Source organism: Trachypithecus francoisi, unplaced genomic scaffold, assembly GCF_009764315.1.
Source record: "Trachypithecus francoisi isolate TF-2019V2 unplaced genomic scaffold, Tfra_2.0 Lachesis_group0, whole genome shotgun sequence".
Classification (NCBI taxonomy): Eukaryota; Metazoa; Chordata; class Mammalia; order Primates; family Cercopithecidae; genus Trachypithecus; species Trachypithecus francoisi.
Window position 1 is genome coordinate 115,312,277 of NW_022681453.1, and position 72,089 is coordinate 115,384,365.

The window sequence follows — 72,089 nt, forward strand, 5'->3', positions numbered from 1 at the left end:
CTAGGAGGAAAAAGTGGGTTCATGGGGTGGGCCCAGGGTCCCCATGCTGTGTGCAGCCTAGGGACTTTGTGCCCTGCATCCCAGCTGCTCTAGTGATGGCAGAAAGGGGCCAAGGTAGAGCCTGTTTAACCTGTTTTGATTTGGAGAAGCACAGAAAATGAGGCATACAGAGATTCATATAGAGAAGCCCTGTATTTGGGAAGCAATCTGCCTGTGTGGCAATAGAGAAGGAGAGAGCTTTCAGACTATGAAGGCTGGAAGTTTACAATGGGCCCTTACCCTGACCAGAACTTCCTGAAAAAAAAATTAGCAAAGGAAATAGTAAATGAAGTAAATATATACTAGTAAATAAAGGCTACTATTAAATAAAGGCTACTATTGAAGAATCTGAAAAGCATCAGTATAAATTTATTGTAAGAGAAGAGTATAGAAGTGGGAAACAATATTTACCATCAAATAAAAAGTAATTGCCAATAGGAAAATTTTGCACAGAACACATTAAAGAAAACCCTTTGAAAAATTCAAACTAAAGAGACTTTTTATAAAGATCATATATAAAAATAAACAAAAAATGATAATTTTGAAAAAGAAGAGCAATTAAGGGGAGTTAGCTCTTTCAGATATTAAAATATTTTATAAAGCCTAATATTAAATTTATGCAATATTAGGATATAGTGAGAAATAATAAAGGAATAAAATAGAAAGTATAAAAATTAATATGAATATATACATACATTAGCATATGATAAAGATAATATCTCAGTTTTCTTGGGAAATTGGATAGCCACTTGGAAAAACTTAAGTTGAATCTCTATATCCTAGCAAGATATACCTACAATGGATCATATTTAATGTTAAAAAATAAATGAATCTTAAATGTACTAGAAGAAAAATAGAATACCACCTATAAAACCTAAAAGAAAAGACAGAGCATTTCTCAATAGCAAAATGTACCAAAAGATAATGTCAAAAGAACCAGTTAGGAATGCATTTGCTATACAATTCATATCAAAAAGGGCTAATCCCTTTAACACAAAAAATCAGAGAAAAAGATAATGTAATCAATGGAACAAGATGCAAAAGACACCAAGAGGCATACAGTGGAAATAAAAACAACTATTAGATGTATGAGTTCTATGTCACTCCAAATATATGACTTATAAATTGGAACTACCATGAAATATCGTTTTATTTATTAGATGTTTAAAACCACAAAATTTTAATAACAGAATCTGTCAAAATGTGGGAAAACACTTACCTTGCTAATGGAAAGGTCAACATGTACAGTCACAAGCAAGAGAAATTCAAACTTTCAAACCTCTAATTGCAAACATGTATGTCCTCTGATGTTTGACCTAGCAATTTAATTTATATATATTTCCACCTATGTAAAATTACATCTAGACATATCCACTCTTTCAACCACTGTTTGTAATAGCAAAAGACTGGGAACAACCCAAATATCCATTAAAAGGTGAAGGTTTAAATAAATGATGATATATTCATACAACAGAAGGTAATAAAAATATAAAAACAGACTAAAACAAAGTATTCTTTATGCTCTAAAGTGAAAGGATCTCCACAATATATTATGTAAGGAAGCAAGGAGAAGGATTTCACAGTTTTTAAATCTACTTTTAATACGCCATATAAGGAACCTGGAAGTCTCTGCTCCATCCAGTTTTCTAACAAGTTAAAAAACTGAACAGACTGAAAAATAACAAAATTTCTAGGATTCATCAGAGAGGTGAGGATACAGAACAAACTGCTACCCACAAGATTGGAGAGACAGTAAGATGAATACAGGGACTCATGGCTTACCACAGCAGAGACTTACAAGCAGAACTGCTGCAGGAACCAGTGCCAGGTATAAAAACCTGAGCTATGATTGATAAATTGCTAGAGGCTCAGAGAGGACAAATCTGAGACTTATATATACCAATGGAATCCTGCCAAGAAGAGGTGGGGTAGATGAGTTTAACCTGCAAGAGTATGACCAGGTTCTCATAGTAAATACTGGAGGAAGACTTCCCTTGTGTTTCAAGTACAGGGAGAGGAAATACACCAGAGTACTCTGCTCTTTAACAAGGCCTGCCCTCAGGAGAAGCTATTCAAACAGAGCCTTGCCTGCTGAGGTTTCTTCAGAGCCTAACTGACATGTGGGAAGGGAAATACCCAAATCTAGCCATCTTATCTCATGGAAAGGGAAGGGAGACTGAGAAATTGAGACTACTGGGAGGTTCACAGTCCAGAGACATAGTCCAGAGGCTCACTAAAACATTGAGATCTAATCATAAGACCACAGAATGCTTTCCCACCCCCCGTCCCTTAACAAGCTATTACTGAAGGCCTATTTTCAGCAGTTCCATTTACATGGTAAATCATTTCTAACTATGAAGAAAAAATTACTAGGAAAAAAAAAGAATTTGAAGAAATAGAGTAAGCATCAGAACCAGATATGACAGGGATTTTGAAATGATTGAACCTAAAAATTTAAACAACAATGAAAAACACGCTAAGGGCTCTAGTAGATAAAGTAGACAGCATGTAAGAACAGATGGGCAAATGTAAGCATAGAGATGGAAATCCTAGGAAAGAAGCAAAAAGAAATGCTACAGATAAAAACACTGTGACAGAAGTGAAGAATGCCTTTGATGAGCTTATTAGTAGACTGGACACAGCTGAGGAAAGAATCTCTGAGCTTGAGGCTATAACAATAAAAACCTTCAAAACGACAAGTCGTGAGAATGATACAGTAGCTAAAAAGAAATTATTTAGGCAGTTAGTGAGGGTAAGTGTATTAGGGTTCTCTAGAGGGATCGACTAGTAGGATATACATACATATACATATATATGAGTTTATTAAGTAGTATTAACTCACATGATCATAAGATACCACAATAGGCCATCTGCAAGCTGAGGAGCAAGGAAGCCAGTCTGAGTCCCAAAGCTGCAGATCTTGGAGTCCGATGTTTGAGGGCAGAAGCATACAGCACAGGAGAAAGCACAGGAGAAAGATGTAGGCTGCGTACAGCACAGGAGAAAGATGTAGGCTGGGAGGCAAAGCCACTCTTGCCTTTTCACATTTTTCTACCTGCTTTACATTCTAGCTGCACTGGCAGCAGATTAGATGGTGCCCACCCAGATTAAGGGTGGGTCTGCCTTTCCTAGTCCACTGACTCAAATGTTAATCTCCTTGGCAACACCAACACCCTCACAGACATACCCAGGATCAGTACTTTGCATGCTTCAATCCAATCAAGTTGACACTCAGTATTAACCATCACAGTAAGAAAGTCCTCTGTAAGGCTTCCCTTTTAACAAAAAGCAACCTCAAATCATTTTTTTTTTCAACAAAATGCAGCCTGAAAAATCAAACTGCAGATATAGAAAAGCAAGCTAGAAACTTTCACAGGTAAATGCCAGCAGCTTTGACAATAGAAAAAGGCCACCTGGAGGCCAGACATGTTCAACATGGGACTCCATCTTCCCTTTCCTTTGTCAACCGTGTGAACAGTAAGGAACAGACCTAATGTCACAGGACAGATAGAGAACTCATTTACATGATAAAAGATTACGGTGGGGTAGCCAGCTTCTTCACGTGCTATGTAAATGGCACACCTGATCCAACGACCAACCTTTTGGGCCCTATGTAAATCAGACACCACCTCCTCAAGCTTGTCTATAAAATCCTGTGCATTTCATCACAAAACTGGAGGACCCGCTCGGGAGCCCCTCTCTCTCTGTAGGAGAGAGAGCTATTCTCTTTCTTTTGCCTATTAAACTTCCACTCTTAAACTCACTTCTTGTCCTAGATTTCCCTGGCATGAGACAACAAACCTTAGGTATTTACCCCAGACAATGATACTGCTTCAAGAACAAACCAATAAATAGAAAAATTAAAAAAAAAAAAAAAAAAACAGAACAGAATATTCAGAGAGTGTGTGACAACTGTAAAAGGTATAACATAAACATAAACAGAACACTAGAAGGAGAAAAAAAGTGAAATAAACAGGAGAAATATTTAAAACAATAATGCTTTAGATTTTTTTCCAAATTAATGTGGGACACCAAATCACAGATCCAGAAGGCTAAGGGAAAATGAAGCAGGATAAGTGCTAAAATCAAATATAAAAGAAAAATTCAGAAAGAAGTGAGAGGAAAAAAAGCACCTTATTTCTAGAGGAACAAAGATAAGAATTATATCCAACCTCTCCTCTGAAACCAGGCAAGCAAGAGGAGAGTAGGGTAAAATTTTTAATGTCTTGAGAGGAAAAAAAAAATACTTACCAACCTAGAATTCTGTAGTCTGTGAAATTATGCTACAAAAGTGAAGGAGAAAAAAAGACTTTCTCAGATAAGGAAAAATTACAGTGGTTTATTGCTACTAGACCTGCTTTGCAAGAAAAGGATAGGGAAGGAAAACAATATAGCTCAAACACTTGAATCATCATAAAGAAAGAAATAACATGGGAAAATAATAACTAACAGTAAAATAAAAACATTTATTTTTCTTATTCTTAATCTAAAAGATAATAGTTTGTTCAAAATGGTAGCAATAGTGTATTTACTTATGTATGCTAATGTATGTATAGATTTTTATATGCTTATATATAATTGGAATGAATCACAGTAATTATACAAGGAATAGAAAAGAAATATCAAGATTATTTTGTTATTATAGGGTGCTCATACTACCTGTGAAGCAGAATAGTGTTATTCGAAAGTGGACTTGGATTTGGTGTAAATGTATATTGCAAACTAGGGCAACCACTAAAAAGTGTAAAAAGAAGAAGTATAACTGATATGCTCAGAAAGAAGAGAAAATGGAACATAAAATATTCAATGAAAACCACAAAAGGCAAAGAGCAGAAAACAAGCATAGGAACAAAGAACAAAGGCAGCAAAAGGAAATAGCAACAAATATGACAAATATTAATTCAAGTATACAAATAATCACTTTAGTCTAACACATCCATAGTCTAACACAACTTAATACATTTATACAGTTGGATATTAAAATAACACATCTTATTAGAACGTGTGGGATATAGCAAAAGCAGTGCTTAGGGAGATATTTATAGCATTAAATGCATATATAAAAAAAAAGGAAAGATCTAAACTCAAACATCTAAGTTCCCACTTTAGAAAAGTTGAAAAAGAAGAGCAAATTAAATCCAAAGGAAGCAGAAAAATAGAATTAAAAAGTTAGAGGAGTCATTAATGAAATTCAAAACATAAAATCGATAGAAAAAAACAATGTAACCAAAAGCTGGTTCTTGAAAAGATCAATAAAATCGCTAAGCTGTAGTCAAGATAACTAAAAAAAAGAGAGAAGATATCAATTACTATTATCAAAAAGGAATAGGGAGTATCACTATATATTGCATGAACATTAAAAGGATAATTAAAGAATACTACAAACAGGCCAGGCGCAGTGGCTGACGCCTGTAATCCCAGCACTTTGAGAGGCCGATGCGAGCAGATCACAAGGTCAGGAGATCAAGATCATCCTGGCTAACACAGTGAAACCCCGTCTCTACTAAAAATACTATATATATATATATGTATATATATATATATATGTATATATATACACATACACACACACACACATATATCTATATATATATATATGTAAGCTGGGCATGGTGGCGGGCACCTGTAGTCCCAGCTACTCAGGAGGCTGAGGCAGGAGAATGGCATGAACCCTGGAAGTGGAGCTTGCAGTGAGCCGAGATCGCGCCACTGCACTCCAACCTGGGTGACAGAGTGAGACTCCGTGTCAAAAAAAAAAAAAAAAAAAGGGTACTATGAACAACTTTATATGCACAAATTTGCTAACTTACATTAAATGAATGAATTCCTTGAAAGACATAGTTTGCCAAAACTCACACAAGAAGAAACAGACAATCTGAATAGTCCCAGGTCTAGCAAAAAATTGAATCAATTAATAACCTTCCAAAACAGAAAGCAACAGGCCAGATGGGTTCACTGGTGAATTCTACCAAACATTTAAAGAAGAAATTATACAAATTATCTTTAATATTTTTAGAAGTCATTAGCAGAAGGAATACAGCCTAATTCTTCCAATAAGACCATCATTACTCTAACAACAATACCAGATAAAGTTATTACAAGAAAACTAAAGAGCAAACCAATATCTTTCATAAACACAAATGCAAAAATCCTCAACAAAATATTAGTAAATAGAATCCAACAATGTATAAAAAATTATATGCCACAATCAAGTGGGATTTATTCCATGTAGGCAAGACAGGTTCACATTTGAAAATAAATTATTGCAATACATCACATTGACAGACTAAAAAAGAAAAATCACATGATCATATCAATAGACTGGGGGAAAGCATTTGACAAAACCGGCATGATGAAAACTCTCGGTCAACTAGGAATAAAGGAAAACTTTGTCAACTTGATGAAAACAATCTACAAAAATTCTACAACTAACATCATACTTAATGGTAAGAAGCTGTAAACTTTCTCACTAATATCAAAAACAAACCAAGGATCCCATCTCACCACTTCTTTACAATACTGTGCTGGAATTCCTAGCTGATGCAATCAAACATGAAAATGAGATAAAAAGTATACAGATTGGAAAGTAAGAAATAAAATTGTCTTCTTTCACAGATGGCATGATCATCAATGTTGAAAATTCAAAGTAACAATAAAAACTCTCCTGGAACTAATAAGTGATTATACTAAGATTGCAGAATATATATGAAGAATAAGTTTAATAAATTGTTTTCCTATATATAGCAATGAATAAGTGAAATTTTAATTTAACAGTATAACACCAAATCTACATGCAGAAAACTACAAAACTAATGAACATCAAAGAACTAAGTAATTAAATATTTTATGTTCATGGATAGAAAGACTCAAAATTGTCAAGATGTTAGTTCTTCCCAATGTGATGAAGATCCAATGCAATTTCAATAAAAAATCCAGGAAATTATTTTGTGGATATTGAAAAACTAATTCTAAATTGTAAATAGAAAGGGAAAAGATCCCAAATACCCAATGTAATATTGAAGGAGAAAAACAAAATTGGAGGACCGACAAGACCCAACTTAAAGACTTACAATAAAGCTATAATATTCTAGATAATCTGGTACTGGTAGAAGAATAGCTCAGTGAAGCAGAGCAGGGAGTCCAGACATAGACTCACACAAAGACATCAACTGACCTTTGACAAATGAGCAAAGGCAATACAATGAAGAAAAGATAGTCTTTTCAACAAATAAGGCTCAAACAAGTAGACATTCACATGCAAATAATAATAATAAAAGACAGATAAAATAAGAGATGTAGACCTTGCACTCGTCACAAAAATTAACTCAAAATAGATCATGGATCTAAATGTAAAATGCAAAACTATAAAACTCCTTGAAGAAAACACAGGAGAAAATCTAAATTGCCTTGGCTTTGGCAATCACTTTTTAGATACAGCAAAACATCTTCCATGAGAGAAATAATTGATAAACTAAACCGTATTAAAATTGAAATTTTCTGCTCTACAAAAGGCATTATTAAGAGAATGAGAAGATAAGCTAATACTAAAGGAAAATATTTACAAAAGATATATCTGATTAAAAAGCTGTTATCTAAAATATACAAAGAACGTTTGAAAGTCAACAATAAGCAAATAACCCAATTAAAAATGGTTTAAAGATCTTAAGAAGCACCTCACCAAAGAAAATACACAGATGAAAAATGAGCATATAAAAAGATACTTCACATCATATCATTTGGGAAACACAAATTAAAACAATGAAATACCACCACACACTTGTTAGAATGGCCAAATTTCAAAAGAGTGATTATATCAATCGCTGATGAGGATGTGGAGCTACTGGAACTCTTATCCATTGCTGGTGGGAATGCAAAATAATATAGGCACTTGGAAAAACAATTTGAAAACAATTTGAAAAAAATTACAAAACTAAACATACTTTTACCATATGATCCATCAACAATCATCCAGTAATAATGCTCCTTAGTATCCAATCAAAGGAGCTGAAAACTTACACCCACAGAAAAATCTGCACATAGATGTTTAATGCTGCTTTACTCATAATTGCCAAAACTTGGAGGCAATCGAGATGTCCTTCAATAGGTGATTATATCAATGAACTGTGGTACATCCAAACAATGGAATATTATACAACCCTAAAAAGAAATGAGCTGCAAGCTATAAAAACCATGGAGGAATCTAAAATGCATATTACTAAGTGACAGAAGCCAATCTGAAAAGGCTATATATCACGTGATTCCAACTATACTGTATTCTGGAAAAGGCAAAACTGTAGAGATAGTAAAAAGATCAGTGATTGGCAAGGGTTGGAACAGAGAGGCAGAACAGAGAATTTTCAGATTAATGAAAATACTCTGTATAATATTATGATGGTGGATACATTGCATTATATATTTATCCCAACCCAAAGAATGTTCAACACCAAGAGTGAACCCTGATATAAACTACAGACTTTGGGTGACCATAATGCATCAATGTAGGTTCATCAATTATAACAAATGTACCATATTAGTGGGTAATGTTGATAATAAGGAAGATTATGTATGTGTGTATCTATGTGTGACAAGAGGGGTTGTATGGGAAATCTCTGTGCCTTCCTCACAATTTTGCTGCAAAACTAAAAGTGTACTAAAAAAAAAAAAAAAAAAAACCTAAGAAAAGTAACTTGCACATTTTAAAATAAGCAATGAGTCAAAGAAAAAATCATGAAAAAATTAGACAATACTTTCAGAAGAGTCTAAATGAGACCCAATTCACCAAAACTTATGAAATGTAGCTATACAGTGATAAAGGGAAATTATAGATGCCAATGCCTGTAGTAAAAAAGAAAAAAGATTCTATGTCAATCAATTCACTTCCCACTTTAAGCAAGATCAAACTAAACCTAAAACAAGTAGAAAGATAGCAATAATAAAGATTAGTATAAATATATAATGATAAAGTAAAAAACAGACAAACAACAAAGAAAATCAATGATAGCAAAATTACATTCTTTGAAAAGGTCAATAAAATGACAAAACCTCAAGTTAGATGTATGTTTAAAAACTGGGAAGATTCAAATTACTGAAATCAAAAATGAAAGAAAGGACCTCTTTACTGACCCTACAGAATAAAAAAGAGGAAAAGGGAATCCTTTGAGCAATTGTAGGATAACAAATTAGATAACAGATGAACAAATTACTAGAATGACATGAATTACTGAAACTACCTTCTCAAGAAATAGAAAATCTGAGAAGTTAGTTTCTCAAATTAGACATATTATAAGTAGAGATTGGGTTAGTTATTCTAAAACTTCCCACAAAGAAAATCCCAGACCCAAATTGTTTTAGTGAATTATATCAAATTTTTAAAGAAAAATTCATATAAAGTGTTCACAATTTCTCCAAAATATAGAAGAGAGACCACTTCCTACCTCATTCCATTAGGCCAAAGTTGCCATGATACAAAATAATATAAAGATACCACAAGAAAAAAAAACTACAGGATAATATTTCTTATAAGTATAGATGTAAAGATCTTCTACAAAATACTAGGAAACTAAATCTAACAACATATGCAAAGGATTAATTATACACTACGGTCAGGTGGATTTTATCTCAGGAAAAGAGGTTGATTCAACATCTGAAAACAATGTAATACACCATGTCAATAGAATAAAGGACAAAAACCACATGATCATCTCAATAGACACAGAAAAAAGCACTTGACAAAATCCAACAACCTTTCACGATAAGATCACTGAACAAACTAGAAATATAAAAGAACTTCCTCACCTGGTAAGGGGAATCTGCTAAAAACCCACAGCTCACATCACACTTAATTGTGAAATAGTCAAAGCTTTCCCCCTAAAATCAAGAATAAGACAGGATGTCTGTTCACATCACTTCTATTCAACCTTGTACTGGAGGTTCCAGACAGAGCAATGAGATAAGAAAATAAAAAGCATAGGCCGGGCGCGGTGGCTCAAGCCTGTAATCCCAGCACTTTGGGAGGCCGAGACGGGCGGATCACGAGGTCAGGAGATCGAGACCATCCCGGCTAACACGGTGAAACCCCGTCTCTACTAAAAAAAATACAAAAAACTAGCCGGGCGATTTGGCGGGCGCCTGTAGTCCCAGCTACTCGGGAGGCTGAGGCAGGAGAATGGCGGGAACCCGGGAGGCGGAGCTTGCAGTGAGCTGAGATCCGGCCACTGCACTCCAGCCTGGGCGACAGAGCCAGACTCCGTCTCAAAAAAAAAAAAAAAAAAAAAAAAAAAAGCATGTAGCTGGGCAGGGTGGCCATAGCTGTAATCCCAGCAATTTGGGAGGCCAAAGTAGGCAGATCACTTGAGACCAGGAGTTCGAGACCAGCCTGGGCAACATGAAGAAAACTCATCTCTACAAAAAATACAAAAATTATGTGGGCATGGTGACACATGTCTGTAGTCCTAGCTTGTCAGGAGGCTGAGGTGGAAGGATTGCTGGAGCCGTGAAGATCGAGGCTGCAGTGAGCCATGATCGCACCACTGAACTTCAGCCTGGGCAAGAGAGTGAGACCCTGTGTCAAAATAAATAAATAAATAAACAAACAAACAAATAGCAGGCATCACTATTGAAAGAAATGTAAAATATCTATTTGCAGATGACATGATTTTATGTGAAGAAAATTCTTAAAAATACACTTTTAAAAACTATTAAAACTAATAAAAATCAACAAATTTGCATGATACAAGATCAACACATAAAAATATATTTTAATATACTAGCATAAAACATGCAGAAGTGAAATTAAGGAACAATTCCATTTAAAACAGCATCAAAAAGAAAAAATGCATAAGAACAAATTTAATAAGAGCAAAAGTGATATACTGAAAACTGGGAAACATTGCTGAAATAAAAATCTAAACAAATGGAACGATATCTCATGTCCATAGATCAGATATCCTATTGTTTAAATGGCAATGCTCCCCATATTAATCTACAGATTCAACTCAATCCCTCTCTGTCAAAAAAACAAGGAGTAGAACAATGTATATTGCTCTGTATTACTTATATTTCCAAAAAGAATGTCTAGAAACATTCACAAGAAACTAATGAAAGCATTTATATATCATAATGGTTGGGTTGAAACTGGATAAATGTGGGGGCAGGGTAACTATATATATTGTTTTCCTTTTTATACCTTGTATTATTTTTTTAAAGTATGGGGAGAAGAGCAGGAGTGGAAATTATCTTGCCCCACTCTAGCAGTGTGTAAGATAGACAAGCCTGGATTTATAGAATCAGAATGACTGACAAATAAGCAGTGTATGGAGGTAGTCCTCATAAGATGTGTGGCCACCCATTACTTTGAACTTCCAGAGAATATTACTAACATCCATTGAAACAGGAACAAGTAAAGGGGAGAAAGGCCAGCTTACTTAATACCAATGGGATTTTAATTTCTTTATCACTATCCCCACAGCAGCTGTAGCGAGGGCCCTCCCACATCTCTCCAGTCTTCCTTCTCCTCACACTATCAACTCTTATCCAAAGTCAGAGGGAACCTAGAGAAGGTAGTAGATGTTACCTATGAATGATCCTGCTGTGCAAAGGAGAAAAGGTAGGGAAAGAAAGGGAAAAAGAGCAGAGGAGTCTGCAGGAGTTCCTGCTGATTCTTAACTTGGGTACCACAGGGCAGGAGATAAACTTTGGAGAAGAGTGCAATTAAGCTAACTCCAGTTTGGCTTTGATCTACATTTAATTTGTTCACATTTGAGGGTTCAGATCCAAAATGAAAAAGGATTTTATGGATGAATAATATTTCATTGTATATGTAAACCACATTTTCTTTGTCTATTTACCCACTGATAGACACTTAGTTTGATTCCATATCTTAGCTGTTGTGAATAGTGCTATAATAAAGGTGGGAGTACTGGTACCTCTTCAACGTACTGATTTCCTTTTTATGAATATATATACCCAGCAGTGGGACTGCTGGATCATATGGCAGTTCTATTTTCAGTTTATTGAGGAACTTCCACACTGTTTTCTACAGTTACTGTACTACTTTAGATTCCTCCCAACAGTGTAGTGGCATTCCCTCATCTCCACATCCTCACTAGCATTTGTTACTTTTTGTCTTTTTGATAATAGCCGTTCTAACTGGGGTAGGTGATACCTTCTAGTGATTTTCATTTGTATTTCCTCGATGATCAGTGAAATTGAATAGTTTTTCATATACTTCTTGGCCATTTGTATATCTTCTTTTGAGAAATGTCCATTCAGGCCTTTTGCCCATTTTTAATTGCATTGATGTTTTGTTTTTTTGCTATTGATTTATTAGTTCCTTACATATCCTGGTTATTCATCTCTTGTCAGATCGATAGATTGTAAGTATTTTCTCACATTCTGTAGGTTGTCTTTTCACTTTATTGATTTTTTTTTTGTGGTGCCAAAGTTTTTTCGCTTATTGTAATTCTGTTTGTCTATTTTTGTTTTGTTGTCTGTGCTTTCGAAGTCTTCGAGGTCTTACCCCCCAAAATCTTTGCTCAGACTAATGTCCTCTAGCATTCTCCTAGTGTTTTAGTAGTTTCATAGTTTCAAGTCTTATAATGAAGTCTTTAACCCATTGTTAGTTGATTTTTGTGTGTGGTGGAAGATAAAGATCTAGTTTCGTTTTTCTGCATATGAATATCCAGTTTATCCAGCACCATTTATTAAAGAGACTGTCCTTTCCCCCAATGCATATTCGTGGTATCTGTGTCAAAAACAACTGAGTGTAAGTGTGTGGATTTATTTCTGGATTTTCTATTCTGTTCCATTCATCTAGGTGTCTGTTTTATGCCAGTATCATGCTGTTTGGGTTGTTTTAGCTGTGTAGTATAATTTGAAATCAGAGAGTGTGATGCTTCCAGCTTTCTTCTTTTTGATCAGGATTATTTTAGTTATTCAGGGACATTTGTGGTTCCATATATATTTTATGATTATTTTTTCTATTTCTGTGAAGAATGTCATTGGAATCAAGCTTGGGCTTGTATAGAGATTTTAACAATATTAAGTCTCTCAACCCCTGAGCATGAGATAACTTTCCACCTTATCATTTGCAGTATGATGCGTGGAACTGGAGGCCGTTATGTTAAGTGAAATAAGCCAGGCTCACAACAACAGATATCACATGTTCTCATTCTTATTTGGGAGCTATAAAAGGGGGTCTCATGGAGGTAGAGAGTAGACTGGGAAGGGAAGAGGGGTGGGCAGATGAAGAGAAGTTGGTTATGGAATACAAAGACATGGTTGGATAGAAGGAATATGTTCTAGTGTACAAGAATACAGTAGGGAAATTATAGTTAACAATAATTTATTGTATATTTAAAAATAGCTGGAAGAAAAGAGCTTTAATATTCCCAAAACAAATAAAATATAAATGTTTTGAGGCGAGGGATATCCCAATTACCCTGATTTGATCATTATTCATTGTATACAGTTTTCAAAATATCACATGTACCCCCAAAATATGTAAAACTGTTATATACAATTAAATAACAAAAATGGAAACAATAGCTGTACAAACATTTTTAAAAGGCTTTCTTTAAATGAGTTTCACATGAAAGTAGGAAAGGACTCTCTGGAGTACTTACCATCTTTATGTGAGAAACACATTGGTCCCAGTGCTCTCTCTACTTTTCTTAGTCCATCCTTTCACTCTGTAAATCTTTCTGAGCTCAATGAATTATACACTATCGTTGCTTAATTGCTTTCAGAGATGGACCCCTGCACAGGTGGGAATGGATGTGTTCACATATGTCAGAGTGAGAATGGCACAGCCAGGTGTGCCTGCCATGCAGGGTACCAGCTGTCTGAAGACAAAAACATTTGTGAAGGTAGGAAACTGAAACTGATGACTTAATTGTGTAACTGTTTGAAATTTTGTGGTAATTCAGTTTTGAATAGTCAGAACAGCTAGGAGAAAAGGTGTTTCATTTATTCTTAAAAAGGAACATTTAAATTCTTATTTGATCATTTGAAAGCTATTTTTATACCATCAAACTTCAGTGAAATTCTTAGTAACATTTTATAAAATGACATAGGATAGTTCCAGACTTAATACTTTTTGTTTCTCATTCTGAAGTAAATTCCAGAATTAATATTTCAAACTCTTCTATAACCACACAGGAAGTTTTTTATTATAGGCTACAGAAGGTGGGGATAACCTTTGAAAAGCAAGTATATGCAGATGAGTGTTTTCAGAAGTCAGGAATAATTAAAACAAAAAAGAAGGAACTCTATAAATACAAAATTACACATTTCTCTTTCCTAGAAATAGCAAAACAGACATACTTTAATTCAAAGATGAAAGTGACAAATTCTTCCCTCACAAGAACTGATAAATTAAGTCATTTCTCTGGGGCAGTCTTTGTTTTAATAACTTTTGAGAAATCACTTTTTTATCATGATATTTTCATGAAATGAGAAACCATTTTTATCATGATATTTTCATGAAATAAGAAACCATTTATTTGTAGTAATTACAAAAGTAATTATGACTTATAGGACTGATAAAAACTATGAAAAACAATTAGTAATGGAAATTTGTGTTTTCATTTTTTCTTTAGGTCAAAATTAAGATGATAATTTCTGTGAATTTTTTAAACACACTTTTCTAACAGAGAACATTTCTGCTTTGGTCCTCTGTTTCCACAGCATCTATCTAGCTCAGCACTTGGTACAGAATAGGATCATCTTAAATAAATATTTGAGGAAAATTGACAAATGTTTGCATACACAGATATAGATATGTATATTTATCTGTCTACTGCCTTTCAAACTTCTATTTTAACATCTGATACATTATTTATAGAAAATCTATCCTGAGAATTACAGCTTGCCTTTTCTATTACAAATACATTAGAAGAATGAGTATTTCTCTTAAGCACCCTGGTGGGGATGATACATAGTACGGAGGAAGAACCAGTTTAAAAAAAAATGGTGAGACCTATCCCCTTAAAGGGAGGAAGGAGAGATCACCTGAGCCACACAACTGAAGTTACACTGAATAGAATTGACTATTGTTATCAGGAGAGAGAGAGGGTATCAGGGTCTAAGTGGCATTCCCTTGCGACAATCATATGTATAACACAAACCGTGGATTGCTAAATATGAAGGCCCCTTATCTGCCTTGCCCATGGCCACACATACTAATATAAATCAAGGAGATGGTGCTAAAGACAAATGACAATGACTTCTTCCCTGTATTATTAAGGAATAGATTAGGCCCATTTTTGTTTCATTTTCTCTTTTTCCTTAATAGATACTAGTAAGTTCTAATAGAAGTGTTTGAGAACATAAGACCAACACTAGCGGTAATGTCAGAAGCAGTCAGCTTATTTACAAATGCTCCTTTATATAAAGAATATGGAACCTATGTGGTACTTACTGTTACAGTGGCTGTTGGGGGTAGGGGGTCAAGTGGGAGCAGGTGCATGAGTCCATTATTGTAGTTTGTCAGTAAGTCATCATTACAGCTCCTAAGACATAGCTGTTGTGTCTGTCATCCTGCAGATATAAATGAGTGTTCTGAAGGTCTTTCTTACAGTGGCCACCACTGTGTAAACTCTATGGGATCTTTCACTTGTGCCTGCCACACTGGCTTTGAGCTGGGAGCTGATAGAAAACAATGTTACAGTAAGTGGCAACAGTGAAAGCCCAGGGAATGTGTGGCATTTTACAGGTATTAAACATGAATAATAAACAAAAGGATTACATTGTGTGTCTTGCTAAAGCAAGGACTCCTGAGAAGGATGTGGATGAAGGCTTAAAAATCCAACCCCTTTATTTTATAGATGAGAAAACAGAGGCCCAGAGTCAGTAGAAAATGGTTTGAAGAATAATCTGTAGTGTCATTAGCAAGGATTAAACCTCAGGTTTTCTGACTTGGGGCTCTGTTAGGTTCATAGATCTTTGTGAAAAGTCTGCCTTCCTTTATCAGTTCTGCCATGCAATATTTATTGAACACTAATAACTCCAATGTAAAACTCAAAAAAAAAAAAAAAAAGGAATGAGCAGGAGTGAAGGAACCACCGTACAAGAAGCAGCTCTAAGCTGCAATATCGTACCTCATGCATTGGATGTTCTAATGAGAATCTTCCACATTGGCCCTCTCCCTCCCTCCCTCACTGCCTTTCATCATGCCTATTGAGCAGCTCCTTCCCTGCTTTGTCTTTTCTCATTTCCCTATCCCTTCTCTTCAAAAAATTTATGATCCGTGTCACATAACCTTAGCATCTTCCTCCCTAGGGTCAGTTATACAACTACATATATCCCTTTTTAGGAACATATTAAAATGTTAATATGCTGAGCTATTAGCTATAGTTACTATTACAACTATGTTCTCCTCACACGTCATCCCCACTGGTCCATTACTTAATCTGCAGATGAGCACACTTTCTACTTTACTAAGCTTTAATCTATCAGATACAAATTTCCTCAAGTTCAATGTTTTCTACCTCAACATTTCCCATTCTCACCCATCTCTACTTCTGTCCTTTTTTGAATGACAGATTTTTTTCTTATTTTTATGGCTGATGCATCCATCTCTGACTCTTGGTACATCAAGAGACAGAGGTCTTGGTACATCAAAAATTCATTTTTCTTCTTCATCTTCTTCTTCATCTTCAGACTCTATCTTTCTCTCAGTGACTTCTTCCCTTCTTTCTCCAGTTCACAACTATACCTTACAAGGTAAATTTTACTATGTTGAAAACAACCATACTAACTGGTTTTGCTTTAAATTCAGGATCATAAATCTTAAATGATTAAGCAGCGTGGGTGGACAAACATATACTATCAGAATATGTCTATCTACTTTTACTGTCATCAAAATAAGTGTTTAACATCTCTTTCTCTTCCAAAGCTTTATATCACCCTCCTTTTGACCTTTGCCCTCATCTCATCTCTTAGGTCATCAAATAATAAATGCAAACTATCATCCAAGGTAGCAATTGAAACCAAGTCTCCTGTAGAATCACATGGAAAGGCTTCAGTCCTATTAATATGAAGCAGGTAGCCCTATTACTATCAAAGGTCATCTTCTCCATGGAGCTTTGGATTCCATTCTCTCTTCGCATCTGAAGATCTTTGCTTTTGCAATTATCTCCCTCTTTTCTGAATTATCAGTTCTTTCTTCTGCATCATTTTCATCAGCATAACAACATGACCAAATGTCTTTTGTCTTTAAAGTACTTTCACATGAGTCCATATTTCATAAAAGCTAGTATCTGACTTTAGCCAATGTCTCCTCTCTCATTCTCTCATCAGCCCATACTAATCAAGTTTTCACCTCTACTCTGCCACTTGTCACCCATGACCACTATGCTACCAGATTGGATGGTAGCTTCTTCAATTTTATCCTAATTGACATCTCAGTAGTGTTCAACACTTCTGATTACCCTCATTCTTGAAACACTCTTCACTTCTGTGTTACTACACTTTTCTAGTATTTCTTTATATCTCTGGCCCTTCTTTCAATGTAAAATTTATTGAACTGCTCTCCTTTTAACTACATGTGAATATACCAAACTAACTATTCCACGTCACTACCTGCATGACTGGTAGGCATTTCCCACTTGGTAGAGCCAAAAAAGAAATGCTGATTTTGAGTCTCAGTCCCAAAGAGCCTCTTCTCAGTTCTTCACATATTAATCAATCATCCATTTAGTGCCAAAGTGAACAACTCAATGACAGAAAATTAATAACTGACTGAACTAGGATTTGAACTAGAGTCTTCCTGCTTCAGATATAATATCCTTTCAACTTCATCATGTGTTTATAAACATTATGTCTCTTTATTAGTTTTAATGAAGGAACAAATAAAGATGGTGATATATAAAATAAATATTTAAGCTTTCTTACCTGAGCTCTTTCATGAAGAGATATTATTAGGGTACCTAAATTCTTCATTCTTCCTTCCAACATAAAATTCTATGTGTCTTTAATTCTATACTCCTTAAGGTCTGTTGGCATATTTTTATTGCTTAAAGACTGCATTTTTGCTACGGTGATATTTTCCTTTTAAAGAGCAAACTAAATAAGATGGGAGAGAAATTTGACTACTAATTAAGATACAACTTCCTCTAAAGTCAGAGTTTTCTTTGTGTTTTTTTTTTTCTTTATATGCCTGAAGGAGTCCCTTCAGGCCGAGAAAAGTGTGGAAGGATTTTTCTTTGCCTTAAATCTTTTGGCTTTTTAATGTGACCAGAGGTACAGGGGATGAGTATATTTTACAAATGTATGAAATTAAACATCTTAAAATCTGACTAGTGCTTCCTCAGTTATCAGGGAAGAGGGAGTCATTGATGATAATAAGTTAGGCGGTACATACATGCTCTCTGTAGAATTTACTTGGGAAAGAAATTTGCTCTACAGTTGAATACATTTGGTAGAAGTTTATTTTTACATTTATTTTCCTTTTGTGAATATTTGGCTAAGCTCTTTCTGTAGTCCTCAACAGACCTTAATATTTACTAACTGAAATACAAACTTTCCTAGTGAAAACTTGTCTTTTGAGTTGTTTCAAAACCTGTAGACGGAGTAAGTCCTTTTAGACTATGATTATATATACATATATATATATCTATATATATAGATATAGATATAGATATATATATATTGTTGTTATTTTTTAGACGGAGTCTGCCACTGTCGCCCAGGCTGGAGTGCAGTGGCATGATCTTTTCTCACTGCAAGCTCAGCCTCCCAGGTTCACACCATTCTCCCGCCTCAGTCTCCCGAGTAGCTGGGACTACAGGCGCCCGCCACCACGCCCGGCTAATTTTTTGTATTTTTAGTAGAGACAGGGTTTCACCGTGTTACCCAGGATGGTCTCGATCTCCTGACCTTGTGATCCACCCTCCTCGGCCTCCCAAAGTGCTGGGATTACAGGTGTGAGCCACCACGCCCGGCCAAGCATGATGATATTTAACAATGAATTTTGTGCCCATCATCTAAAGGGCATTTTGAAATGATACTTTTTTTTAGAGAACAGTGTATTATATTTATGTGGTTTTTTTTCTCAGCAGGTCTCAAAACACTTTGCGGTATAACCACTGAATCTTCACTGTGTACTATGAATTAGCTATCAGTGTCTTGTAATTAGAAATTGGAAAATTCCACATACAGCATGCTTCCTTCAAATTACCAAGCAATATGTAATATAGTTTAACATATTTCACACATATTTAATGTACATCTTATCTATCAAGCAAACAATATATTTGCTACTTATGAGAATGTTTTAAGTATGATTTTTAAAGTACTATAATAAAAACATTTTTTATCATCTGAATCAAAGAATCAAAATCTCAGCTTGCATGTAGTAGGTAGTTATAGATCTGAGTTTGCACTTTTTTTAGTCCCATATGTCTTTAAAGAAGTAACCATGGTATTTCTTGTATTTAAATCAAATTACCATCAGCAGTCTAAAGCTGCATTGATGTAATATCACTGGAAAATAGCAAGAATAAGAGAAGCCTATGTAAAAATTGTCAAATGGATACTTTTACCTGCCTTCCTCCCTAAAAAGTCAATTAATATTACAAATTTATTATAGTTTTCAGCATTTTAAATATAACCTAATCCAGGGATCAAAACTCTAACACCAACACAAGACAGACAATAAATATAAATGTGTAAGGCAGACTAAGCATAAAACATAGGAAATTGTAGGGATTGTTTTGAACTGGTGAGGGAGTTTTGGGCCTAGAGAGGACAGCTATTGCTTGATTGCTTGCCTCCAGCTAACTGTCACCTAGAGGGTGTGTGATGCCAGTGTACTAGACCCACTGATTTATTCCACAAATGCTTACTGAATACCTACCATGTGCCAGGCACTGTTCCTAACACTATAGATACAACGATGAGCAAGTCAGGCAAAGTTCCTGCCTTTATGGAACTTAAATTCCTACAGAGGAGATAGAAAACAGGAAATTAATCAAAGAAATGTATACTATCATCTTATATAGTGTTAATATACAATGAGAAGATCCAAGAAAAAGGAGCAGTAATAACTAAGACCCTAAAGTAGGGCTGAACTTGATATTTTAGGAAACTGAAAACCAGTGTGGACTGGAAAAGAATGAACAAGTCATAGAGATAGTCAATGAGAGCAGTAGGCAGAGAAAGGGAAGAATCAAATTGTACTAGACTTGGCCACCACAAGGGGTTTGGATTTTATTCCAGATGTGATGAGAAGGCATTGGGTGGTTTTGAACAAACAGTAATATCATATGATTTTCACTGTTTAGGAACTACTGTGGCTACTCTGTAGGGAATGGGCAGTAGGGAGTGTCTGTAAAAGCAAGATTAGAGTCATTCAGGTGAGCTGTGGTGGTGGCTTCAATTAAGCTAGTAGCAGTAGATTTGAGATTTATTTTGCAGAGAGAGCTGAGATGAATTGCTAATTTGGATGTGAGGAAAAGAAAAATCAAGAAGAATTCTTGGTTTTAGAAAACAGGTGAATCAGAATGTCTTTTACCAAAATGGGGAGTCCAATAGAAGAACAGGTTTTGAGGTGAAATATAGGGTATGTTTAGAAATCATGAGTTCTATTTCTGCTGTGTGAAGTTTAAGGAGCCAAGTAGAAATAACATGTAGGTAGTTTCTGTCTATTTTCTAACTAAATAGAAAAGTCTACAAGTTTATGGTGGTCAGAGCTTGAGTGAGCAGCTTGTCAACATGTAAATGTCAGGATTTAAGCCATGAGGTCACCTACAAAGGGAGGGTGTCTGGAGGAGTGAGCAGGAGGGAACGGAGACTGTAGACTCCAACATTAAGTAACTAGAATGTGACACAGAGACAGGAAAGACTGAAAAAGAATGTCCAGTAAGGTTTAAGGACAACTTGGATAATGTGATTTTCTGAAGAAAAAAATTGGGGAGAAGTAAATTGTCAATAGTATCAAGTGCTGCTAAGAATTAGGCAATGTGGCAGTAAATGCAGAAAAATGTGGAATCTAGGGAGGGTTAGATTGCCTCTTAATTTATTTTTTTACTTAGACAGTAAAGTTAACATTTTCAGTATATAATCCTAACAATTTTAACAAATATATAGATTTCTGTAACCGCCATTGCAATCAGGATTAAGAACAGTTTTGTCAACCCCAGAAAACTCCCTGTGCTACCCTCGGCTTGTCACTTATTCCCCATCTCTAACCTTTGAAATCTACTTGATGTGTTCTCCCTCACTGGAATTTTGTTTTCTTGGAAATGTCATATCAATGGAATTAAACTGTGTGTATCCTTTTATTCAATATAATGCCATTAAGATTCAGGCAAGTTGTTGCTCATATGAAGAGTTCTCTTCTTCAATGAGTAGTATTCCATTGTATGGATATACTACAGTTGGTTTATTATTCACCCATTTAAGGACATTTAAGTTGTTTCCAGGTTTTGGCAATTATGAAGAGAGCTGCTATAAACATTTGTATACAGGTTTTTATATGAACATAGTTTTAAAAAACATTTTTCTCTTCAGTAAAAACCTAGGGCTGGCATCATAAGGTCATATGATAGGTGTCTTTTTAAGTTTATAAGAGACTCCCAAGCTATATTTTGGAATGGATGTAACATGGGCTATTGGCTGAAAAAAAAAATAGGAGACCTTTAATTTGTGATGTAATGCTGGAAATCCTAAAATTTTCTCAACTTTTGTAACACCTTGATAATCAAATCCCATATAGTTGCAGGCCACTAGTTTCCAAACCTTAATGCAACTCGATCCCTCTGTTAACAGTGGAAAACAATCTGAGTATCAGAGATTTAAAATAATTGAAGATTACACAGCTACAAAGTGTCAGATCTTCCAACTTTAAATGTTGTGTTTTTTCTATTATGTCACACTAACTTCTCTTAGGAAAAATATTACACTACATTTCAGTGAAATAGATTATATTGCTAGTCAAATTATTTTCTTTCTTTCCTTTTTTTTTTTGACAGGGGTTTGTTCTGTCACCCAGGCTAGAGTGCAATGGCGAGATCACAGCTCACTGCAGCCTCGACCTCCCCAGCCCAAGCAATCCTCCCACCTCTCAGCCTTCTGAGTAGCTGGGACTACAAGAATGTGCCACCATCCCCAGCTAATTTTTTGCATTTTTTTTTTAGAGACAGGGTTTCACTATGTAACTCAAGCTTGTCTCAAACTCCTGGGCTCTAGTGATCTGCACACATTGGCCTCCCAAAGTGCTGGGATTAGAGGTGTAAGCCACCACACCTAGCTATTTTTGCTTTACAAATGATATTATATAGAAAAACATCTCTGGATTAGAAAGCTTTGATTCTTACCAGCTCTGCTACCTTAGGCAAGTCTTTTATCCTTTCTGAACCTCAGTTTTATGATCCTAAGCAAAAGTTATGTTACTTTAAAGACATAATATTTAGATTAATAAGTACACATGATACCTTGCGTAATATAGACTGGCTTTTAAAACCAACAATGCTATAAATGTTAATGAAGTGATTTCATGTCAATTGACCTTACTTTTCTCTCTAAGAAATGATGAAGATTAATTTGATAGACTCTAAGATACTAAATATAGTTCATAAATACTTAAAAATGTCTCTTTATAAGAATGGCAATAGCAAGCATATGTCAGAAAAAAACTTCAATTCTGTATCAGAAATATCTGTGTGTCCCAATCACCACCAGAGACATCATTTGAAATAGGTTTCCTTGAAGAGTATAAGTTAATGTATCATGAAAAATATCAATTCCCTTCACTAAGCTTTCCTTTAGCTTTCTGATTTTGATTAGTCCTCAACTAGCTGTTTCTAAACCCAAAGGGGTTCTTATTTTTAACAATAAATTGATTAGCATACTCCTTCTTTTGGTTATTCAATCATTCGAAACCTATTTTGAACATCTGTTATGAGCTGGGGAGTGCAAGATGATGGTGGCACAGTGGGATGGGCACAATGACAGGGATGTGCCCTGGGTGCTTGCGAGCATCTGAGGCTGCTCTGTGCCCTGGACTGGATGCCAGGGATTAGGCCAGATGATTTCTGGAACTGTGGCAAATGTCTAGGCAGTTTATGAGGTGACATACGCTTTCAAGGAGTGTCACAATCCCAAATACTCTTGTCTTGTTGTTGTTTTTTTCCCCCAGCTTTTTTTCTTCTAAATGATTCATGAGTTAAGACTTAGAGGAAATGAATCAATGTAGGCACTCTCAGTAAGAAGGGGTGTGTTCAAACAACATAAATAAAGACCGGTAGACCTTCAGTGGTAAAAATGCCGTTCAGAGTATCTAAATTCCATATTTTAACATGGACTCTCAACAGTTTTGTAATTCTCATTTTGTCACTTAGAAAATGAGAGACTATAATGCCTGTGTGCTCAGGACATTTGGCAGTCATCTGCTGAAGCTCATGCCCACTAATACGCCTGAAATTAGTAGCATGTACCAGCCAAATTGATTTTCACAGTAATAATTTGTTTATGTAATAAGTGATTCTCATATAAATCAAAGCTGATTAGTGCATCAACATGACCCTAGTTACATATGATCAACTAAATCATTGGGTTTATGTTTACACCTTTGCTCCAAGGTTACTTTGTAACAGTATTTTCATGTGCTCATAGACCCTAAAAACGACAAATAATAACATACTATTAGCGCGGGAACAGAAATGTCAGCTGGCAAACAACCTATTTGATTTCTGATTATTGATTTAATATATATGTATATATATTACACCTATTATATCCTGAAAATACTGAAAATTCCCAAAACATGTTTCCTTTAAGGTAAGTGTTTAATAACCAGTGGTAGATTCATCGTTACCTTTCTGTATCACTTACTCAACATTATTTATATGTTTATTAGTATATAATATGGTATAGGCATTTACAATGCTTAATAACCCTCAGACTTTTACTCTTATATATATAGAGTGTTGATGGATTTCTAATAAAGTTTGTCATCCTCTCAATAGAGAGAACATTATTGACATATATTCAGGTTTCTCTGTTGTTATGCTAATAATCCTCTTTTGCTCTTTTTGGAAAGGGATTGAATTGGAAATTGTCAATAGCTGTGAAAAGAACAATGGCGGTTGTTCCCATCACCATGAACATGCAATTGGTACTCCCCGCTGTTCCTGTAACCATGGACACCAGCTTGATTCTGATGAGAAAATATGCATAGGTAATGTTTGGTAAATGCCATCTTCATCCAAAAGTTGCTCTGGATTCATTTAGCCCTTTAATCTGTAGTACTTATGGCTATACTGTGAGCCACATCTCTCAAACTGTAAAGATAAATAAATTGAAGAGTGTCTCTGGCTACTGAATAAATGGAAAAGAAGGATTATCTGGTAGAAGATACCATTACATTTAGATATTTACCTTGAAGTTAAAGGAGATTTAAAACACTTTAATGAAATATATGCCCTTAATAGATTTATTTCAGGAAAATATTCCGTGATCTATCCAACTATTCAATGTAATTTGTAATTCCAACAACAAATGCTATCACATACCCCAGTGTTCTCTATCTCAAGCAGAAACTAAATTATTTGCATTGATTTTCAGCTTGATAATGTTTGGGATGTATGTTCAACTTTGATATGGCAAGTAGCTGTATTCTAAAAGATGACACAAAAGTTCATTCTTTGGAATTCCCAGCTCAAATCCATTTTGAATAGCTAACTTTCTCAACATATTAATAGAATTTATATCATTTGAGACAATGAAGAAAATAAAATTGCACCGCAATTTTGCTTCATAATGAAACATTCCTGAGAAAAAGGAGTATCTACTATAAATAGGAAAGTATCAAACTACATTACTGTGTGCCCTGATTCTGAGAACACTTCCAAGACCCTAGAGCAGTGATTTGTCATCATTCAGGAATTATGACACCTTATTTGCTTGTTTTCTTTTGTTATGCTTAATATTTCCTCTGTTAAAAATTACAGTATAAAATCCTTTGACCATTTCATGCTACTCAGTATGGTTAGAGAGAGAAAATTTGAAGTATAAAAAACTCAATGGTTTAAATATTTAGGACATTTTACTTCGGCAGTATGATGACACAGAATGAAACTCAAGAAATTTTGCTGTATTCTGGTTTTATAAATTCAAAAGAATGCCATTGTATTTATTTATCCAACATTGCTTTCAATATTGTTCTCAGAGTCTACAGTGGTTAACATATTGAAGCCAATTGCTTTCCTCACCTCTTATTATTTAATGAAAAATATGCTTACATTTTTTACCTACCTTGATAAGGTTTGTATCCATAGAAAAAATTAAGGCTTTTCTTCCTTGATTGCTTCTTTTTTCCCTCCCTCTTTTCCTTCCTTCCTTCTATGTCTCTGTGTTTGTCCCTTTTTTGAGTATTGATAAGAGAAAATGGAATTTTGCCAAACCTTTTCTTTGCATCTTAAATTTGGTGTTTTCTTTATTCTTTGAAAAATACCATTCAGTAAAGTTCTTATTTATAACTAGAAAAAAATAGCATCTGCCAAGGTCAAAATGTAGAAAAGTGCATATTTATGAAATTTCAGCCATCACTATGACAATGTTATATTGTTTATGGCTCAAGTTAATTTCATTTTTCCAACAATAAAAAGAAAACCCAAGCCAAACACTGGGTCTCATGCCTGTAATCCCAGCACTTTTGGGGACTGAGGTGGAAGGATTGTTTGAGACCAGCAGTTTGAGACCAGCCTGAGCAACATCAGGAGACTCCATCTCTACAAAATATTTAAAAATTAACCAGGCATGGTGGTGCACTCCCAGCTACTTGAGAGGCTGAAGTGAGAGGATCACTCGAGCCCAGGATATTGAGGCTGCAGTGAGCTCTGACTGCACCACTGCACTCCAGCCTGGGTGACAGGGCAAGACCTTGTCTCAAAAATAAGTAAATAAAGAATTCAATTTCATTTCATCTAAAACATTGTTTTTTAAGCTTTTTAAAAGTTTTTCAGATTTTTAAAAAGTCCTCTCAGATACCCTCAGAGCCTTCAAACATGCAGGACTCAAAATGCCCTGTTCTCAAATAGCAAGGAGCAACACTGCATCACACAATTGGAAAATAAGTCCCTCAGTCTATCATTTTGTGATCCATTTTGGATTCTTTTTCTATTAACAGTCCTCTGGGGCTATTTCTAGTTTGTCCTGTGTATACCATCCTCATTTGGAACTCATCTGAAACCCCATTCTTCCTACATCACAAGCCTTTCTTAAAATGTCTTGCCATTTCCACTGTTAACATCATCTGTTTTCTAAATTTCCTTTTAAATTTTATTTTGTTAGATCTTTGCTTGGCTCTATAAATAGAAATAGCAAGTATTAACCTGCGTTACTATGTGTCCTGATTCTGAAAATACTTCCAAGTTCCTAAAGCAGTGATTTGTCATCATTGAGGAATTATGATTCCTTATTTGCTTGTTTTTGTTTGTTATGCTTAATATTTCCTCAATATTCTTTAATCTTTCATTTTCTTTTGTTTTGCTTAACTTTCTCTTCTAATTGTCTTTCTCTCTAATGATCATATTTTTCCTAAATTGGCCAATATGCCAAATATTTTACCATTGTACCATAGTTAATCCATACATAAAAATTTAGTCTTAATCAAAAGTAGAGGACCAATTGCAGCCAGGCAAAACACAGAAATATTTCAGCTCTGATTTCAGAAAAGCATCAAAAGTGAAAAACTTGATCTTCTGTATCTCTTCCCTATACATAGTCACTGAATAAGGTTAGAAATAATAAATATTTTCTAATAACTGGCTAATGTTAAATTTAGTGACTTCATTGCTAGTAAGACACTTGCATTTTATATACCTATCTTTCAAATTGTATTAACACATCTCTAGGTTTTAGCCCTAATAAGTTTTTGCCTTTGGATAGGTTTAATTATCTATGTGCTGACTGGCTGACTTATTTTCACAATTTTTGTAGATTCTCATATATATTTTTTCAAAGTTGATACTAATATAAGATAAAAAGAAAATCCTTTGATTTCCTTCATGCATGACTGTTTTTTGTGAAGCAGCTGTGACATTAATCTGTTCTCAGACAAATAAGTAAAATGTGTATATGTACATTCCAAATGAATAATTACCTTTACACTAGTGAATAATTGGTCTTTAGAAATTAATAGCTGTTGTTTGTTTGTTTGTTTTTTGAAACAGGGTCTCGTCCTGTCACCCAGGCTGGAGTGCAGGTAGTGAAATCACTGCTCACTGCAACCTCGAACTTCTAGGCTCAAGCGATCCTCCCACCTCAGTCTCCCAAATTGCTGGGATTATAAGCATGAACCATCATGCCCAGCCTTGAAAATGAATTTTTTAATAAGTTTTTTATTCTCTACATCATACTATTTAATCAAAAGGATTAATAAAAGGGAGGTTTAATATTAAAAAGGAAAAAATTCATTTATAATTTTGTGAGTAGCTCTGCTTTTGACATTTTGTGGGAAAAAAATGTTTTATGTCTAAATGACCTCCCTTTAGATATTTTATGGTGACCTTTCACCTTGATTGACTGATTGTATTTTGTTTCCTTTCTTTCTCTTGTCTTCATTTTCTTGAGTTGATACCCTTTCCAGGGTTAATTGAGACACTGACCCTTTTTATCTGTGGCTGCTTATGTAGTTATGGAACAATAGGATTTTGTAAACTCAGCACTGACAGGCCACTCACCTTAATAGCTCAACAAACAGAGGAGTTTGAATTGAACCAAGGCCTAGAGCCAAGAATACCCTGACCAAGTAATTCCCAGGTGTTCAGCCTAAGGAAAGCAGGGGCAAAGTGTCCGTTGCTACTTCCTTGGCCAATTATGTTGGAAATGATCGCCTCAAAACTCAGGTTAAATAGGTTATCCTTTGGCTGAAAACTTACAATTTGACATCTTCTGGTGCGTTTCTATTTTCCCCAGGGCAGTTATATCTTAATAAGAAGCATTCAGGATTGTAGAATTCTGAAATAACAGTGCTAAAGAAGGCTTAAAGATCCTTACTTAGAAAACTGCTCACCTAACAGGACATTTCATCATAACAGGGTAATGATGTCACAGATGGAATAAAAAACCCCAGACCTCACTCATCCCAGTCACAGTATAATCTAAATATTCAAACAAATGCTCTGAAATGGTCTATAATTTAAAACATAATACTTAAAATAAATCTTCTCCCCTCTCTCAGAACTGTAGTTACCACTTGCCTTCCCAGTCAGGCAGTTGGGAACATTTGCTTGTGAATACTCTTTGATCTGAAGTTCTGGAAGAACAAACATGTTGTGGAGTCTAAGACTGTCTCCTCTTTGCAGCTGTCAAATGTTCACTAAATGGAATTTTTTGGCTCTTTATTCTTAGGCTGTTTTTTTGTTCTTCAACTTCTCTGTTTATTCAGTCCAATTACTGTTTAAACTGGAAAAATAGCAGAGATCACTTTTCCTATGCCTATAGATGCATTTGGAGATGATTTACATTCTTTTAAAATAAATAACAGGCATAGACGAAGCATGAAGAAACATAAACCAAAAGTGGGTCTCCTTATTTTTGTGTTAAGGTTTCTTCGCTGTTTATATTACATGGCCTGAGAAATAGAAAATGATTAGAAAAACGGTTTTAATTTAGAAGTGTAGCTTATCAGTGCTTCTATAGGATCGTTAAATTCCTGTCTCTGCAATAACAGCAGTGTTCTTTTCCCCTTCAGATCTTGATGAATGTGAGAATGGAGAAGCCTGCTGTGACCAGCTCTGCATCAGCTATTTAGGAGGCTACGAATGCAGATGTCAGGAAGGCTTTTAGATCAGTTCCAATGTGAACCTTAGCTCCTCATCAGTAAAGTGATGACAATAATAAGATTAGTGGGGAAATTAAGGAAAATAATAAATGTAAAGTGCCTAGTGCAGTGGCTGACATAGAAAAATTATCAACTAAAAGTAGCTACTATTATTATCATATTTATTGATCCATAATCCCTTTCACACAATTTAATATATATTAAAGGCAAATGAGAGATTCTGGAAGGCACACTGCCAAAGGAACCACCTATGGCAAACTTGACTGGAATAAGAAAGTTGGTTACTGGAAGACATTTTGAATGAGTTTTTGTTTGTTTGTTTGTTTGTTTTGTTTTTTTTAGTTAAAGAGCAAAAGGACCATCAGTTCACAAGCCACAGTCCAAATCTGTACCAGAATCCCTTACATATCTAATATTAATATAACTAATGTAAGTTTTAAAATGAGTCATTTACAATTTCTTAACTTGCATGTTAAAATTAGTTCACTTACCTTTCAGGTGATTTTTTGCTTGTATTTTTTTTTATATAAGACTTTGAATTTAGTGAGTAGAGTTTGTTGACTTTGTTTATACAATTAGGAATAGCTCATGTAACCATTGCTGTAATTTACTTTAAAAGTTTACCTTAACTGTTTAATCTTTAAATTTTCATTTTATATTATTGTTACCATTATTTTGAACCATATTTTTCTTAAAATCAAAGATTAGAAGATTGATATCTATTTCAATAACAATCAAATTACATAAGACTGTAATGCCTCCGAGAAATTAGTTTTTCTTTGCTTAAAGAAACACATTTCAGAATTCTGTCAAAGGTGATAGATAGCCAAGTTCCCCAGCCTTGCAATGAAGATAACAGCAATGAACACACAACTATGATATCTATATATACTAAACACAGTAGAGTATATTGCCATTTACCACATTACATTCAATTAACAGAGCCAAAAACACTTTTAAAATTTCATGTACCATCTGCTCTTAAGCAGAATGAGCCAAGAGATGATTGCATAGCATGAACATACATACTTGCATACACACATGCAAATGGAAAAGGCATCAACAATCTGAGGTAAAGCTTAGAAGCTCATACATGAACTTATAGTATTGCGAACATATTGACCAAAGTCTCGACTCAGACTTAGTCATAAACCAGTGAGTCAAGGCCTAAATTTCTTTTGATTGCACCTTTTCTTGATGCAATCAAGGCCTAAAATTCTTTCTTCCATAAAATTGTCCAAAAAGCTTTTACTGACTTACACCTAGAATAAGTTTTCTATCATGTATGTTGAATAATTCGAGAGTGAATGAACATTCTACAAAAGGGTACACAGCCTGAGACCATTGAATGAATTTATTTATTTATTTATTTATTTATTTATTTATTTATTTTTGAGATGGAGTCTCGCTCTGTCGCCCAGGCTGGAGTGCAGTAGCGCGTTCTCAGCTCACTGCAAGCTCCGCCTCCCGGGTTCACGCCATTCTCCTGCCTCAGCCTCCGGAGCAGCCAGGACTACAGGCACCCGCTACCACGCCAGGCTAATTTTTTGTATTTTTTAGTGGAGACGGAGTTTCACCGTGTTAGCCAGGATGGTCTCAATCTCCTGACCTTGTGATCCGCCCGCCTCGGCCTCCCAAAGTTCTGGGATTACAGGCTTGAGCCACGGCGCCCGGCCTGAATTTAAGTTTTTCATCTAAACCTTACAAACAAGGTCTCAGAAATACCTTGTCTGTGTAGATAAAGTACAATAAATTTGAAAATGAGTGAAGCAAAAATAATTGGCCGAGTGTACTTGAGAAAGAATTTAGGGGGCTATGCTTGCTCTCTATGTGGCAGTACGTTGTTATTGTTTAATAAAGGTCACAAGAGGAACACAAATATGTCTGTTATTTCATAAAATATATCATATCTCTCAATGCCTAAAAGCAGATACTGTTTAAATTTTCTTAGATGTGGATGAGTGTCTGGATGTCAGTATAGTCTGTGACCAACTACATTAATTCTGTAAGAACATACGAATGTAGTTGTGAAGAAGGTTACAGAATTGGAAATGACAGAAAAACTTGCACCTGTGGGTCACTGAAGAATTTTATTGTATTAATATATTGTCTAAACTACTTCCACCTTCATCTTGTTCTTCTGGAGCAATGGAGGCCACATATTTCTTAACTCAACCTGCCTTCCCCTTTCTGTCTTCACAGACTAAGATCTTTCCTTATTTTCTTTTGTTCTCTCTGCTACAGTTTTAACTTTGTGCTGGCAGCTTCTCACCTTCATTTGCAATAGACTTTTGAAATGGCCATCTCAAAGCATTTTACCTTTCTGTCACCCCCTGCCTTGGCTGTCTAGTTCAAACTCTCTCATTCCTCTATCAACCTTTGCACAGTATTTCCTTCTTTTAACCAGGTTGAAACCTCACGTTTTCTTCTATGGCCTTAGCTTTAGATGATGATGAGCTAGAGGAAGAAGAAGAGGAATGAGAAGTTGTGAGGTTTCCAGGTCTTCTATTCAAGAGCCCTCCTCAACAGCTTCATTATGTTGCTACCTTTCTGCCTCCCACCTACAAAGATGAAGAAGATGAGGAGGAAGAGGAAAAAGATAATTGTAGAGAACTGACTGCTTTGCACAAATTTGGTGTGTAAAAGAATTTACCTTATTATACTCACTTTTATTTTTAGATAACTTGCTACATTTTTGTAGACAATTTTACTATCAATATTTAATGCTATCATATGTTTTAATATGAAATTTGCAAGAAAAGTAGGGCCAAAGTCACTTCTTCAGAACTTTCTATGAAATCCATCATCTTTTGTCTTTTTTATTTCCTTTTGTACAGTAAAGGAGTGCGGTGTAGGTACTTGTAGAACTGAGGGTGCAGTGCGGAGGGGTGTTCTTGAAGTTAATACAGGAAAATGGAGCGGAAAAATATCTTTAAATTAGCATAATGAGGAGAAAAATTGAGATATTTTAATTCTTCTATTAAAATCTCACCAGAAATCACTTTAGATAGTTAAAATTTACCTTAACTAGCCCTAAAATGTAGTTCCTTTCTAGGTTTTAAAATGCGGAGAACTAATTGTTTAATATGGTCAAATGGACCAAAAAATCTTCAAAATATGAGCAGGTTTTCTTATACATCTAAACAACAGAGCTCAAGCATCTACTTCTGATCAAAGTAAATCTCTATCAAAAGTAACTGTTTGCAGCCAGTCCACTTCTTCTTTTTTTTTTGTTTGTAAAACAGAGCTGTTCTTTTTGTTCTCTATTTATTGTATTTTAACAATATCAAAGCGTGATGATTGCTTTAGAATGTATTCAGAAAAATAGGAGAAATATTTTTATGCAGCAGTTAAATCATAATAATATCAATAAATGTCTCTATATAAAAATAGAAGTACTTTAATGTTTCTTAATTAAACTTCTGATGTTTTGGCTAATCAAAGTCAGAAGAGAAATAGTTGGGGACAGCAACAACAGCAGTCAGAACTTGAGTGGCCAAGATCTGCAAGGAAGAGAAGACCAAACAAGTAGGATGGTCTCAGATGCTTTTCTCCTCATGCCATTTGCCAATTAATGGGTTGTGCCAGGAATCTGAAAGATAGCTGCTAAGAGTTTGAAGAGTGAAGCACATTTATCAGCAGTTTCATGATGATGGGGAGGCAGAACATGGAGCTCAGGCCTACCAAAGTAGAAAGGCCTTGGTAAAAATGCCAAGTTTTCAATTAGGGCATCTTAAAGTGCCTACCCTAGAAACAAGGACAAAAGTTAAAATGGAATGAGCCTTAAACAACTGAATACACATCTCTCCACCTTTATTCGATATGATAATGTCCCTCAAAAACAGAATGGATAAATAAATACATTGTGGTACATTAATATAGTGGAATACTCTATAACCATAAAAAATAAACTCTTGCATATACAATGTGTATGAATCTCACATACATTGTATTGAATGAAAGAAGCTTGACACCAAAGGGTATACACTTTACAATTCTACCTGTAAAAAGTTCAAAAAAAGGGAAAATAATCTGTGGTGATAGAGATCACCACAGTGCTTAATTTATGAAATTAATGATTGAAAATTATCAAGTCACCTTTGAGATTTTGGATTGCTAGTAATATTACGTATCTTGATCTGGGTGGCATTTACATGAGTTATTTACAATGTGAAAAGAAGTCTGAAGCATGCAGTTTAGATTTGTGTACTTCTCTACATATTAAATTTTAATAAAAAGATTTACTCAGAAAACAAAACTATACTTAAAAAATCCTGAAAGAAAAATCATCAAAATTTCAGGAACATAGATTATGTTTTTTGTTCTCAAATCAATGATAATTTCTTTTTTAAAAAAGAAATTCCGAAAGATTCTAAGTATTCTTAGGGACAATATTCCAATGTAATAATTGGAAAAAGTAAAATAAGCTTTATTTTAAAAGCTGTATCTTGCTGTTGTCCTTTTTAAAGATTCTTTAGGAACTATGCTCAAGGATCTTTTCTTTTTTTAGGAAATTAGTTTTATTTTGATTTTTAGTTACGTAGATGATTATGGGCAAACTAAGATGGTATCACATTACAATCTGTTTAGATCACATCTTTGGACACAATTGAAGCTTGAGCTGCAAGGACTGCATGAATGGAGGAAAGAGCCAGGAAGGAAAGAGTGAATGCTCCTGCCCAGCAGGTTGGGATGGCATTCTTTGTAATGAAAGTAAGTGGCATCCTGAGAATTGGGTAAGCACCCCAAACCACTCCTTTACATATGTTCTCCCCAAAATATTTTAATAAAGTAAGCAACTGATAAGGACAAGAAGACAATATATTTCTTGGACATAAATAATGCTTATGAAGCGCTTAAGTTTTAAACTGAATATGTGATTTAAAAAGGAGATTTTGTGTTCCCTAGGAAACTTGACATGCTGTCTCTCGTTTATCCATGGAATGTAAAAGTTAATAAAGGATCCTAATATTCTAGGCCTATAAAAATCCCTCCATTTAAATAAATCATTAGGCCCTGACAAGCTATTCCCAATGAAGGAAAAAGGAAAGGATTTGTGCTACAAAGTGCAATTTAAATAGACTTGCTTGACTGTTTGCTGCTTGGTTTTTTGTATTTTTTTGTTCTTTTTCTTTTTAAAAATACGTTAACACAGTCAATGACTTTTTTTTTTTTTAATACAAGTCTCTCATGAGTAAGTTCAAAGATTTAAAAATGATTCTGCCCAAAATTCCTTTCCTCCATATTTTAAATGAAGGTATGCTTTCAGGAGTTCAAACTTCCGAGTGATAAAATGTATTGACTATCTTTGTTTCTTCTTTCTCTTTTTAAATTCATCTTATGAGTTCTATTTATATAAATGTTTTGTCTTAGTCTTTGTGATTGTCTTGGAAGATGATATGAACAGATTTTCTTTTGAACTCTCTACATGTGGAAAGAACACAGCTGTTGTTACTATTATATGATATAGAAGCAAAACTTGAGTCATAACATAGTGAAATGGTTTAACCAAGATTACTAGTTAGGGTTTTGAGGATCTTCTTCACGCATCCCTCTGATCATGTTTCTCTGCTGCTCAAAAATTTTGTCCCTTTCCCTTCATATAAAGTGTACACATCTTACCCAGTCACTGGTGACCATCAGACTCTCAAAAATCTTTTTGGCGTTTTGTCCTAGTCATAACTCATCACCTAACCTATTATTTCCAGCAAACTGAACCACTCACTACTTAATGTGCTGCACTTTCATCTTTGCGCCTTTTGCTAAACTGTCATCCTTAAAGCCTATTGCTGCCTATTGCATGAAGCTTTACTTAATGGCCTCAGAATAACACAGCTATTTATGTTTTGAGTGGATTAAAAAATTTCTCTCTCTCCACATTGGATTACAGTTCACTATGTTCATTTTCTATCTTCTTTACTAGACCAAGAGCTCACTGGCCAGGTCCTATTCATGCTTATTCATTGTGAATTTCTCCATACTGGAAGCATCCAGTGCATGAATGAGCACATGTATAAAACTTGGTGTTGAAACTCCCAGCTATATTGACCTGCAACTTGACACACTCAAGTATATAAAATTGGGATCAAATAAATATTATTATATGACTACTAGTAAGTCAATATTTACCTTATATTGTAAGTTTTATTGGCAAGTATGCATCTCCCAGTATTTGATCCCTAACATAATAAAAAAAACCTAAAAAATATATCTCAAATAAGAATAAAATAAACAATTAAAAACTAAAAAGTATTTTAAACAGCAATAAATTTAAAAAATAAAATCATGAAAAAATATATCTCCAACACATAAGAATGAAATATCTCTGATATAAAATTAATATTAAAATATTGAAAATGAGCTTGCTGATAAAATAAAAATGAGATGACATCTTCTTTGGCTTTAGAAAACCTTGGGGATCTCTTAAATGTTTACATGTTGTGATAAAGGGGAGTCTACCCCTGAAAGCAGAACTTCTATCTTCTTTGCACTTTCTCTCTAACCTTCTCTTAGGTCTTCTACAAAAATGAAAGCAGAACAATCCATTTTGGAGAAATAAGAAACAATTGCTCATTTTTTTTTTTTTTTTAACAAAAAGAGGGAGTGGGAATATTTTCTTTAAAATCCCTATTGGCCAAGGGTACTGGCTCATGTCTGTAATCTCAACACTCTGAGAGGCTGAGGCAGGAAGATTACTTGAGGCCAGAAGTTTGAGACCAGTCTAGGCAACATAGCAAGACCTAGTCTCTACAAAAAACAATAATAATAAAAATAAATCCCTTTAAACTACAATAAGCAGAAGACACCAGTTACTCATTGGCTACATTTTTAAGATTGCCAGCTTTTCAAATGCAGCAAAAGAAATGAAAAAAGAACTTTCAACAGGGATCTTGAAGTCAGTTTTCCCATTGAGTAGATCTTCTAGCCCAGTATATTTATTAGTCTATAATGAAAATATCTACTTTGATTTCTTAGAGGTTTCTTCAAATAATTATATTGAAACAATTTCAAAATGACCACATATTATTTAATTTTAAAAGCACATTTTTAGAACCCGATTTCTTATGAAAGATTTCATATCGAAATCATTTATTATTGAGAGACTCTATCTGATGGAAAGGAAAGATAGGAGTATTTTTCGTATGACAAATGAGTAGACTAAAACATGGGAGGAGAGATGTATGACTTTTTTTTTACATCATCCAGCTATGGTTTGGGACGTGTTTGTTTTACATTTTTCTTCCCCAGAATCTCTGCACTGTTTGATCTAATGAAGTATTTGGCAAATCTATAGACTATATGATAACCGCCATTTACTTTGTGAGGGAGTGTCAAATTATAGTGTTGGTTTATCTATATTGACGACTTGCCATAATCCAGACACTGTGCAAGCCATTTAAACTTCCTTAGCTTCATTTTACAGGTCAGTTTTTTAAAATTGCCCCTTCTGTAGTTACTATTAAAATGCAAACGCTAACAAAATGTGAATTAATAATATAGGCCACAACAAATGTTTGTTGCTAGTCTTTTTTGTTTTATTCTTTCCTTTTTTCCCTTTCATAGCAGCCTATGGCTTGAAAGCAAAGAAAAGGGTGAATAAGAAGCCAAGTTCCATATTGCCATCTGAAATGGGAACAGGGGGTGAATGGAACAGATTTTATAAATGTAATTTTATAACTTTTTGCCTATTATGACAAAATTTCAATTACAATGATTACTGAAATTATTTTGATGTAAGCTACATTTGCTTACATTAAAATATGGTCACTGACATTTTTCCCAATTTATCGTTTTTATAGAGCACTAAGAACAAAACTACCAACAAACTAATGAAAACTGTTGTTTCCCTGACTTTATCTTATCTTTGACAATGCAAACTACCTTGGGACCTCCATGAGAACCTTAGCTGCGTTCATTCCTGGTTAAAAATACATGATATTTTAAAAGCATTTTCCCTCAGTTTTCAAAATAGAAGACGCAATTTGTTTCTCCTTAGGGTTGGTTAGAATTGTACAGCAAAGATGTCTGGGTAGCTTTTAAAGTGTGAGGGTTAGAGTTTAAGAAATGAGATAAATTTTGCATTTGAAGCTTGTTAGCAATTTCTTCAATCATCATTATTTTAACTAGCTGTATCAGTAATCCCATGGGAGTGATTATGCTATACAATCTAGGAACAAGCCAGAAGTTTTTCCTGGGTCTGTAAGCTACTGAGTTTTTAATTACTTGGTATCTATCCTGATAGAAGGGCAAGCTATTTTTTCCCTCCATTTGTATCAGAAAACATATGTTCCAGTACTTGTTCATCTTCTCTATTTTCTTCATAGCTTGTTCCCCAGAGACCAATGGAAAAGAATGTGGCAGCATCTGTAATTGTTAGAATGCAGGCACCTGTGATCTTCTGACTGGGCAGTACCAGAACCCCCCAGGGGTTCATGGGAAAACTTGTGAAGACGGAAGGAATGTCTGGTGCCAGTCAGTAAGATAACTCTTTAAGTTCTTGGGGTTTCTAATGGGAAATAAACTAAGTGAAAGTTGCATGTGTATTTTTCAAAATGGCCTTTTTCTGAAGAAGTAAAAGGCTGTGAAAGCTGTGTCTCTCTCTCTATAAAAGAGTACAATTTGTTATTACACAATGACATGTGTAACAACAAAATAAGTGATACTTAAATCTCCAACTGTGATCTAAGCAGGATGAATCCTCTTACAGAGAAAGCCTTTTTCTTCTACCGAGCAAAAACTTACATTTATGTATACAGGTTTAGATGTAGGAGCTTAGGAGAAGTTATTTTCTCTGCATAACAAAATGAAGAACAATGGAGCTCCTTGGGGAAACCAGGGAGGAAGACAGATGAAAATTAGAGAAGAAAAGGGGAGGAGGTAGAGAGAAAAGGAGAAAAAGAGATGATAGATAAAAAAAAAACTCACAAAATACCAATGAGTACTGTGCATAGATTGTGTGTGTGTGTGGTGTGTGTGTGTGTGTGTGTGTGTGTAAACCAGTGAAGAGGCCACAATTCCTACATGGGTTAATAAAGCACAAAAAAAGAACCTGTTTGTACAGGCACAAAAGCTGAAGGCACAGAGTCAATGAGGATGTAAGTCTCTAGGGATTGCCAGAAATCATGAGGAGTTTATTAGCTTCTCACAGTTGATGGAATTGCGGAGTTGGAAACCAAGTTTACTTCAGTTTCTGAGATGCAGTAAGGTTCCTGCTGGCATTTCAGTTACTTATCTTTGTGAGCAATGTTCATTTATTTATTTAAAAAATACATTAAGTGGTTGCCAGGAATGGCACCAGACATTATGATATGATAGCAAAAAAGAAAAAAATATATATTCTTATGCTTCCATGTGGAACTTGCGATTTTGTTCAAGGCAACCGTAAATTACAAATACTGGTAGGGATTACAAGTTAAATATTAATATGTGGTTGGAGGTGAGACCATGAGGACAACGCAGACTGTATGAGCCTGGGAGAGAGACTTACGGAGAAGGGACATTTAAGCAAAAGCCTTCAAAATGTGGAGAGATAAAACACGGAAAGAATGGGGAAAGGGCTTTCCTGATTAAGAGGCAGCGGGAAGGCATGGGATGCACTATGAAACCTGCAGAGGCCAGCGGAGCACAGGCAGACAGGGAGAGGGTAGTGCAACATGAGGTCAGCAAGCTCAGGCGCCCCAGTCTTATTAAGTTTGGTATTTTTGACCTGACAGCAATGAGGAGTCATTGTAGGATTTTAGGCAGAGGATACAGAATCATCTTGGTGGTTTTAAAAAGATCTCTCTAGCTTCACTTCAACCAGATTGGAAACGTTTCACCTTCTCAATGTCCTGACTTCCTATAACAATAACTCTAGCAAGTTTTTCATGTGGGTTAATATTTTCTTCATTTGTCCTCTCACCCTCCAGGATGGCCAAAAGGGTTCTTTGGGAAGAACTGCAAAAGGAACTGTAACTGTGCCAACAATGGCCGTTGCCACAGGATGTGTGGCACCCATATGTGTGAGCCAGGGTGCTATGGGTGGTTTTGTCATCTGCGTAACTTGCAGGCAATTAATTTGCTCTGTGCGTAAAGCATGAAAGCACAGAAAAGTGCAGAGACTACTGTCACACAAAGGAAGACAGTAAAAAATGTTTTTTATAGTTTTACATATATGACAAATATGTTATAGCATTTAGCCTCTTTGAATTATAGAATCTAGATTTTGATAAATGAAAGAAAAATATTTCTAATTTTGTTTTACATCTGGTTAATATTTACCTTAGTTAATGGGAGTGGATTGTTAATAGTCTGTTTAAATAGATGTTTGATACTTTACCAAAGTTGAATACCTCGGGCCAGAACAAATTTCTTTTATTTCTCTGTTCCAGGGTGAAGCAGTATTATTCTCTAAGATTTCTAATTTTGCATTTTGACTATTAATCACATTTTTCAAAGGATACAAGAAAACACAATCACTAACAAATACTTGAACCCAGCAGTAACTTTTGGAATTTCTCCCAGTGGGATAATTCTGAATGTTCTCCATCCCACCTTGATGCTATGTGCAAGTATCTATGAGCCTGAAACAATCTTCACCCTGATCCTCTACCTATTTCACATCCTCTTCTCTTTTTGTTGACAGACTAATGCCTCTGAAAATCTTTCCTGATTGAACTTCAGTATTTTAGTCCATTTGGGCTGCTACAACAGAATGCCATAAGCCAGGTTGTACATAATCAACAAATACTTGTTTCTCACAGTTCTGGAGACTGGGAAGACTAAAATCAAGACACCGGATTTGGTATCTGGGGAGGGCTTACTTGTTGGTTCTTAGATGGCATCTTTTCACTGTGTTCTCATGCATGGTGGAAGGGGCAAGGCAGTTCTCTGGGGTCTCTTTTAAGAGCACTAATTTTATTCATGAAAGCCCTACCTTCATGACATAATCACTTAATCACTGCTAATACCATAGCCCTGGGAGTTAGGATTTTAACATATGAATTTTGGGAGGACAAAAACATTCTAACCGTAGAACGACTTAATACCATAGCCATCTCTTAATAACAGACACCTTTTAGAGTCTTATGTTTTATTTTTAGTGAATGTCCATGATTCTTGTCTATTTTATAAAAGCCATATCCATAGGAAAGATAAATTATAAATATACCAATAAGAGAGTCAGTGAAGTCATAATAGAACACTGAACCTGGAGCAGAGGAAACATTAGGCTTAGACAAGCAACATAGAAGAGAAGGGGAAAGGTGTGGGAAACCATGAGCAATAGAGGTGCAGATGGTATGTTCCAGAATGTTATGTACCTCCTAGGATATGCCAAGAGAAGAAGACTGACCTAGAAAAAAAGATAATATTTGTATTATTGTTCCTGTAGTGTAACAAGACACATCCTACTTTTAGTATTAACTTTAGAATATGTAAAAAGGTTACTTCAGATATTATGGCAAAAATAATTGAATCATTATTGATCTGGTCAAAAACGTAAAGGGCTAACTTTTCAGAAACATCCGGTTGAAGTTTTTAGGGTTTAATAATATTGGCATAGTAGATATTTATTCATTTGCATGCTGTGAGGAGTTGAGGCACAGGAAAAAATTCAACAAATATGTTTGTTGTGCTGTTGGTGGTGGTAGTTAGCATTTTGAATATGACTATCTTTAGGAAAAACAGATACATTCTAGTTCTTTGCGACTCCCTTATTGCTTGGACTTGAAGATTTATTGATTAATGTCACTTTCCTGGACTTCAGGAACTTGAGCTTGCAACTCTATATATTCTTTTTTAGTCCCGCCATAACAAAGTACCACAAACTGAATGGTTTAAACAACAGAAATTTATTGCCTTGTAGTTCTGTAAGCTAGACATCCAAGATCAAGGTGTCCACAACTCCCTGAAGGTGCTAGGGACTGATCTGTTCCAGGCCTCTCTCCTGGTTTCTGGTAGTTCCTTGGCTTGTGGCAACATAACTTCAATCTTCATATGGTACATGTCTCTGCATACAAATACTCCCTATTTGTAAGGACAGTAGTCATATTGAATTAGAGGCCATCCTATTCCAGTATGACTTCATCTTAACTACTTATGTCTGCAATGATTCCATTTCAAATAAATTTACATTCTGAAGTACTGAAAGGTTAGAACTTCAACATATGAATTTTTGGTGGACACATTTCAATGCCTTACAAACCCTGCATGGGCACTGTGTAAGAGATTACTTCTTTCACTTTTCCTTATTTCCAAATATACTCCAGTAATGAGATGTTCTTGATATACAAATGGTCACATTTAAGCATTTCTCTGTGTCTGTGTTGTCTTCTGAACCATAATTCTATGTGCCGAACCAGAAAGAATAGGGCGTGAAGGACAATCCTGAGTGAGGATTTAGGAATGAGCAAGAAGAGGCCTACATTAAGGCAGGCAATGGCCTGAGAGACCCTGGGACCTGGTGGGTTTAGGAAAGGATCCAAAACTTGGAAGCCATAGAAAAGGAAATAGAGGATCATATAATTTGTTATCTACATTGGGAAACCTGAAAAGGACTCTGTTAACTTTAGAGGTAACTCTGTACTATCCCTGGCAACTGGGACTAGGATGGTCCTACATGGTGGCATCCTAACCACCACTTTGAATAATCTCTACCAATGTCTCTTTCCATCCACTGGAAAGTCAAGTGTTCTCTCTAGGCAGCTTTCTACAGCAAAGCCTATGTGGGCACACAATGTGATTACCTTGAGCCTGGAGGCCAACTTGAAGGATTTTTTACTCGATATGTCACTTGGACATCTGTAATAGGGGAGAAAAAAATGTCAGAGGGATATTTCAGAAAAGGAATTGAATTGCTATAACACTTCTTAAAGAGAAAACTATGGATATGTTTTCCTGAATGCAAAGGTGCGACTTTTTCGTATTAGAATTCCTGTGCTGCCTTCCATCCATAACACTCAATAACATAGAGAAAATAATGAAAGGAAGGCAAGTACCATTTGCCAAAGGTGTGGCCAGGATAACGCTGCTGTCACCATGAAAGCTTTGTGTTATCTACACAACGTAAAATTATTTGCGATTACCATAGAATGGAAGGGAATGAAAATAACGGCCAGCCTTCTCCTAAGTGCTTGTCCATCATTTCCATGCTGCAGCAGGATGAATATGGGGCCTGGCAGGCCTTAGCTTTCTTTGGAGAATATTAACTATAGGCACCAATGGAGCACATTGAGAAGCAATTTCTCTCCCGGAAGCACCAAAGCCTTTTAAGTAGTTCAGGCTTCACTGTTCATGTCCAGTTGCCAAAAAGCAAATGAATTGCCTGATTTAAAAGACATTTCTTTCCTTATTTTTTTTGGCAGTCAGGATGATCCTCTTGTTTTCCCCATAATCAGGCCCCACAGAACTACATGCCTATGCACTAACAATTTAAAATAAACAAAGCGTGGTTTTCAGGTGACCGCTTTGCCTCAATTTGCTTGCACACTGTCCCAAGGGTGCCTATGGATCTGGCTGCACTTCAGAATGTCAGTGTGTGGAGAAGAATACCCTGGAATGCAGTGCCAAAAATGGTAGTTGCACCTGCAAATCTGGTTACCAAGGCAACAGATGCCAGAAAGGTATGCTCTGATGATAGAGTTTTTTTCTTCTCTAATAATAATCCTCAGACTTTGTTCAGCATCATATGATTATTAATTAATTAATCCACCAGTGCCCTCAGAAGATGGGTAAGCTCTATTAATCCCCTATTTGCAGGTGAGGAAACTAAGACATAGGGCAATAAAGTTATTTAATGCAGTCTTCTTAGCCTCTGCTGCTTCCTGTCCCCTTGTTAGCTTGAGCAAGGGAAGAAAGATCACACTGCAGATAATTATATCCAGAAAGATTAAAGCTGGGCAACCACTTCTTTGAACTGAACTAATCAACCCAAGGCACTACTAACTTCCAGAATTAGAATTGTTTTATTTATATCTAAGGATTGATCATTCAAACAAATGTAATTCAAAGATGCTAATGCTTAACCATAGAAAAACTTTGAAAAGTTTTAATATGGTTATTGGTGTTTTGTTTTTTCAAATTTGTAGGTATTACTTTTGTTTTCTTTTTCTTTTTTTTTTTTTTTTTTTTTTTTGAGATGGTGTCTCACTCTGACACCCAGGCTGGAGTCCAATGGCACAATCTCGGCTCACTGCAAGCTCCACCTCCCAGGTTTGTGCCATTCTCCTACCTCAGCCTCCCGAGTAGCTAGGACTACAGGCGTCCACCACCATACCTGGCTAAATTTTTTTGCATGTTTAGTAGAGACGGGTTTCACCGTGTTAGCCAGGATGGTCTCGATCTCCTGACCTCGTGATCCACCCGCCTCGGCCTCCCAAAGTGCTGGGATTACAGGCCTGAACCACTGCACCCAGCCTACATTTTGTATAAATATAAAAGTTATTGTATACTACAATTACAATTACAAGTAACATATATAGATATATATGTGTGTGTGTGTAGATGCATATGCCATTTGGAAAAAGGTATTCCAAGATGCCAGTATTGACTGTCTCTGGCTTATGCATGCATGGGGTGCTCTTTGCTAGGTACCTAAGTAGCTCTTTCACATTTCAAAAAGTCTCGTGTTACTTTGTTACTGAACTTTATCAGTACTACCCTACTTAAAACTGTAACTTGCAAGTTTCCCAACTTTTTTCTTTTTCTATAGTGCTTATCATTTTCTAATACAGCACATACTCTAATTATGATGTCAAATATTTATTGCCTGTCTTTTCCTGCTATAATCAGAACCCCAAGAGTGAAGGGTATCTAAAAATTTTGTTCAACCAAGTATCCCCAAACTCCTGAAACAGTCGTGATATACAGATATTGCTCAATAAATATTTTCTTAATACATAGATGTGCATTTTTATTCTTTATACATTTTTATTGTATTATGTATTTTGCAATAAGCACTTATTACTATATTTCAGAGGAAAATATCACAGCATTTTTTCACTTTAGTACAACCTTGTGTAAAATCAGAAGGAAATAATAGGTTCGAAAGGAAACCATCATCTCGTTGGGGCCACTTATAGAGGCAGGCACTAGGATTGAAAATGGTCTTTGACACTCATGTATCCTCATTTTCTCCTTGCAATGCCATCTTCAGAGAGTCTGCAGGGCTTTTCTGGAGCTGAATGGACAGGGCAGTTTCTCTGTTCCAGGTTGTCTAGTGGTTATAGAACTGGAGAGGGTGAGCAGTGATGTCCATCTAGATTTCATGGACAGAGGTTACTTAGGTAGCTGGGTTGTGACTTTCTAGGCATTAGGGAAAGGAAGTTGGGGAAATCGAAGCCTAACATGACACTAACAAGTTTAATGTGGTATGAGAGTAGGTCCCATGCCAATTTCTAACATCTTCCTGCTTCAACTGATTTTTAAGCCCAGAGTCAGCCCCTTATTCATTTTCCCCCTGGAGAAGTCATGCCCTGGAAGTCAATGTATGAGGAGACAATGGCATATAACAAACCTGGATAAACTTAATTTATTCTGATAACATTTTCTTAAAGCAGCTGCTGAATATGCTTTATTGGAAAATGCTTCTGAGATTCCCACTGTGAAGGAAAATGAGTTGAAAGTATATGTAAATTAGCAAAATAGAGAGGTCACCATGATCTCTGGAAAACATATTATTTTTCAATCAGATAACTTTGTCCAATTCTGATATTTTTGTCTAACCACAAAATGAAATTATGAATCAGACTGCAGCAGGTGAATGTGGTTGCTATGATTGGCAGTTGAAATCAAGGCAAAAAGAGCTCTCCAAGAGTTGTGCATGATGAAAATCAGGCCTGTTGTTTTTCTTTCTCTTTTTTAAAAGAGTGAAGTAGCCCAAGTGCTCCTAGAGACAGACATATCTTTAAAAATCTTAACTCCAAACCTGTGTCTAGATTGCAGATGAATAGTTAATTAAAGACTGGAAATTGTTTCAATGGCACTAATGAACAGTATTCTCCGCAATCAGCACCAGGCCTTATTTAGCTTATCAGTAATGACTTCTAAGAACAGAAGAAATGGTTTCTACAACTAACCTGTGAAATAGCAAAAAAAAAAAAAAAGAAAGAAAGAAAAAAAAAAAAAAGTAAAGCAGCTGGTGTCTTTGCCTTGTTTAGAGTAGTTTGTAGCCTAGAGTATTTTGCACGCCCACTACTGGCAGACCTCAGAATATAGAGGACTCTGGTCCAGCTGACCCCTTGACACTATACAACCCCTGGATCATGATAAGAAAGACAGATTTTTTTTTTAAGAAGAGTTTCACATCAGATGAACTTCAAATTTTGAACTCTGGTGAATCTTTAAGAGCAGATTAATTGGCCTGAAAGATGCTGAGTACCTAGTATTGTAGAGTAAATTTGGGTGTAGTGGCTGAGATCACCAGTTTCAGAGGCCAGAAGATCTGGTTTCAAGCTTTGTGATATAGAGTAAGTCACTTAATTTGTGGGAGCCTCTGTTTCTCATATAAAATGGAAATAAATTTGCTTATGCCATAGGGTTATCTTTTGGAAATATGAGCTACTTTACATGAAGTGCTTAACAGAGTTAGTAGTCAACAGATCGGGTATGATTATCCCAGAAAATATTGTAATTCTGTTATTCAGAGACACTGCCAGGACAAGAAGATAGTTCACAGCCCAACTCGATTTGATGTAACTTTTCATAAGTGTTATATTTTTAAGAAAGTTCCACCGTTTTCCTTGGATTAAAAAAAAAAAAATGCTTTCCACCGGGTTTCTAATTCCAGTGGTTTCTATGGAAGAACACACATGGAAATCTCTCATTGAGCCCTCGGTGGTCCCTGCAGCATCACCTGTCCTTTGCTAGTTCAAAGAACAGTCAACAAAGCAGATCACTCTTTCTCTTCTCCCACCTTATGCATTGTACACTCTCATAAAGAACACAGTTTGTAAACCTCTGGTGTGATTATTTTAGCTCACAAAAGAAGCAAAGTCTGGGAGAACAGGATTTAGGCAACCATTTGAGGGCAACTTCCTGAGTGCCACGCCTCCTGAGCTTCCTTTACAAATCACATCTCATTTTCAGTTTTTGTTCTGTGCAACTGCTGCTAAAGATATATATCAAAATTGCTTCCATTGTTACTGTCTGAAAATCCACATTTTCAGCAAAAAGCCAACCTCTGTATCTGTGTTTTCAAAGTGACAAGATATAGCATCATGTTGATTTCTTCAGGGAATACTTTTGGAAGTGTTATAAATCCTTGGAGGCTACTAGGATATTTCTTTCATTACAGCTCTGTCAGACACACACACATTTTTACACACACACACACACACACACACTTTTCCAGCTTGGTTAGGCAACAGTAGAAATCTCGGACCATTTTGAGACTTCTTACAAGTTTCTTTCTTTCTCTCTCTTTTTGTTTTGTAAGTCCGCCCAGATGGCCTCTAGGGACCAGAGTGCTGGTTCTCCTCTGCATCCTGTGAAAATGGAGGTCAGTGCAACAACAACAACAACAACAAAAAAAACTGGAAGTTGTGACTGCACTCCTGGTTACACAGGAAAATCCTGTACCATATGTAAGTCATAAACCTAGACGAAACAACCAACGAAGTTAATAAAACTGTTAGCTTTAAAAATGCTTTTGTTTTCCTGCTATGCAAGATACTGCTATGTTAGGATGCATGTTCCCACTATTTATTGTTGTGTAACAAACTACCTCAATACTTTGTGGCTTAAAACAATGATTTAATATTTCCCTTAATTCTATGGGTTGGTGAGGCGATTATACTACTGGTGTCCCCTGGGGTCACTCACGTGACTGCTTTGGCTGGTAGATATTTGAGAACAGACTGGGCATGGCTGGGCTGCTCAACCAGGGAACTTGCCCTTTCCTCCACAAAACATTTCCACAAGGTTAACTTGGACTTTCCCATAGCATGACAGTTTTAAGATAATAAAGAAGGAGCATTCCAAAAGTGTGCAAGCAAAAGCTATGTGAGGTGGAAAAGCCTTGCCTCAGAAGCCACACATTGTCACTTTCACCACATTCTATTGGTTAAAGTAAGTCATGGGGCAAGCCAAGTTCAGGGGGAGAAGAAAGAGGTTCTACCTACTGAAGAGAAGAGTAGCAGAAGCCCATTGCAAAAGACCTGCAAGTTGAGAGATATGCTTGCAGACATTTTTGGAGGCAATCTATCGTAGTATGCTATTCAAATTTATACTGAAAGCAGCACTTTAAGAACCTACTAGACTAGAATTATCTCAGATGGAAGCAGATTAGAGACTGACAAAAAGTGATTAGCTACACCGAACTAGTTTCAAGGACACGGTAGAACTGCTATCCTGCTGTGCCCTTTTCTGGTTGTGATTCTTTATAAATTGTGGTAACCCTGCCTGTATCACCTTCTCTATCACATTGTCAACTCCATTGACAATGAAACACAGTGACTTGAGAACATGCGGAAACCTATGGGCTGGATAGTAATGATGCTATTTTTTTTTAACATTACTATTTCAAATTTGTCTAATAAAGATTAGCAAACATGTGTGATTATCATTTTATGAAGTGTGAACAGTGATTTGAATTAGCTTTCAGTGCTTGGACCTTTCCATTAACCAACAAATATATAAAATCAGAAACAACATATATAAAATGTAAGCAAATAGTATTTAGCACTGAGCTAATCATATGATCACTTTGGGAAATATTGCTGCCCCTAAGGAGAACCCTCAGGCAAAAGTTATAGGACCAGATCTTTTATGACTTTCTGTATATAGCAAGATTCTTTATTTTAGAACTGTTATTCTGACACTTTTGACAAGCATTTCAAACAGTAGAATAGTTTACTGGAGAAGCAGTTGGCTATCCCTAACCTACTTGTTTGCTTCAAAAAAAAAAGCCGCTTAAAGGTAAGAATTTACATATTCAAAAGGTAGTTACTTGCTATTTCCACAGTGAAGTGACATTTTCTCTTGTCCAACTCAACTTTAATGGAATAATTATTAAACAGATAGTGATAAAGTTTACACTGTTCCAATTGTCAAGCGATATAAATAGACCATTTAAAAACAAGTGAAGAAAAAGATAAACTCCCCATTCTTTAAAATATTAATTTTAATAGTTATGTTATAGTTCTTTCCTTCTATGACTTCAAATCCCAGAAAAACATTTCATGATAGTCCTGAGAGATTTCTTAGTGATAAGTAATACTATTTACATTTTATTGGCAATTTGATAATGATACATATATTGAATTCAATACACAAAAATATTCCCTGACTCCCAGTCCAGTCCAATTTTAGTATTACATGCTATTATCTGATTTTACACACACAGACACAAACACAAATTATATAATCACCATAATAAGATATTTAGGAAAATGAATGGAACCAAATGATAGAATTCATTAAAAATGCTTCACGCGTACTTCACAAAGAATGTGTGTGGCATTTTAAAAGTGGCTTGTATTTGAAGAAAAGCATATAACATTTCTCTAAATATCCTGTTATGGTGCTCACAGAATTTTAAAACCTAGTTACTCTGCATAATGAACTGTAAAAATACTCATAGGCTATATAAGCAATATATTTTAGAGGCAGGGAAGACCAAAAACTATGTTTAAATATATTGGCTTTTTAATAAATCCTGTTGTTTGGAAGTTATAAATACAAATACTTGGGGAGAATCTTTTTAAATATTTGATTTCACTGTATTAAAAAAATCCTCTGGATTATGGTAGATTGGTTTTTTGTTGCTGTTTTTTGTTTTTGCCTCCTGAACAGTATATATATGGTATGGTATGGCCATGGGTGTGGAATCACAGGCAGTCTCACACCCTTCACAAGAATGTATCATCTCTGTGAAGGACAGTTAAATCTTATATGTCAGGCCTCTTAGCAACTAATCAAAGAAGGGCTCCTAGCCTTTTCTTTATCCCAGCATTATTTATAACAACAACAAAAAAAGCTTAAAGTAGAAACAACCTTAATACCCACTAGATGGGGAATGATTGAGCAAATTATATAACATATCACCGGACTCTTCTGAGGCCATTAAGTATCATGTTTTAGAAGAATATGTAATGCCAGAAAAATTGACATTGAGTTGATGTTAAAAGCTATATGTAGAGAATGACTCAAATTTGTAAGAACACGTACCTATGTATGTATATGGGAAATTGTAGAAGAGAGGACAGCAGTTTTTAAACAGTGGCCATCTCTAGATGGTGGGACTATGGGTGAATATTTTTCTCCTTTATACATTTCTGTCGTTTTCATACTTACTAGTTTACTACTTTTTCCTTAGCAATCAGAGAAAAAAAATGGCATCATCTTTAGACCAATTGTTGGCTAAATATCCAAGAAAAATAGTTACCTGTTCTTAAACTATTCTCTGTTGGCCTAAACTGTTCCCATAATAGTGAAGATATCGTTTCCTTCAGTCATATTCAACTTATTTTTTTTTAATTTAAGACCTTTTTCTCCTATTGTGAATATTAACCATAGCTCATCAGCACTACCCAAATTCTTGAAAAATAAACACCTAAAAGAACATAGCAACGTTTCCTCTGAACATTTTATTTCTGTTTCTTCAGAAACTTCATTTTCTATTCCTTAGTCATTTAGTGATTACTTTTATTTTTTAGGAGCACTTACAAAACAGTCCCCTTTACTACTAAAAGGAGAGAAAATTAGAATGGAGAAAAGACATGGGAAGGGAGATACTAATTCCAAATACATCCATGCTTCAAATATTATTTGATCAAACTTCATAAAAACCATAATGAACACAGGTGTAAGCCTTCCTCAGGGCTAAGCTGGCAAATGTTTAACAGGCTCTGTGAAAGATGAAAGCACTGGGTTTTAGTGTTTGCCTATTTCCAAGGTATAATACTCCTACAGTGGTGATTTCAAATTCCTTGCAAAATTCCTGAAAATGTAACAATTGGCTTTCCCGAGCTGGTAGTTACGGATCCAGCATACCATTGACTGGCAAATATTGATGTATTCTGAACACACCAAACAATTTCTTAACTTTTACTTTCTCTTTTGATATGAAGAAATTATTACTTTTCAGGTATCAGTTTTATTTTACTGTTTCTAAACAGATAACCTGATTGATCTTTTTGGTTGAATTAACCAACAAATAGCTCCAACCAACAAAAATTTGCTATTTAGATAGTCTATTTTATTTTTAAGACAAAAATCAATTATTTGGCTAAATGGATTAAAGATTCAAAAAACAGACAAAAGAAGGTATTGAATTGCTTTATGTGTAAACACAGCCTCCTCATCTTTTACTCTAGAATTTGTATAGCTGAGGTTTTGATTCAATCTAGAGAATCCTTTAACAACCTCTAAGCTGTTTTCTAACTTCCTCTACCACACCCAGCACGAATGAGGGTTGGCATTTCCTTAATTACACACTTTTGTATAAAAAAAAAAAAGGAAGAAGAAGAAAAAGAAAAGACAGTTATCAGTCATCTAAGGTAGAAGTAAAAGAGTATGTGTAAAGGTGTAAAGCAAGGCAAAACAGCAAACAAGTTTTAAAAATTAGAAAAGCAATTAAAGTCTTAAGTATTACCAAACACAAAGAGCTAAGGTACAACAAGATACTTCCTCCTCTCTGAAACAATTGTATATCAGATTTTTAAAGTTGCTGTAAAATAAATTGTATTTAAATAATACATCTCCTGTCCTTTCCCACAGTGAGATGCATTTCCCTTACCAATCTGGCTCTCAACAGGTGGTCCAGCCTGATGAAGTACAAGCAAAGTGTCAGCTCCCACAGAGAAGTGCGACAGAGGCGACAGTGCAGCACTGACAGGCCTTTCAAAAAGCTCTTGTGCAAATTCAGTTTTAAAATAGGGATGTGGTTGAGGACTGATGGTCCTCATTGGTATTTCATTACCAATGTGTTCATCTCCCCATCGTCCAAGAGAATGAGAGCGGGTCATAGTACAGCTGATACAAAGCCATTAAGTTGAGTAAAGGTGGATTTGGTCTTTAGAAGATTTGTCTTCCTATCTGTATTTTTGAGAAGTTAGTATTCAAATTAGCTGTCATTTTTAGAACATACCTACTAAAGAGGGGCCAAGAATTGTTCTTTTTTTCTACTTGATTACCTTCCGGTGTCTCAAGTAGATCATTAAAAACAAAGTTAATCTTGTCATTACTTTATAAACCTCACTGAGCTACTGATACTGTTCATAATGAAGTCTATAGCACTAAAGATCCATCATCAGCCTGTCTCTAGCCAGCTTTTGACCATGCTCACGTATACCCTACATATTTTAGTCATTCCCCCAACATCATGTACATTTAAACCATGGTGCCATTGTTCATTGCTCTTTCCTGTAATACATGTTTTCTTCTTCCATTTTTATTGCCTCAAGCATTTATTCCTCAAGCATTTTTATTTTCAAGTATATGTAAACAAACAAAATTCTACAGCATTTCCTTCCATAGCAGCACCAATCGTATTGTATTATAATTAGTTGCCTGCTATTAAGACTACTTATCATTAATTTTTGTACACCCCTTTTCAATATACAAGGAGTACTCAATAAAGATTTGCTAGGTTCAATTAAAGAACATTTTTGACAACTTAATATTCCATCGAAATAATTTACTGAGTTAAAAAAAAAAAACTTGCAAAACACAGCGTTTATGATACTGAAAAATACGCAGTAGCCAATACTCGTTAAACTGGATTGAATTACTCATCCTTTTAAGATAGCAAGAGGAAATCAAAAAAGCTGTAGCACCATAGCTTTATTGGTCTCTACTCCATTTCTGAAAACACTTTTCATAGAAAGATTTTTCAATGGATTAGAAGACTAACATCAAACAATGATGATTCCTTAACTTCATCTCAAGAGTCCAGATTTATTTCCTCCTATACTCACTTTCAATGTATGCAACCATTTCTTTTAAATACAACAGAGTTACCTCAGAAAAGTGAACAAATCTCGGCTGGGCGCAGTGGCTCACACCTGTAATCCCAGCACTTTGGGAGGCCTAGGTGGGTGGATCACTTGAGGTCAGGAGTTCAAGACCAGCCTGGCCAACATGGTGAAACCCATCTCTACTAAAAATACAAAAATTAGCTGGGCCTAGTGGCACACACCTGTAATCCCAGCTACTCAGGAGGCTGAGGCATGAGAATCACTTGAACCTGAGAGGCAGAGGTGGCAGTGAGCTGAGAATGCACCATTGCACTCCAGCCTGGGCGACAGAGTGAGACTCCATCTCAGAAAAAAAAAAAGAAAAGTGAATAAATGTCTCTGACTTTTAGTGTCTGTATATAATAGGAAAGAGTACAACTATATAATTATATATAATATATAATTCAATGTATAGACAATAACATTATGTAGTAAGTAGAGACATGCTGTATAGTGATGTATTACTCAAAGCTTATGCTGAGTATCTACTCTGTATTACACACTGTGTTTTGTGTTTTCCATCTGCATGCTCACTTAAACTTCACAACAACTATCTGAATTTGGTACTATTCTCACCCCCATTTCATGAATGAGGAGGCTGTATCTAGGAAGAATTAAGTAATTTGTCTGAAGTAATGTAGTTAATAATTGAGGACTAGATAATCAGTAAAGTACATACCAATCTTACATATCTATCTAATGAGACAGTGCTTGCTAATATTAATTTTGTAGCTGCCTGCTTATAAAATTGAGAGAAAAAAAAGGAATTTAAGATTCCTTGGAAAAAACCTAAGCAGTCAAGAAATTTCATTAAGGTTGTTTTATTTTTGGCCCCACCTTTGCAGATTGCAAAAATCATTGCTGACATATCCAAAAGCATTGTTGAAACGTCAAATGCTATGATACTCCATACTCAGTTTAATGGTGGAAGGATGTTGCTTTTGTTTTGTTTTGTTTGTTTGTTTGGTCCTTATATAGCATATCCAACTGATTTCTACAACCTAAGTTTCCTGGTACACCGTATTAGTAATGGCATTTCCCAGTGGGACCTTGATATCAGCCAATGTCCCTACCTGTCCAACTGGACTAAGCCTGATAACAGATGCTGTACATCAGAAGTTAATTATAGGGTCAAGCGCGGTGGCTCACACCTGTAATCTCATCACTTTGGGAGGCCAAGGCGGGTGAATTACCTGAGGTAAGGAGTTTGAGACCAGCCTGGCCAACATGGTGAAACCCCGTCTCCACTAAAAATATCAAAAAATTAGGCAGGCGTGGTGGCGGGCACCTGCAATCCTAGATACTCCAGAGGCTGAGGCACAAGAATTGCTTGAACCCAGGAGGTGGAGGTTGCAGTGAGCCGAGATCATGCCACTGCATTCCAGTATGGATGACAGCGTGTGATTCCATCTCAAAAACATAAAAAATAAAAAAAAGAAGTTGATTATATATCCAGTTCATCACCTAACCTAAGGACCTAACAGATTTTCTCTACATGCTGCAGATGCTGAGTTGTCTCAGTCTTTCTTCATTTTTAGAGGGCTACCCAATCTTGACTGTGTTTAAAAGCCTCTTTGTGGGGCGGAGCAAGATGGCCGAATAGGAACAGCTCCAGTCTCCAACTCCCAGCGCGAACAACACAGAAGACCGGTGATTTCTGCATTTTCAACTGAGGTACTGGGGTCATGTCACTAGGGAGTGCCGGACAATCGGTGCTGGTCAGCTACTGCAGCCTGACCAGCAAGAGCTGAAGCAGGGCGAGGCATCGCCTCACCTGGAAGCGCAAGGGGGAAGGAAATCCGTTTTCCTAGCCAGGGGAACTGAGACACACAACACCTGGAAAATCGGGTAACTCCCACCCCAATACTGCGCTTTAAGGAAACAGGCACACCAGGAGAATATATCCCACACCTGGCCGGGAGGGTCCCACGCCCACGGAGCCTCCCTCACTGCTAACACAGCAGTCTGCGGCAATCTATCCGCAAGGCATTGCTGAGGCTTAAGTAGGTAAACAAAGCCGCTGGGAAGCTCGAACTGGGTGGAGCTCACAGCAGCTCAAGGAAGCCTGCCTGTCTCTGTAGACTCCATCACTGGGGACAGCACACAGCTGAAGTCCAATAGGGGAAGCAGCGGGGGCCAGTGCAGACACGAACGACTCTGTCTGACAGCTTTGGGGAGAGCCATGGATCTCCCAACGCGGAGGTTGAGATCTGAGAACGGACACACTGCCTGCTCAGGTGGGTCCCTGACCCCTGAGTAGCCTAGCTGGGAGACATCCCCCACTAGGGGCAGTCTGACACCCCACACCTCACAGGGTGGAGTCACCCCTGAGAGGAAACTTCCGAAGGAAAAATCAGACAGGTACACTCGCTGTTCAGCAATATTCTGTCTTCGGCAACCTCTGCTGATGATACCCAGGCAAACAGGGTCTGGAGTGGACCTCAAGCAATCTCCAATAGACCAACAGACAGTCCTTCTGACTGTCAGACGGAAAACTATCAAACAGGAAGGACACCTATACCAAAACCCCATCAGTACGTCACCATCATCAAAGACCAGAGACAGATAAAACCACAAAGATGGGGAAGAAGCAGGGCAGAAAAGCTGGAAATTCAAAAAATAAGAGCACATCTCCCCCTGCAAAGGAGCGCAGCCCATCGCCAGCAACGGATCAAAGCTGGTCAGAGAATGACTTTGACGAGATGAGAGAAGAAGGCTTCAGTCCATCAAACTTCTCAGAGCTAAAGGAGGAATTACGTACCCAGCGCAAAGAAACTAAAAATCTTGAAAAAAGAGTGGAAGAATTGAAAGCTAGACTAATTAATGCAGAGAAGATCATAAACGAAATGACAGAGATGAAAACCATGACACGAGAAATACGTGACAAAGGCACAAGCTTCAGTAACCGACTCGATCAACTGGAAGAAAGAGTATCAGCGATTGAGGATCAAATGAATGAAATGAAGCGAGAAGAGAAACCAAAAGAAAAAAGAAGAAAAAAAAGGAACAAAGCCTGCAAGAAGTATGGGATTATGTAAAAAGACCAAATCTACGTCTGATTGGGGTGCCTGAAAGTGAGGGGGAAAATGGAACCAAGTTGGAAAACACTCTTCAGGATATCATCCAGGAGAACTTCCCCAACCTAGTAGGGCAGGCCAACATTCAAATTCAGGAAATACAGAGAACGCCACAAAGATACTCCTCCAGAAGAGCAACTCCAAGACACATAATTGCCAGATTCACCAAAGTTGAAATGAAGGAAAAAATCTTAAGGGCAGCCAGAGAGAAAGGTCGGGTTACCACAAAGGGAAGCCCATCAGACTAACAGCAGATCTCTCAGCAGAAACTCTACAAGCCAGAAGAGAGTGGGGGCCAATATTCAACGTTCTTAAAGAAAAGAATTTTCAACCCAGAATTTCATATCCAGCCAAACTAAGTTTCATCAGTGAAGGAGAAATAAAATCCTTTACAGATAAGCAAATGCTTAGAGATTTTGTCACCACCAGGCCTGCCTTACAAGAGACCCTGAAGGAAGCCCTAAACATGGAAAGGAACAACTGGTACCAGCCATTACAAAAACATGCCAAAATGTAAAGACCATCGAGGCTAGGAAGAAACTGCATCAACTAACGAGCAAAATAACCAGTTACTATCATAATGACAGGATCAAGTTCACACATAACAATATTAACCTTAAATGTAAATGGACTAAATGCTCCAATTAAAAGACACAGACTGGCAAACTGGATAAAGAGTCAAGACCCATCAGTCTGCTCTATTAAGTAGACCCATCTCACATGCAGAGACATACATAGGCTCAAAATAAAGGGATGGAGGAAGATCTACCAAGCAAATGGAGAACAAAAAAAAGCAGGGGTTGCAATCCTAGTCTCTGATAAAACAGACTTTAAACCATCAAAGATCAAAAGAGACAAAGAAGGCCATTACATAATGGTAAAGGGATCAATTCAACAGGAAGAGCTAACTCTCCTAAATATATATGCACCCAATACAGGAGCACCCAGATTCATAAAGCAAGTCCTTAGAGACCTACAAAGAGACTTAGACTCCCATACAATAATAATGGGAGACTTCAACACTCCACTGTCAACATTAGACAGATCAACGAGACAGAAAGTTAACAAGGATATCCAGGAATTGAACTCATCTCTGCACCAAGCGGACCTAATAGACATCTATAGAACTCTCCACCCCAATCAACAGAATATACATTCTTCTCAGCACCACATCGCACTTATTCCAAAATTGACCACATAATTGGAAGTAAAGCACTCCTCAGCAAATGTACAAGAACAGAATTATAACAAACTGTCTCTCAGACCACAGTGCAATCAAACTAGAACTCAGGACTAAGAAACTCAATCCAAACCGCTCAACTACATGGAAACTGAACAACCTGCTCCTGAATGACTACTGGGTACATAACGAAATGAAAGCAGAAATAAAGATGTTCTTTGAAACCAATGAGAACAAAGATACAACATACCAGAATCTCTGGGACACATTTAAAGCAGTGTGTAGAGGGAAATTTATAGCACTAAATGCCCACAAGAGAAAGCAGGAAAGATCTAAAATTGACACTCTAACATCACAATTAAAAGAACTAGAGAGGCAAGAGCAAACACATTCAAAAGCTAGCAGAAGGCAAGAAATAACTAAGATCAGAGCAGAACTGAAGGAGATAGAGACACAAAAAACCCTCCAAAAAATCAATGAATCCAGGAGTTGCTTTTTGAAAGGATCAACAAAATTGACAGACCTCTAGCAAGACTAATAAAGAAGAAAAGAGAGAGGAATCAAATAGATGCAATAAAAAATGATAAAGGGGATATCACCACTGACCCCACAGAAATACAAACAACCATCAGAGAATACTATAAACGCCTCTATGCAAATCAACTAGAAAATCTAGAAGAAATGGATAATTTCCTGGACACTTACACTCTCCCAAGACTAAACCAGGAAGAAGTTGAATCCCTGAATAGACCAATAGCAGGCTCTGAAATTGAGGCAACAATTAATAGCCTACCCACCAAAAAAAGTCCAGGACCAGATGGATTCACAGCTGAATTCTACCAGAGGTACAAGGAGGAGCTGGTACCATTCCTTCTGAAACTATTCCAATCAATAGAAAAAGAGGGAATCCTCCCTAACTCATTTTATGAGGCCAACATCATCCTGATACCAAAGCCTGGCAGAGACACAACAAAAAAAGGGAATTTTAGACCAATATCCCTGATGAACATCGATGCAAAAATCCTCAATAAAATACTGGCAAACCGGATTCAGCAGCACATCAAAAAGCTTATCCACCATGATCAAGTGGGCTTCATCCCTGGGATGCAAGGCTGGTTTAACATTCGCAAATCAATAAACGTAATCCAACATATAAACAGAACCAAAGACAAGAAACACATGATTATCTCAATAGATGCAGAAGAGGCTTTTGACAAAATTCAACAGCCCTTTATGCCAAAAACGCTCAATAAATTCGGTATTGATGCAACGTACCTCAAAATAATAAGAGCTATTTATGACAAACCCACAGCTAATATCATACTGAATGGACAAAAACTGGAAAAATTCCCTTTGAAAACGGGCACAAGACAGGGATGCCCTCTCTCACCACTCCTATTCAACATAGTGTTGGAAGTTCTGGCTAGGGCAATCAGGCAAGAGAAAGAAATCAAGGGTATCCAGTTAGGAAAAGAAGAAGTCAAATTGTCCCTGTTTGCAGATGACATGATTGTATATTTAGAAAACCCCATTGTCTCAGCCCAAAATCTCCTTAAGCTGATAAGCAACTTCAGCAAAGTCTCAGGATACAAAATTAATGTGCAAAAATCACAAGCATTCTTATACACCAGTAACAGACAAGCAGAGAGCCAAATCAGGAATGAACTTCCATTCACAATTGCTTCAAAGAGAATCAAATACCTAGGAATCCAGCTTACAAGGGATGTAAGGACCTCTTCAAGGAGAACTACAAACCACTGCTCAGTGAAATAAAAGAGGACACAAACAAATGGAAGAACATACCATGCTCATGGATAGGAAGAATCAATATCGTGAAAATGACCATACTGCCCAAGGTTATTTATAGATTCAATGCCATCCCCATCAAGCTACCAATGATTTCTTCACAGAATTGGAAAAAACTGCTTTAAAGTTCATATGGAACCAAAAACGAGCCCGCATTGCCAAGACAATCCTAAGTCAAAAGGACAAAGCTGGAGACGTCACGCTACCTGACTTCAAACTATACTACAAGGCTACAGTAACCAAAACAGCATGGTACTGGTACCACAACAGAGATATAGACCAATGGAACAGAACAGAGTCCTCAGAAATAATACTGCACATCTACAGCCATCTGATCTTTGACAAACCTGAGAGAAACAAGAAATGGGGAAAGGATTCCCTATTCAATAAATGGTGCTGGGAAAATTGGCTAGCCATAAGTAGAAAGCTGAAACTGGATCCTTTCCTTACCCCTTATACGAAGATTAATTCAAGATGGATTAGAGACTTAAATGTTAGACCTAATACCATAAAAACCCTAGAAGAAAATCTAGGTAGTACCATTCAGGACATAGGCATGGGCAAGGACTTCATGTCTAAAACACCAAAAGCAACGGCAGCAAAAGCCAAAATTGACAAATGGGATCTATTAAACTAAAGAGCTTTTGCACAGCAAAAGAAACTACCATCAGAGTGAACAGGCAACCTACAGAATGGGAGACATTTTTGCAACCTACTCATCTGACAAAGGGCTAATATCCAGAATCTACAAAGAACTCAAACAAATATACAAGAAAAAAACAAACAACCCCATCAAAAAGTGGGGAAAGGATATGAACAGACATTTCTCAAAAGAAGACATTCATACAGCCAACAGACACATGAAAAAATGCTCATCATCACTCGCCATCAGAGAAATGCAAATCAAAACCACAATGAGATACCATCTCACACCAGTTAGAATGGCAATCATTAAAAAGTCAGGAACAACAGGTGTTGGAGAGGATGTGGAGAAATAGGAACACTTTTACACTGTTGGTGGGATTGTAAACTAGTTCAACCATTATGGAAAACAGTATGGCGATTCCTCAAGGATCTAGAACTAGATGTACCATATGACCCAGCCATCCCACTACTGGGTATATACCCAAAGGATTATAAATTATTCTACTACAAAGACACATGCACACGTATGTTTATTGCGGCACTATTCACAATAGCAAAGACTTGGAATCAACCCAAATGTCCATCTGTGACAGACTGGATTAAGAAAATGTGGCACATATACACCATGGAATACTATGCAGCCATCAAAAAGGATGAGTTTGCTTCCTTTGTAGGGACATGGATGCAGCTGGAAACCATCATTCTTAGCAAACTATCACAAGAACAGAAAACCAAACACCACATGTTCTCACTCATAGGTGGGAACTGAACAATGAGATCACTTGGACTCGGGAAGGGGAACATCACACACTGGGGCCTACCATGGGGAGGGGGGAGGAGGGAGGGATTGCATTGGGGAGTTATACATGATATAAATGATGAATTGATGGGTGCTGACGAGTTGATGTGTGCAGCACACCAACATGGCATAAGTATACATATGTAACACACCTGCACGTTATACACATGTACCGTAGAACTTAAAGTATAATAAAAATAAATAAATAAATAAAATCAATTCCTTGACCCTAAAAAAAAAATAATAATAAAAGCCTCTTTGTGTGTTGGGGTAAATATAGTTGGCTAACTGCCTACAGTAATCTGTGATTACTCTTCCTGCTTGCTTCCAGAGTCCTGAATTGAATATCTGGCAAAGCACAAAATAAATTCTTATTTCTACAAAGCAAGTCATCCAGAATGTACCCTCTAATACACATACCTTTCATATAGATATAGACACAGACCCTTTGTGTGTTATTAGTTGGACTCACAGTCCACTGCGTTCTGTAATTTTTTATCTACTTATGATTAAATTTTATCTACTTATGATTTATATTTACTTGTTTTTCATCATTCATTCTAGTACTATAATTTCTTAATATTCAAATATAAGGACCAATCTGACATATAGAACTCTTTTCTCTCTAATGTGTTTCTTTTTTTAATGCCACTGTGTATAAATATCATTGTGTCTTGTGCAAGCAAACATCCTAAAAAGGTCCACATGGTATCAATATTCCTGAGAAGTTTTCAGAGTACATTGAAGGTGAGAAAGCTCTCAGGTCATAGTACCCATTGAGTTTTAATTTTGTTACTATCTATTAAGACTTTTGTGTACCTATTATTTGTTAGGTATATATGGGGCGGCAGGTGGTGGTCCTCAACTCCTGGGCCACAGGTTGTTACTAGTCTGTGGCCTGTTAGAAACAGGCCTACACAGCAGGAGTTGAAAGGTGGGCAAGTGAGTGGAGCTTCATCTATATTTACAGCTACTCCCCATTGCTCACATTACTGCCTGAGTGCCGCCTCCTGTCAGATCAATAGTGACATTAGAGTCTCATAGGAGCATGAATCCTACTGCAGAACTGTGCATGTGAGGGATCTAGGTTGCATGCTCCTTATGAGAATCTAATGCCCAGTGATCTGTCACTGTCTCCCATCACTCCCAGATGGGACCGTCTAATTGCAGGAAACAAGCTCACGGCTCCCACTAATTCTACATCATGTTGAGTTGTGTAATTATTTCATTATATATTACAATGTAATAACAATAGAAATAAAGTGCACAATAAATGTAATGTGCTTAAATCTTCCCAAAACCATCCTCCCCACCCTATCCCAGACCACAGAAAAATGATCTTCCATAAAACTGGTCCCTAGTGCCAAAAAGAATGGAGACCATCACTATATGAAATACTAAAAAAGGTAAGACAACATCTTGCCCTCAAGAAATTCATGCACAATTTAATGAATGAGAAGATGTGTAAATCACTTATTTTAATTATATTTTAAAAGATATTGAAATAATAGATGTTTGATAGCAGACTGTGATTAATCCTACTAGAGGGAATACCTAAAGATTTTCTGTTGTGTGCATCCGTGTGAAGAGACCACCAAACAGGCTTTGTGTGAGCAATAAAGCTTTTTAAAGTTTGTGATATGTCCATGATGTTAGCAGAGAAGTCATCAGAGAGTCTATGGAAGGTCATGACAAAGGTTGAAATGCCTGCTAGTCCAGTATCGAGAGCAATAGTGGAGGCAGCAAGTCCTAAACTGACAAGCAAGGGAATTGGTGGAATTTTTGTCATGTCGGTGTCATGAGAGGAACAGGAAGCTCTTTGGTCCCATTTTCAAATTGAATTTTGGGAGTAAGGAAAACTAGTGTGCATGTGCTTGTCCAGTTAGCAGGTAGACACATGTAGGTAGAGGATCCACAGAGGAAGAAGAGACCTTGTGCAAGGCAAAACTGGAAATGCTAAGTAAAAAGGTGAGAAGGAGTACTAAAAGAGCTGTCTTGTACCCAGATTCCTGGGTACAAGGGATCCAGCTAGGGCGGCAGCCGTCAGAGGTTGTAATGGGGACTGATGGGGTAACGGCATAGAGGGGGAGGTTTGATTTTCATGGTGTATGAGAAAACGTTGAGTATCTATGAGCAACCTTTCACTGTTATTTATGGGGCTGGGTATAAGCAAACAAGAAGAGGGCCTGGGAGGAGAGTCTGACGAGCAAGGGGAAGGTAGCCAAGGATGGAGTGAAATACAGGGTAAGTGTCTTCCTAAGCAGTAGTAACTGCTAATGTTTTTAAGTTTGCCAGTATTGATAGAGGACTTATCTGTAATACAGAGCTGGAAGGCCCCAATTGGAGATGAAGAGTGAAGGAACATCGAGAAGGTGAAAGGTTACCCAGGGTAATTCCAGTGGGTCTTTGCCAAGAAGTACATAAAGGAGCGGCCACAGTAATAGTAGTTTGTCTTGTGAGGGGTCCAAATATGGGGAGAGTAGAGTTGATATAAGGAGAAACGTTTTTTAAATAAGTGCGGAGAAGGGCGGCAGCTTGCTGATGTGAAATGTCTGGGGAGGTCTTGCTGGACCTGTCTAGGAAGTAAAAAAGTTCTTGTAGAAATCAATCTTCAGGAAGGTAAAGGTGAGGGCTGTTAAAGGAAGTTTGGAGGTATAGGGAGACAGGAGACAGACCCTGTGGGAAAGGAGAGGGTAAATAGGAGTGATTGATGAGAAGGAAAAAAACTGGCCTTGAGGGAGAGAAGTAGGAATACTGGCTGCTTTTTTTAGCTGTCTTATCAGCATAATTGTTGCCTTGAGCAATGGTGTCTGAGGCTCTTTGATGGCCTTTGCAGTGAATGGCTCCAGCTTTTTTTTTTTTTTTTTTGGAAGTAAAGCAGCATTAAGAAGAATTTTTTATTAAGGAGGCATTAATGATGGAGGACCCTTGTGTAGTGAAGAAACTTCTTTCTGCCCATATAACAGCATGGTGGCGAAGGATGTAGAAGGCATACTTGGAATCACTGTAGATATTGACAAGTAGTTCTTTTGCCAGAATGAGGACTTGAGTTAAGGCAATGAGTTTAGCTTGTTGAGAGGTAGTGGAAGGGTGCGGGGCCATAGCCTCAATGATAGATGTGGAAGATACTATAGCATAGCCTGCCTTTGCTGGTGATTGGCGATCGAGCCTTTTAGAACTACCATTAATAAACCAAGTGTGGTCTGGGTGGGGAATAAGAAAGAAGGAAATATGGGGAAACAGGGAGAATGCCACGTGGATTAGAGATACAGTCATGGGGTTCAGACGTAGTATCAGGAATAATGTGGGGGCCAGCCTAAAGCAGTAAGGTCAAGTTGTTTGGACAGAAAGGCTACAGGACGTGGTCCTGGCTCTTGTGTAAGAATTCCAACTGCACAGTCCTGCACTTCAACTGTGTGTAATGAAAAAGGGTTGGGATGAGTTAGGGAGAGCTAGTGTGGGAGCAGCTTCTAGGGCTGTTTAAAAGGAACGGAAAGAGGAGTGGGGAAAATTTAGGATCTATGGGGTCAGCTAGGTTTCCTTTTGTGAGTTTATTTAATGGTTTAGTCAGGATGACAAAACCAGGTATCCAAAGGTGAAAGTACCTAACCATGCCTAGGAAGGAAAGGAGTTGCTACTTTGTAGAAGGGGTTGGGGTTTGGGAGATAAGCCAGACATGATCAGCAGGGAGAGCACGTGTTTTCATGAAGAATTATGCTGAGATAGGTAATGGATGAGGAAAAAATTGGGGCTTGACTGAATTAATGGGGGCTGTCCCTGGAGCCTTGTGTCAGTACAGCCCAGGTAAGTTGCTGAGACTGATGGGTGTCAGGGTCAGTCCAAGTCAAAGCAAAGAGAGGCTGGGATTAAGGGTGTAACAGAATAGTAAAGAAAGCATCTTTGAGATCCAGAATAGAATAATGGGTTGTGGAGGGAGGTACTGAGGATAGGAGAGTACATGGGTTTGGCACCCTGGGTTGGACAGGCAAGACAATTTGGTTGATTAGGTGCAGATCCTGAACTCACCTGTAAGACCTGTCTGCTTTTTGGACAGGTAAAATAGGGGAATTGTAAAGAGAGTTCATAGGCTTTAGAAGCCCATGCTGTAACAGGCAAGTGATAACAGGCTTTAACATTTTTAAAGCCTGCTGTGGGATGGGATATTGGCATTGAGAGGGTAAGGGTGATTAGGTTTTAATGGGATGATAAGGTGTCCATGACCTGTCACCAAGGTAGGAGTAGAAGTATCTTGTACTTGTGGATTAAGGTAGGGAGACACAATGGGAGGATGCGAAGGAGGTTTCAAACCAGGACAAAGGGCAGCAACGAGATGTGGCTGTAGCCCAGGAATAATCAGGAAAGCAGATAATTTAGTTAAAATGCCTTGACCTAATAAGGGAGGTAGGCAGGTGGGGATAACTAAAAAGGAGTTCATCAAAGAATGTTTTCCAAGTTGGCAGTAGAGTTAGGGAATTTTAAGAGGTTTAGAAGCGCCTGGCCATCAGTAGCCACAACAGTTATGGAGGCAAGGGAAACACGCCCTTGAAAAGAAGGTAACGTGGAGTGGGTAACCTCTGTATTGATTAAGAAGAGGACAGACTTACCCTGCACTCTAAGAGCTACCCAAAACATCTGTGATGGTCCAGAAGGCTTCCGAGGCAATCGGGCAGTGTCAGTTTTCAGCCACTAAGCCGAGAAAATCTGGGAAGGAATCAGTCCGAGAGCCTTGCACCAGAGTTCCAGGGGCTCTGGGAGTGGCTGCCAGGAAAGTTGGATAGTCCGGTTTCCAGTGGTGTCCCACAGAGATGGGACACGGCTTAGGAGGAATCCTGGGCTGCGGGCATTCCTTGGCCCAGTGGCCAGATTTCTGGCACTCGAAGCAAAATCCTGGGGGAGGAGGTCCTGAAGGAATGCCCGGCTACTGTGTTTCAGGCATTTTGAAGTTCTTGTGTGCTGGAGATGTGGCTGGGGTTTGTCTCACAGCGGAGGCAAGGAATTACCTAATTGCCATTTCTTCTCTATTATTGTATACCTTGAAGGTGAGGTTAATTAAGTCCCGTTGTGGGGTCTGAGGGTCGGAATCTATTTTTGGAGCTTTTTCTAATGTCAGGAGCAGATTGGGTAATAAAATGCATATTAAGAATAAGACAGCCTTCTGACCCTTGTGGGTCTAGGGCAGTAAAGTGTCTAAGGGTTGTTGCCAAATGGGCCATGAACTGGGCTGGGTTTTTATATTTGATGAAAAAAAGCCTAACCGCTAACTGATTTGGGAGAGGTCAGATAAAGAAAAAGAGCATTAACTTTGACTATGCCTTCAGCTCCAGCCACCTCTTTAAGAGGAAATTGTTGGGTAGGTGGGGCAGGGCTAGTTGCAGAACAAAACTATAAGCCAGACCAGGTGTGAGGAGGGGAGGTGATAAAAGGATTATAGGGTGGGGGAGCAGAGGCCGAAGAAGAATTGGGACCTAGTTCAACCTGGCGAGGAGCAGCCTGGGGAGGAGGGGAGAGGTCAGATGGGTCCGTAATAAAGGATGATTCAAATGACTCAAAGAGCGGATTGGAGAATGAAGGAACAGACAAGAAAAAGCAAGATTTTGGGCAAGTCACACTGGGAGCAGAGACTAGGGAGGGACTGATGTGTAAAAGAATGCCTGGACGTCAGGCACCTCACACCATTTGCCAATTTTACAACAAGAATTATCTAGATCTTGTAGGATGGAGAAATCGAAAGTGCCATTTTCTGGCTCTTTAGAGCCATTGTCAATTTATATTGGGGCCAGCCAGTGTTGCAGAAGAAAATAAGACACTTAGGTTTTAGGTCAGGTGAGAGTTGAAGAGGTTTTAAGTTCTTGAGAACATAGGCTAAGGGAGAAGAAAGAGGAATGGAGGGTGGAAAGTTGCCCATAGTGAAGGAGACAAGCCCAGAGAAAAGAGAGAGTAGAGACACAGAGAGAGGGGATGGGAGGTACTTGTCCCCCAGGGGAGGTGGTGCTTTCCACCAAGGTGAAGGATGAAGGCAGGCATCCCTGCAGTGATCAGACACCTCTGAAGTGTGGGTGAATAATCAGGCAGGCATCCCCACAGTGATTACATACCAAGGGAATACTGTCTTCTTGAGTCCGCAACTGGTGCTGGAGTCTTGGGTTCACGGACAAAATGTGTCTCCTCTGTCTCTACCAGAAAAGGAAAAGAACTGAAATTAAGGGAAGGGAGAGATTGAAGGGTAGCAAGAGAGGCTGGAGAAGACAATGAAAAGACCACTTAACCCAATTTGAAATTGGTGAGATGTTCCTTGGGCTGGTTGGTCTGAGGACCCGAGGTCATAGGTGGATCTCCTCACAGAGTGAGGGTGAGGACAGGGGACCGATCTCCTGAAGGATTCCCCCTGTCCCGGGTCTTTGGCACCAAATGTCACGCGCGTCTGTGTGAAGAGACCACCAAACAGGCTTTATGTGAGCAATAAAGCTTTTTAATCACCTGAGTGCAGATGGGCTGAGTCCAAAAAGAGTCTACAAGGTAGATGGGATGGGGCAGTTTTGTAGGATTTGGGTGGGTAGTGGAAAATTACAGTCAAAAGGGGTTTTTCTCTTGCAGGCAGGAGCGGGGTCACAAGGTGCTCCACGGGGCAGCTTCTGAGACTTATTGTCCAGAAGAAGGAATTTCACAAGGTTAATCTATTGGTTAAGGTGGACAGGAACAAATCACAATGGTGGAATGTCATCAGTTAAGGCAGGAACCAGCCATTTTCACTTTTTTTTGTGATTCTTCAGTTGCTTCAGGCCATCTGGATGTAAACGTACAGGCTTGGGCTCAGAGGCCTGACACTTTCTTCAAGAGGTGGGATATTATCCGAATCCTAAAGGATGGGTAAAAATTACAAGAGTAGGCTGGTATAGTGTTCATCCCAGGTAGAGGTATTAGCATGAACAATGGCCTAATGGTGTGAAAAAATATGCATATATAAGATATAAATTGAGTGGTTTGTATGTGATGGGAAATGAAAATAAAAGGCCTAGAATAATGGTGAAATGATGAAAAGCCCTGGATGACACATTAAGATATTTAGGCTTTTTGATTTGGAAGTAATGAGAAGGATCTAACTGTTTTTGAGGGGTAAATGAATATGAACTCAGTCATATTGTACAGCAGGTCATTATATGTCTGCTCTGTTCGGCATCTCTGTTGATTCATGCTTCTCTGGTTATGAATAACGTTCCAGAAAACTCACAAAACTTTTCTAGTCACTCAATTTTTGTTGTATAATTCAATTAAAAGCATCAAAACTGCAATTTCTATTCAAATATAAAGCTTATTCCCTTGGCTAGCCAAATCTAGCACAAGCTCAAAAGTGGGGAAGAAAGAAATGGTGGACTTCTTCACTCTGGCATCATCTTACTCTTGACCTCCACCCCCTTCTAGGGGCATCCTCTTCAAGGATAACTTCTGTGGGGCCACTATCCAACCTGTAGGAAATGTGCTCTTTTACTTTACAGGCTGTTGAAATGTCATTCTGTAGTCTCTCATCTTCAGAAGCAGGTCAGATACTAGCTCATGAATCTACCAATTTCCAGGAGGCTCATATTAAGCTCTCTGAGTGATTCTCTCAAAGCCCTCTCCTGGCCAGGCACGGTGGCTCACACCTGTAATCCCAGCACTTTGGGAGGCCGAGGCGGGTGGATCACGAAGTCAGGAGATCGAGACCATCCTGGCTAACATGGTGAAACTCCGTCTCTACTAAAAAAAAAAAAAAAAAAAAAAATTAGCCGGGCATGGTGGCAGGCGCTTGTAGACCCAGCTACTCCGGAGGCTGAGGCAGGAGAATGGCATGAACCTGGGAGGCAGAGCTTGCAGTGATCTGAGATGGCACCACTGCACTCCAGCCTGGGCAACAGAGTGAGACTCCGTCAAAAAAAAAAAAAAAAAAAGCCCTCTCCTTTGGTTGAAGGCAAGAGGAAATTACTGCATGGAGAGGGGAGGAAGAAATCAGCAGTCCTCTGACAACTCCAAAGGTGCTGTCTAGCATGGTAATGAAAATCTGCAAATGGGGGTCAGATCACTTGCCCTCTTCTCCTGGCTTGTTCACTTAGGCTGTCTGTTAAATTATGTAGGTACTTAAGTTGCCTTAGTTTCCTCATCTCTAAAATGGGACTAATAAAGGACTTCTCAGGAGATTTTTATGAGGATTAATATAGTATGTTTTACTCTTTGAAGGGCATTCAGCACATAGTATTACACACTAAATTATAGATTAATAAGAACCTCTCTCCTTAATAAAATCTCTACCAATCTTTAAAAATTAATCCATAACATTTTTATATACCCTCAAAATGGCTGAAAAGCTAAGAATCACAAAACTAGACTAACAGTACTTAGTGAGACCTGAATAAATTGTCTGGCACACATTGATTTTAGGTTTCTTTTGGAAATCTGGGGCAACAAAAAACATCCATTCTGTATCCTACTATCTAGTCAATACTCTTTTTATCCTCATAATCTTAAGAGGTGTGTTCTGTCGTTATCCCAATTTCCAGGTCAAGTAAGTGAAGTGAAGCACAGAGAGATAAACTAACTTACTCAAGCCCACATGGTTAGTAAGTGAGGAAATTAGGATTGGAACACATGTGGTTTGGTTCCCATAACTGATCTTAAACATTGTTCAATGCTACCTCTCAAAACAGTGTACACATATGCACACATGCTTTGAACAGGTTTTAGTGAACAGATGTAGAAGATAAAGGCGACTGGCATTTTAAGCTGTACAAGAAACAGGGTGATGCTAGAAACCAAAAATAAAAGTTGTTTGGTAGGGTAATTTGAGTTACGCTGAGCAGAACATGCAAGAACAATAATATATTGGAAAATCAGTTCCAAAGAACTCCAAAGAAAGATTAAAACTAGGATTGTAGACATGGGAGCTTTGTAATAGATACGAGTTTGTGAGATAACTAAGTAGAAAACTCTAAAAGAGAAAGCCAAGAGCACGTGAGCAGGAACTCAATAAATTCCCTACATTTAAGAGGATATATAGGAAGAGAGACCAGTGAATGGAACCAAGATTTACATACAAACTCGCAGCCTTAAAACTAAATTTGACTTGTAGATGTGTTTTGAATGACAGGCAAATTCATTTTAAAATAAGTGATTCAATATTTAAAAAGACCAGAAAATGTAGGAACACTGGACCTGTGTTCCTGTGTGGGAACAAATGGCCACATTGAATGAACTCTTACTTCTTTAGGTGGGGCAGGTGCTTTCTGGTTGGTCACGGTCCCTACCACTTCCTCGTGTTTCACCTGCTGAGGCTTCACCTACTTACTCCTGTGTATCGCCTGCTTGTTCCTTAGGGACTTGTATTTGTGATACCTGCTTTAGAAAGGTGGAAAAGACAAGAGAACTCAGATAAAAAATTCCTGAGAAGGATGGTTTTCAAGAAGAAAAGATAATCACTGTCTCACCTGCTGTTTAAACAAAGCAAAAAATGGAGGACTCACGAAGGAATTTAGATTTAGAACTTGATAATGTGGAGAAAAAAAGAAAACACATTCAGTGGAAAGAGATTGGAATGTATGTTGGTGGTAAGAAACAAACGGAAAGTAAGGAAAAATTTTTCAAGTTTGATATTGAAGCAAACAAAATGGCTAATCTGTTTTTTTTTTCTCTATCAATGTAATGTTTATAAAGTCTTCTTTGACTCTGCAAAATACATTATCTCTCCTGGGCATCAACCTGTGTCATTTGCCTATTGATGAATCTTATTCAGTCTCAATCTCTCACATTTTAGAAGGTCAGGTCCAATGTAATCATGGTAGGAAGGATTCTAATCCATGAGAGTTAATAATATCGAAATGAGGGCTGGGTGCGGTGGCTCACGCCTGTAATCCCAGCACTTTCGGAGGCCAAGGCGGGCAGATCACAAGGTCAGGATATCAAGACCATCCTGACCAACATGGTGAAACCCCGTCTCTACTAAAAATACAAAAATTAGCTGGGCATGGTGGAGTGTGCCTATAATCCTAGCTACTCAGGAGGCTGAGGCAGGAGAATCACTTGAACCAGGGAGTTGGAGGTTGCGGTGAACTGGGATTGCACCACTGCACTCCAGCCTGGTGAGAGAGAGACTGTCTCAAAAAAAAAAAATCGAAATGAAATCAAATACCTGGAAATTTGCTTTCACATAAAACTTGCAAAGAATATTTAAATAATTGTACTGATAGATACTTCTGAAAGTAACTGTTTTAACTCATTTAATTTTTTTTCTATTGTCAAGTCTTAATTTATCTTTCTCCCTCTCAACCTCTCTCTCCCCCTCTCCCTCTCTCTCTCTCTCTCTCTCTCGCACACACTCTTACACACATATATCATATTTATATTATGCATTCTTTGTTATAATTCTTTGACATTTTAACATCTCTGAAATTAGGAAGTGTCTTACAACTGGTGACACAGAATTACTTAACTATAATACATTTATAGCTTTCTTATGTAGTTCATTTTCTAGAAATATATTGAAGGAAAATGTCTGTGACTATATTACAAATAATTTCCATCTCCTGGGCCCAGAGGGAGATTGAATATGAAGGGAAAATCAGATGAAATATGTGTATTTAGTCAATTTCCAAACAGTTTGAAGTGGCTCAATTTTAAATGCCTGATTGATAATAGTAGTTATTTCCAAGTTGGAATAAATAACAGCCTGTTGGCTTCAGAGACAATAGTGATGCTCAGTCTGAGATACTGTATTTGCTTTTTTTCTATTACAAAACTGACAGGCCAGAGAAACTGGGGGGAAAGAATTCTTCTGCTATTTTAAGATACTGTCGCTCTCACTGTTTTTGTGCCATCATTAATCAACTGTCTGAATATGAAGAAGAAAGGAAAAAAAAACCTATAGACCACTTAATGTGCCTTACTTTAGCACAGCGCAAATAACTCAGACTTCCTGTATGTCTACCTTTGTGAGCGTATCCACATAATAAATGTGTCTTGGAAGCTCAACCTGATATTTTTCAAATCTTGAAAAATCATTGAAATTGCCTATGTATTCCCACAAGGATAATGTGTGTTACCTATTACCAGAAAAATATGTTTTATTTCACAATAGAATCTGAAAATATCCACTGTATACTTCAAGTGTATGTTACTAAATTTTAATTTAAATTTAGCAGAATGAAAAATGACGGTGGTAGAATGTTCATATATAGTGCATATAGAAGTTTGCATTTCAAAGACCAAGTCTATAATTTAAACTATATGATCAGTAGTCTGATTTATATCTTTAATAATCATATTATTTAAAAATTATTTAATACTTTATTCTTTACAAAATATTTTTACATTTACTATCTTGTTCAAACTTGGAAAATTAGCAGAAATCAATGATGCCACTTAAATATTACAGTATTGTTGAAATAGTAAAGAAGCCAATTTCAGTTATATTTAGTCTCTTAAATTATTATTGCCATCAAACTTCAACTATGTGTTCTCTATAATGAGTAATGTGCAGTTGTATAGTTGCACTATTTTGGATTTTATGTATTTTTTCTCCTCTATTCTAGATTTTTGAAAATTAAAAGTAAGACAAATCTGGTTGAAAACATGAAAAGATTATGCATTCGATGATAAATGGTCTTAAGAGTTTCATGCAAATGTTTGCAAATGCCACCCTTTGCAAAGTGGCACAGTCCCGCAGCTTAGCATGCAAGTACATTATCCACCTGACAAGACAGTAAAATATCCCACTCATCTGTTCAGGGCTAATTTTTCAAATTTTAATAATTTTATTAGTCTCTGGCAAGGCATTTTAAAACTTTGCAAAGAGTATTAATAACTCATTAAAGATTAATTATATGTCAGATTTGAGGTCAAAGAGTTTGAGTGGTATTCAGTTATCTGAATTAAAATCCATCTACTCTGTAAAAGAATGCATAGTGAAAGACTCTACCTTTCCTACTAACACTGAATTCTCTTATATGAAAATACATACACATAAACATTAACTCAAGTGTCTTTAACAATTAAATGAGACAGTGATGACAATATGCATTCAGAGAAAAAGATTTGCTATAGAGGAATGTCTGTAAGGAAAGACGAGCTAACTCCTTAACCTTATATAAGGTTAACTCCTTAACCATATGTAACTCATTAACCTTATGTAGTTTGACAACTGGCAGACCAAGCAGAAGCTGTGTCAGTTATGAAGTCTTCCCCATCTAAAATCTGTATGTTGTTCTCATTGAATGTAACCACGAAGTTTGGCTGGAGCAAGAGTTTGAGACTAAGAAGATAAATCAGAAGTAGAAGTCTAAATAAAGAATAGAAGAATTTTGAGAATTATGAAGTATTAGAAAAGAGACATGGGGATGAAAAGCAAGATCTACAGAAGTCTGTTTTGATTCTTAGATAATTCTGACATTGATGTGTTCACAGAACCAGTAAAACAACAAATAATAATAAATGTGAAAGGAGGCTTAAATGCATTAAATTCTTTAAGTGAAAATGTATTTCAAATGTGACCTTGGGTGAATTATGTATTATTTTCCTTTCATTTTCTTCATCTTTTGAATCAGAATAACAGTAATACTTATGTTGACAAATTGTTGTGCAGACCAGGGTTACAACAGAAAAATGTCTTCTCAGGGTACATCTTCAACAACTAGTAACTTTTATTATGCCAATTAATTTTTAAAGTATCCAGATATCATTTTCCAAAAACTTTTTTAAAAAGTTAATTTAGTGAACTATACTATATTACTTAGCATGATTATGCAAATTCTTTTAGTTACTTTTACTACCAATTTTGGGGAAATGATAATTTCTCTGTCTT

At 36.9% G+C, this 72,089-nt stretch overlaps 1 long non-coding RNA gene across 2 annotated transcripts; it reads right to left on the reverse strand.

Annotated features, from left to right (window-relative positions):
• Positions 1–15,457: 15,457 nt before the first annotated feature.
• LOC117083695 lies at positions 15,458–50,633 on the reverse strand. Of its 2 annotated transcripts, none has more exons than XR_004437177.1 (3): positions 50,541–50,626; positions 19,895–19,978; positions 15,458–15,684 (listed from the first exon to the last, which is right to left on the reverse strand). It is a non-coding gene; the product is annotated as an uncharacterized LOC117083695 (long non-coding RNA). The 2 variants fall into 2 exon arrangements; XR_004437178.1 differs by lacking the exons at positions 15,458–15,684; positions 19,895–19,978 and adding exons at positions 40,520–40,831; positions 41,551–41,605 and having other exon boundaries at positions 50,541–50,633.
• Positions 50,634–72,089: the final 21,456 nt, after the last annotated feature.